A 72,089-nucleotide genomic window follows, 5' to 3' on the forward strand; every position below is an offset into this window, starting at 1 on the left:
CCCCAGCCAGGGGAAACATCCTCCCTGCATCTACCCTGTCAAGCCCTGTAAGAATTTTGTATGTTGCAATGAGACCACCTCTCATTCTTCTAAACTCCAGAGAATATAGGCCCAGTCTACTCAATCTCTCCTCATAGGACAATCCCCCCGCCCCAGGAATCAGTCTAGTAAACCTTCATTGCACTTCCTCTATGGCAAGTATATCCTTCCTTAGGTAAGGAGCCCAAAACTGTACACAATACTCCAGGTGTGGTCTCACCAAGGCCCTATATAATTGCAGTAAGACACCTTTACTCTTATATTCAAATCCTCTTGTAATAAAGGCCAACATACCATTTGCTTTCTTAATTGTTTGCTGTGCCTGCATGTTAACTTTCAGTGATTCGTGTACAAGGACACCCGGGTCCCTCTGAACACCAACATTTCCCAATCTCTCATCATTTAAAAAATACTCTGCTTTTCTATTTTTCCTACCAAAGTAGATAACTTCACATTTCTCCACATTTTATTCCACTTGCCATGTTCTTGCCCACTCACTTAGCCTGCCTATATCCCTTTGAAGCCTCTTTGCATCCTCCTCACAACTTACATTCCCACCTAGCTTTGTATCATTATACACATTTTTAAAAAATATTCATTCCTGGGCTGTAGGTGTCGCTGGCAAGGCCAGCATTTATTGCCCATCCCTAACTGCCCTTTAGAAGGCGGTGGTGTGCTGCCTTCTTGAACAGCTGCAGTCCCTGTGGTGAAGGTACTCCCATAGTGCTCTTAGGGAGGGAATTCCAGGATTTTGGCCCAGCGACGATGAAGGAACGGCGATATATTTCCAAGTCAGGATGGTGTGTGACTTGGAGAGGAACTTGGAGGTGGTTATGTTGTTAATTTTCCTTTTATTATAAGGACACATAAAATATATAGATTAGCAGCACTTCTATATCTTCCCCATTATTGTGTCCCGAGTGCCAACTCACCTTTTCACTTATTTCATGATGAATGTCAATACATGACAGGATCTATTGGGCGGATGTGCAATGAGCGGATGCGTGGTTGAAGGAGTGTTTAGCACAAAGGAAGGGGGCTGGTGGTGGTGATGGGAGCGGGACTGAAGATTTCATTTGTTACATTTTCCTGTGCGAGTCAACACTAGCTGAACTTTCGTTCTATTAGGGCATCCCGGGCAGCAATGTACATGGCTGGTCTGGCGATGGGTCCCCCACCTTCATCCTCCTCCTAATCTTCCTCTATGTTCTCCTCTTCTGAAGATGAGCCCGGTAATATATGTGGGTAGGACAAATGAAGCACAGAGACATGATGAGTTGCTAGTCCATGTTGCTTTATTAGGTCAGAGTGTACTGGTCATGCTCATACCAAACCATGTGACAAGCCATGTGATAATACATGACATTACACTGCTTTCCCCTTTAAAAATATATACATATTCCCCTCTCAAATACAACAAAACTATGGTCCTACCTTTCCCAGCATTACATATACCACATAACAAAAACTCCTGGCTTTTTTTTTAAATGAACTACAAATCCAGTTTAATGACAGGTTTGCAGAGCCTTCCTGATCTCCTTACAGAAGGTTTTGGTGCTGAACCAATTTTCTGGGTGTTTTATTTGGTTCCAAACTCAAAGATGATCCTGTTTCCATTTCAGACTTGTTTGAAACTGATACTTCAGTTACTGAAGTCTGAACTGAGTCAAACTCATATATGGGTTCATGACCAAGTGGTTCAAGATCATGTCTTGCTTCATCTCTAGCAGAGATCATTTGATCTACATGAACACTTCGGATTTTGTCACCAACTTCAATGAACTATCTCTTGGTTCCACCAACCTCTACTACTGTTCCTAAATCCCACTTGTGTGAACTCGATTTGCCAGGGGACTGAGAACACAAACACACTCATTTTGTTTGAAACTGCGTTTTTTCTGATTGCTGTCATAATAACATTTCTGGCTCAACTGTTTCTGTTCATCTCTTGAGGCCAGATTTAATTGAACAAGACTCAATCGTGTTCTCAATCTCCTCTTCATTAAGAGTTCTGCTGGGCTATATCCAGTTGTAGTGTGCGGAGTAATTCTGTACTTCAGTAAGAAGTTTGCCAAAAGTTGTTTCTTGCTGAGTCCCGAACAACCCTGCAACACTTGCTTTTTGAGAGCTTCTTTTGCTATTCTGACTGACCTTTCAGCTGCTCCATTTGAAGCTGGATGATATGGTGGAACAAGAGTGTGTTTGATTCCGTTCCGTTTCATGAATTCTTGGAATAGGACAGAATGGAACTGAGGGCCATTGGCAGAAACAAGCTCTTCAGGTAAGCCATGCATGCAAAGCTGGACCTCAACTCATCTATGGTATGTTCAGTGTTCAGTTGTAGTATTTGAACCCATGTGTTTCATTTAATATTGGCCCAGAAATTCGGGTCCCAACACGTGAGTACGGACGGAGTACTCACGCGTGGACCCGATGGAAGTGCCGGAATCTTGCATGCACTACGCATGCGCGGGAAACCGGCACTTCCGGTCTTCTGAACCAAGGGGTTCAGAGGTCGAACGCGTGCGCGCGGGAGTCTGCGCACGCGCGTTGAACTTCCTTTTTTTCAGGTTTTAACGTGCGGGTAAGTCTGTACATTTTAGAAATGTAAAAAGTAGCTGTAAGGACTTCATTTTGAAAGGTAAGTGGTCAATTATTTAAAATAAAACATTTTTTCCACAGGTTTTTTACTTTTAAATACTTTAAAGCAAGGTAAATTTATTTTTAGCCCCGTTTTTTTATAAAATTATTTTTTTCAAAAATTTAAATTTTTGTTTAAAATAGTTATTTAATGTCATTTATAGTTTATTTACAAAGTGTGATGTTTTTTTTAAATTTATTTGAAGGTAAAGTACAGTTTTACAGCCTCAGCATTTATAGGTTTTGACAGGTCTATCTGTCAAGACTTATGAATGGAGCATTCCCTGCTCCGATTGGCTGCCTGTTGCTCACGTGATCCCAGGGGATGCTTCGCACTAACTATGCCCCTGGGACACGCCAGCATAGCGCGCCGGCATCTGGGACAGGCCTCGGAGAGGAATTCCACGCAGGCCAAGAGGTCAACTGCTGGCGCGCTAGGTAAGTGTAGGTCGGAGGCTTGCACCCGCGGGAAGCCCCCGACCCGAATTTCTGGGCTGTTGTGAATTCCTCCCTTTTGTTGTCACTGCTTTGCATTGCCACTAGAATGGTTCTTACTTCCTGCTTTCGATCTAGCTCTGCAAGCTGTTGAAATATGGCCTTGCTTCTGGCAGTGTAAACACTTCACCTTTCTGTATTGGCAGGACTGTGGTGAGTGATTTCCATTGCAGCGATAACAATTCACTGAACTGCGCTCATGGACATGCTTTTGTCTTGATCTCACAGCTTTAGGTTTGCCGGTGGCTTTGTGACTGTAGATCTCAGCTGCACTAATCACTTGAGTTGGACGGAGCTCCCTAGCATTCTTAGATGCCATCTCCATAGATAGGGCAATTTTGCATGCTATGTCAAACGTTAGATTTGGAGTGTTCAGTAACTTGGACTGTGTGCGCCCATCCACCAGTCCACACACAAACTTATCTCACAGTGCACAATCCAAAAATGTGTCGAAGTTACAATGTAAAGACAATTTCATAAGAGCTACAATGTACTCACTGATGGTTTCACTTTGTTTTTGGTTTTTGGTACCAAACTTATAGCTCTCTGCTATTTCTATTGGCTTTTGGGTCGAAATGATCCTCAAATTTCTCGACAATAGCTTCAAATGATGCATCCTTCACTTTTCTTGGCGGGAGTAAGTTTGTCAACATTCCATAGACAACTGGCCCGATCTCCGATAGAAAAATTGCTTTTTTCCATTCACTAATTACTTTATTTTGAGCTTGAACATTCTCATCTGCACCTTCCATCTCAATGATGCTATTGGCCTTAAAAAACATCTCCATCCGCTCAATGTCTTCTTCTCATCTTAGGCAGTCCCTCGGAACCGCGGATGACTTGCTTCCACACTAAAAATGAGTTCTCAGGTGATCGATGAGTCCAATGCGGGACCTATAGGGGTCAATTTTAACTCAGGTGCGGGGAATTGTCGGGTTCCCTGAATTTGGTGTTTCCCACACGAATCTAAATGGGTGTATGAGATTGATGCAATTTTAACTCAATTGGCCAATTGATTTCCAACGTGTGGGAACCCTTGGCAAATGAGTATTTCCAGTCAGAAAGTCGCATAATCTGACGTCATTATTGCTGCTGCATTTAAGGTCTGCAACAAGCCTTGCTTCTTCTGCATGCTGCCAACCTTCTGGCATTTGCTGATAACCCCCCACACGCCTCAAATCCCGCCTGACGGCTGAGTTACAATTGAGCCCGTTGAGTTGCTAGTCAAGTTGCTTGCTTTATTAGGCCAGAGCAAACTGAGTATGCTCATACCTAGTCAGAATCAGGGGAAATTATAATGGGAAACAAAGAAATGGCAGACCAACTAAATACATACTTTGGTTCTGTCTTCACAAAGGAGGACACAAATAACCTCCTAGAGATGCTGGGGAACATAGGGTCTGATGAAAGGGTGGAACTGAAAGAAATCAGTACTTGTAGGGAAATGGTGTTAGGAAAATTGATGGGACTGAAGGCCAATAAATCCCCAGGGCCTGATAACCTACATCCCAGGGTACTTAAGGAAGTGGCCCTAGAAATAGTAGATGCATTGCTGGTCATCTTCCAGAACTCGATAGACTCTGGAACAGTACCCATGGATTGGAGGGTAGCTAATGTTACCCCACTATTCAAAAAAGGTGGTAGAGAAAAAGCGGGGAATTATAGAGCGGTAAGCCTGACATCGGTAGTGGGGAAAATGCTAGAGTCTATTATAAAAGATGTAATAGCAGAGCACTTGGAAAGCAGTGACAGGATCGGACAAAGTCAACATGGATTTACAAAAGGTAAATCATGCTTGACTAATCTACTGGAATTTTTTGAGGATGTAACTGGTAAAATAGATAAGGGAGAACCAGTGGATGTGGTGTATTTGGACTTTCAGAAGGCTTTCGATAAGGTCCCACATAAGAGGTTAGCGTGCAAAATTAAGGCACATGGGATTGGGGGCAAGATATTGACTTGGATAGAGAACTGGTTGGCGGACAGAAAGCAAAGAGTTGGAATAAACGGGTCGTTTTCCGAGTGGCAGGCAGTGACTAGTGGGGTACCGCAAGGATCGGTCCTAGGACCCCAGCTGTTCACAATATATATTAATGATCTGGACGAGGGAATTGGATGTAATATCTCCAAATTTGCAGACGACACAAAGCTTGGTGGGAGGGTAAACTGTGAGGAGGATGTCATGAAACTCCAGTACGATTTGGACGCAGTTCATGTACATATGCAGCAAGACCTGGACAACATTCAGACTTGGGCTGACAAGTGGCAAGTAACATTTGCACCACACAAGTGCCAGGCAATGACCATCTCCAACAAGCGAGACTCTAACCATCTCCCCTTGACATTCAATGGCATTACCATCACTGAATCCCCCACTATCAACATCCTGGGGGTTACCATTGATCAGAAACTGAACTGGACCAGCCATATAAATACTGTGGCTACAAGAGCAGGCCAGAGGCTGGGAATTCTGCGGCGAGTGTCTCACCTCCTGACTCCCCAAAGCTTTTCCACCATCTACAAGGCACAAGTCAGGAGTGTGATGGAATACTCTCCACTTGCCTGGATGAGTGCAGCTCCAACAACACTCAAGAAGCTCGACACCATTCAGGATAAAGCAGCCCGCTTGATTGGCACTCCATCCACCACCTTCAACATTCACTCCCTCCACCACCGGCGCACTGTGGCTGCAGTGTGTACCATCTACAAGATGCACTGCAGCAACTCGCCAAAGCTCCTTCAACAGCACCTTCCAAACCCGCAACCTCTACCACTTAGAAGGACAAGGGCAGCAGACGCATGGGAACATCACCACCTACAAGTTCCCCTCCAAGCCACACACCATCCTGACTTGGACCTGTATCGCTATTCCTTCACTGTCACTGGGCCAAAATCCTGGAACTCCCTTCCTAACAGCATTGTGGGTGTACCTACACCATATGGACTGCAGCGGTTCAAGAAGGTGGCTCATCACCATCTTCTCAAGGGCAATTAGGGATGGGCACTAAATGCAGGCCTAGCCAGCGATGCCCACATCCCATCAATGAATAAAAATTTTTTTTTTAAAAGGTTGGGTGATTGGGCAGAAACATGGCAAATGCACTATAATGTGGATAAATGTGAGGTTATCCACTTTGGTGGCAAAAACAGGAAGGCAGATTATTATTTAAATGGCAATAGATTGGGAGAAGGGGAAGTGCAAAGAGACCTGGGTGTTCTTGTGCACCAGTCGCTGAAGGTAAGTATGCAGGTGCAGCAGGCGGTTAAGAAGGCAAATGGTATGTTGGCCTTCGTAGCAAGAGGGTTCGAGTACAGGAACAAGGATTTCTTGCTACAGTTGTACAGGGCCTTGGTGAGACCACACCTTGAGTATTGTGTGCAGTTTTGGTCGCCTTACCTGAGGAAGGACGTTCTTGCCGTGGAAGGAGTGCAGCAAAGATTCATCAGGCTGATACCTAGGATGGCAGGAATGACGTATGAGGAGAGATTGTGTCGATTGGGCTTATACTAACTGGAGTTTAGAAGATTGAGAGGGGATCTCATTGAAACCTATAAAATTCTGTGAGGCCTGGACAGACTAGATGCAGGAAGGATGTTTCTGATGGCCGGGGAGTCCAGAACCAGGGGTCATAGTCTAAGGATAAGGGGTATGCCATTTAGGACTGAAATGAGGAGGAATTTCTTCACCCAGAGAGTGGTGAACCTGTGGAATTCTCTGCCACAGAGGGCGGTGGAGGCCAGTTCATTAAATATATTCAAGAAAGAGTTGGATATATTTCTTAAGGCTAAAGGGATCAAGGGATATGGGGAGAAGGCAGGGACAGGGTACTGAATTTGGATGATCAGCCATGATCTCATTGAATGGCGGAGCAGGCTCAAAGGGCCGAATGGCCTACTCCTGCTCCTATCTTCTATGTTTCTATGTTTCTAACCATGTGACAAACCATGTGATAATACATTACAAGCCCCTTCATCTTCCTTCATCTGCAATCCTCTCTGCTGTGCAATGTTGTGCAGGATGCAGCACACCAGTATCATTCTGGACACCCTCGCTGGCGAGTACTGAAAGGCACCTGCAGTCCTATCTAGCCACTTGAATCACATCTTCAACATTCCGATGGCTTGCTCTGCAACATATCTGGTAGTCATATGACGCTCGTTGTAGTGCTCCTGTGCCTCATTGGTGAGGTTCCTCATAGGTGTCATGAGTCAAGTTTGAAGTGGGTATCCCTTGTCTCCTACAAGCCAGCCCTTAAGTCTGCTTCCTGGAATGAATAAGTCTGGGATGTTGGACTGCCGCAGCACGAAGGCATCATGGCAGCTCCCAGGGAATCTGGTGCACAGCTGCATGAATCTATTTTTGTGGTTGCACATCAGCAGCGAACTGATGGAAAAGTATCCCTTATGGTTGATAAAAACTCCTGGTTGCTGTGGTGGTGCTCCGATTGCCACGTGTGTGAAATCGATGGAACCCTGTACCTGTGGGAATCCAGCCAGAGAGTGCTTGATCATTCTGGCTATTGCCACCACTGGAAGCTTACATAACTCCCAACCCTGGCAAACAATCCATCTGTCACCTGCTTTATTCATTTATGTGCAGCGGACTGTGAGACCCTCGACCTGTCTTTGGTAGTGCCCTGGAAGGAACCAGAGGCAAAGAAATTGATGGCGGTGGTGACTTTCACAGCCACTGCTAATGTGTGGCTGCCAGGTCCAGCAAGGACCACGTCTTCTTCTAGGAGGCTGCAGATGTTGACCACCATCTGATCCGGCAACCTCAGCCTGTGGAAGCACTGTTATTCCGAGAGGTCAAGGAAGCTGAGGCTCTGTCTGTAAACCCTGCTACGTGGGTAGTGCCTCATGTGACTTCAGCTCCTCTCCTGTGCATCTCTTTCCTGTGCACCACTCTCCTGTGCAGCTCTCTCCTGTGCACATGCTGATCACACACCACATCATTGCTGCCATGGATGGTGATGGTCTTCCTCTTCTGATCTGCTGTTAAACACATCCAACATCCCTCCCATCCTGATCTTGTCAGTTTGAAATCCACAAGATTAGAAAAAGCTGTATCAACACAAACATTCTCTGCTGAAGGGAATTGATTATCCTGGAGGGCCTCCCAGAACCCCCTGAGGAAATAGGACCTTTCTCCTCCTTTCCACCTCCTGCACCAAGTCCTCCAGAGCTGCATCAGAGAACCTTGGTGCACACTGTCTTCCCTGTTGTGACATTTGCACTTTCTCCCCCAGCCAGTTGCATGAGCTACTAGGCAGAATGCACCTCCCCTTTAAAAGGTGCCTTTAAGAAGTGGAGGCTAGCTTTAATTGGAGCTAGCCTCGCACGAACTTGGGCCCACTGCTGCGTGTTCAGCCACTCAGCAATACGTTCAGCATTGGACTGAACGCTACAATCATTATAATTTGCAAGCAGCACGAAAGTCGCCTGCTGCCTAGATTCCTTTCAACGGGCGCTGGGCGATCGTGCATCGTGATACCCGTGCCTGTTTTCGGGTGTAATAGAGTTTTAGCCCCCTAAGTTTAAGGGTAAGTCGAACGCAATTCAAAAAGACCTCACTGAGGACGTTAATTGTTGCTTTAAGCACCCGCCCATCTGCACTAATTAAGTTCTGCAATATCTGTACTTAGCTTTGTAAGCTTGCTTGACTCAGTAGTAGCACTCTCGCCTCTGAATAAGAAGGTTGTGGGTTCAAACCACACTCCAGAGACTTGATCACATAATCTGGACTGACACTTTAATGCTGTGCAGAGGAAATGCTGCACTGCCGAATGAGCTGTTAAACCTGAGCTGTCTGCCCCCTCAGGTGGATATAAAGGATCCCATGGCACTTTTCAAAGAAGAACAGGGGAATTCTCCCAGTGCCCGGGCCAGTCTTCAGCCAATTCAATTCACTTCATGTGATATCAAGAAATGGCTGAGCGCACTGGATACAGCAAAGGCTATGGGCCCCGATTACATCCCGACTATTGTGCTGAAGACTTGTGCTCCAGATCTAGCTGCATCCCTAGCCAAGCTGTTCCAGTACAGCTGCAACACTGGCATCTACCCAAGAAAGTGGAAAATTGCCCAGGTATGTCCTGTTCACAAAAAACAGGACAAATCCAATCCGGCCAATTACTGCCCCATCAGCCTACTCTCAATCATCAACAAACTGATGAAAGGTGTCGTCGACAGTGCTATCAAGCGGCACTTACTCACCAATAACCTGCGCACTGATGCCCAGTTTGAGTTCCGCCAGGGCCACTCGGCTCCGGACCTCATTGCAGCTTTGATCCAATCATGGACAAAAGAGCTGAATTCTCGATGTGAGCTGAGAGTGACTGCCCTTGACATCAAGGCAGCATTTGAGAGTGGAATCAAGGAGCCCAAGTAAAATTGAAGTCAATGGGAATCAGGGGGAAAACTCTCCACTGGCTGGAGTCATACCTAGCAAAAAGGAAGATGGTTGTAGTTGTTGTAAGCCAATGATCTCTAGCCCAGGTCAACACTACAGGAGTTCCTCAGGGCAGTGTCCTAGACCCGATCATCTTCAGTTTTTCATTAATGACCTTCTTTCCATCATAAGGTCAGCAGTGGTGATGTTCGCTGATGACGGCACAGTGTTCAGTTCCATTCGCAACTCCTCAGATAATGAAGCAGTTCGTGCCCATGTGCAGCAAGACCTGGACGACATTCAGACTTGGGCTGATAAGTGGCAGGTAACATTCATGCCACACAAGTGCCAGGCAATGACTATCTCCAACAAGCGAGAGTCTAATCACTGCCCCTTGACGTTCAACAGCATTACCATCGCCGAGTCCCCCACCGTCAACATCCTGGGGGGTCACCATTGACCAGAAACTTAACTGGACCAGCCACATAAATACTGTGGCTACAAGAGCAGGTCAGAGTCTGTGTATCCTGTGGTGAGTAACTTACCTCTTGACTCCGCAAAGCCTTTCCACCATCTACAAGGCACAAGTCAGGAGTTTGATGGAATACTCTCCACTTGCCTGGATGAGTGCAGCTTCAACAACACTCAAGAAGCTCGACAACATCCAGATCAAAGCAGCTCGCTTGATTGGCACCCCATCCACCAGCTTAAACATTCATTCCTTCCACCACCGGCGCAGCATAGCTGCAGTGTGTACAATCTACAAGATGCACTGCAGCAACTTGCCAAGGCTTCTTCGACAGCACCTCCCAAACCCGTGACCTCTACCACCTAGCAGGTCAAGGGCAACAGGCGCATGGGAACACCACCACCTGCAAGTTCCCCTCCAAGTCACACGTCATCCTGACTTGGAAGTATATCACCGTTCCTTCATCATCGTTGCATGAAAATCCTGGAACTCCCTCCCTAACAGCACTGTGGGAGTACCTTTACCACACGGACTGCAGCGGTTCAAGAAGGCAGCTCACTATTATGTCCGTGTGTAATTGAGACACGGACTGCAGGAGTTGGTTATAACAGGTCTTTACTGAGTGGAGACAAACTGGAACTAACTATGCAAAGTTACTACACAGGCTTATATACAGGGGTGGTCACTGCTGGTATTGCAGTATACAGGGGCTACAGAATATAGTTCCTTCTGCAAAGTACATACACTACAATTCCTCCCCTTTTAGCTAAACAGTACATAACATTCGATTAATAATTAAATAACATATCTACAATTACAGTTGTCATATACATTAGCTGAAGTTAAGCAATTATAAGTTCAGTCTTTGAGGAGGCTTCCTGATTCTGTCTGGATAACGCCTCTTTGGGGTATCAGGTTCTTCTGGCAGAGTTGATTCGGAATCAACGTCGTTGTTGGGTTCGTCTGCTTCCAATATTCCCGATTCTGAGGTAGATGCAATTAGCACTTCGGTTTCATCAGCAGGTGTATCGGATCGTGGTGTGGAATTGATGTTTTCCAGTGACTCTAGAATCTGGTCAGCATGGCGTCTTACAATGCTCTCTCCAACGTCCACGGTATACATTAGAGGTCCTTGCCGTGTACAGATCGTTCCTGGCTGCCATTTCTCTGTGCGTTAGTCCCGGGCCAAAACTGGTTGACCTATCTTAAAACTCCTGGTCGGCCTTTCATTCATATTCTGAAACTGCCTGTTCTCCACATCTCATCTGATGTTTGGCTTAACCAAATCCAAGCGGCATCGTAGTCTTCGATTGAAGAACATCATGGCTGGAGTTTGGTTGGTAACCGCATGTGTCGCATTCCAGTAAGCAAACAAGAAGTTATCCACCTTGTGTTGTAGGGGTATGTCTTCATTACACATTGCCTTGATAGCCTTCTTGAATGTTTGAACGAATCTCAGCCAATCCATTGGTGCCTGGATGATATGGGGCGGATGTGTAATGCTTAACACCATTGTTCCTTAAGAACCTCTGGAACTCTTCAGACACAAACTGTGGTCCATTGTCGGAGCAAATCTGTTCAGGCAGCCCATTTCTGGTGAATATGGTTCGTAAGACTGTGATAGTTTTTTCTGTGGTGGTTGAGGACATTTTTATTACCTCTGGCCACTTTGAATGTGCATCCACCGCAATTAAAAACATCGAGTCCATAAATGGACCAGCAAAATCAATGTGCACCCTTTGCCATGGAGATGAGGGCCACTCCCATGGATGTAGAGGGGCTTGTGGTGGGGCGTTTTGGACCTTCTGGCATCCTATACAGCTCTTGGTCATCTCTTCGATTTCTCTATCGATTCCCGGCCACCACACAAACGCTCTGGCTAAGTTCTTCATTTTTACCCCTCCCAGATGACCCTCATGAAGCTCATTGAGCACTCTATCCTTCAATTTGGGTGGAATTACTACTCTGGATCCACACATCAAGGTTCCTCTGCACACTGACAGCTGTTCTCTTCTCGGCGAGAATGCTGGCAACAGTGGTTCGCCATGTGCTGGCCATCCTTTCACCGTTAAATCATAGACCCTGGAGAGTGTCGGGTCATTTCGTGTTTCCTTTTCTATGTTTGCATTCGTCACAGGTAGACATTCGACTATGGTCGAGTGGAATATCTCCACTGGATCCACTGCAGGTGCTTCTTCCATCGTCGGCAACGGTAGGCGCGACAATCCATCAGCATTCCCATGCTGTTTAGTTCCTTTGTACTCGATGTCATATTGGTGTGCCCCTAGGAAAAGGGACCACCTCTGTAGCCGTTGTGCTGTCATTATCGGGACGCCCTTCTGAGGGTTGAAAATGGAGACAAGAGGTTGATGATCAGTTAGTAGAGTAAATTTCTGACCGTGCAGGTAGTGATTGAACTTCTTCACCCCCCACACCAGGCTGAGGGCCTCTCTGTCAATCTGGGCGTAGTTACGCTCGGCTGAAGTTAACGAGCATGACGCAAAAGCAATCGGCCTCTCTGAACCATCAAGGAATTTATGTGACAGTGCTGCTCCAATGCCGTAGGGAGACGCATCACACGCCAGTCTTATCGGTAGTGATGGGTTGTAGTGAGCCAATACTTCTCTTGAAGTGATTAGGTCTTTACTCTTCTGAAAGGCCCGCTTACATTCATCGCTCCATTTCCATGCTACTCCAGTTTGTAGTAGGGCATTCAGTGGGTGCAGAATTGTGGACAAATTCGGCAAAAACTTATGGTAGTAATTCACCAATCCGAGGGATGACCTCAGTTGCGACACATTTTCAGGCGCTGGAGCCTTAACTACCGCTTCAATTTTGTCAGGGGACTTATGTAACCCCTCTTCATCAATCACGTGGCCACAATACGATATCTGTTTCTTAAAAAACTCGCACTTGGGGCGGTTGGCTCGTGGCCCATGTTCTCTTAGTCTAGTGAGCACCTGCTCTAGGTTGGCAAGGTGTTCACTGTCATCTTCACCTGTCACTAGGATGTCGTCCAAGTAACACTGAGTCCCCGGAATCCCTTGCAGGACTTGTTCCATCGCTCTTTGCCATATCGCCGGAGCTGATGCTACTCCAAATACCAGTCGATTATACTGGTAAAGACTTTTGTAAGTGTTTATCGGGAGATACTTCCTAGAGGATTCTTCAACCTCCATCTGCAAATATGCTTGTGCTAGGTCAATTTTTGTAAAACCCTTCCCTCCAGATAGTGAGGCGAAAATATCTTCTATCCTCGGGAGAGGATATTGTACTGTGTGAAGGACTGGGGTCACCGTCACCTTGAAGTCCCCACAGATGCGAACCTTCCTTGGCTCCTCAGACTTATTGTTTAACATTTTCTTCATGACAGGAACGATGGCCACTCGCTCCAGTCTACCTTAGATAACATGCCTGCATTCTCCAGATTCTCCAGCTCTGCCTCAACGGCTGGGCGAATTGCATATGGTACCGGTCTTGCTTTGAAAAACTTGGGAAATGCATTCTCTTCTATTTTTAGCGAGGCGGTTATGCCTTTAAGAGTTCCCAGTTCTTGTTGAAATACCTCTTTGGTGTTAGCTAAGATTTTTGACAATCGTCCAGGTGTGACGTCGTCATCCTTTTTACCAGCCACCGTCAGTGCCTGAATGGAGTGCCAGTCTAAACTTATCTTTCTGATCCATTCACGTCCCAATAACGGTGGTCCACCATCCTGCAGTATGTACAGATACAATTTCTGTATTTCCTTGCCGTTGTATTCGACAGGCACCCTTATTTTCCCTCTGGGGTATACTTTTTGCCCCATATACGTCTTCAAGACAATGGATGTCTCTTTCAAGGGTATGTGTGTGAATAGCTGCTCGTAGTCTCGTCGATTCATGACGGTCAGGGCTGATCCTGTATCCAATTCCATTTTGACTTGGGACCCTGCTATCGTGAGGGTGACCCAAATGGTTCGGTGATCCTCTTTTGCGATTACGTTGTGAAGTTTGAGACAGCTTAGTCTCTTGTTCCCGGATTCACTATCGCTCATCTGGTCTTCGGAACTACTGTCCGTCATCTTTTGTACTTTCCTGTACTGTTCCTTAGTAGCCTTTTTGTTGTCGTTAGTCTTCTTCCCAGACCTGCAAACTCGTGCAATGTGTCCCATCTTTCCGCATTGCCTGCATATTTTGTCCTTGGACCAGCAGTCCTTCTGGTCATGGGTTGTTCTGCCGCAGCGATAACATTTTTCAAATCCCCATGTCATTTCGTGGGTGTCGTATTCCTGTGGCTTTTACTGTATTTCCGCAGCTCCCCTTGCTGCTGCTTCGTACGATACTGCCACGCTGAAAGCCTTATCTAGCGTCAGCTCTTTCTCTGAGAGTAACCTCTTCTGGGTTCCTTCACTCAGGAGTCCACAGACAAATTTGTCCCGTAGGGTATCTGCCAGTCCTGCTCTGAACTGGCAGTGCTTTGATAGCTTGCGTAGTTCCATAAGGTAATCAGCATTGCTCTCATCTTTATGCTGATTTCTCCTGTGGAATTTAAATCTTTCTGCTATCAGCAGCGGTTTAGGATTTAGGTGTTCCTGTAGGATATCAACAATTTCGTTAAAACTCTTCGCCATCGGTTTGGCTGGAGTGATCAGGTTCTGCAATAGGCCGTACGTTCTTGCGCCCATTAAGTTTAGTAGTACCGATGCCTTTTTCTCATCGGCTACTTCGTTTGCCTCGCAATATACTTCGACTCTTTCCACATACGTGGTCCAGTCTTCTATTGCATTATCGAAGGCAGTGATATTGCCAGTCTTCGGCATCTTGGAAATCTAAAATGGCGCCTCTCGCGCTTTGCCTTCTTCCCCGATTTAACAAAATGGCGCCTCCCGCGCTTTGCCTTCTTCCCCGATTTAACAAAATGGCGCCTCCCGCGCTTTCCGTCTTCTCCGCTGCTGCTAGCGGTGTTGTTGGCGTTTTATGCCTTGATGGCGACGCCCTATGGTCTTCGCGCACTTCCCCCCGCGCTGCTGCTAACGCAGCTCCTTGCGGCTTTCTGCGCTTCTCATTTCTTTTATTTCCCCGTCATTGGAGCAACCCTGCGGGACACTTTCCTCCCTCTTCTCGGGTCTGTACGCTGCCCGGCTTCGTAGCACCGGCCGCGCCCTGTGTGCTCAACCCTCTCTCTCTCTCTCTCCTCTTCCCGACAACGCTGCTCGGCCCCGTTGAAAAGCCACCCGATCGAGCTCTAGCCCGCCGCAGCCCAGGAAGGATCAATGTACTACCTGCCACCAGCCCGATTAGCTGGAACACCATTGACAGGATAACCAAGCCCCGCTCTCGACAGCCTCTCCTGCAAATCTTTCACTCCGATGAATCAGAGGCGGTTGCCCCACGGTCGACGCCCGTTTCTTCTCATCATTTTATTTATTTATTTATTTTTTCTTTCTTTCTTCTGGCCTCGGCCTCTGACAACTTCGCTTGAGGGATGGATCCCCATGAGGTGGTGCAGACTGTAGGTAAGTTCGGATCTGCTCGTCGCCAGTATTATGTCTGTGTGTAATTGAGACACGGACTGCAGGAGTTGGTTATAACAGATCTTTACTGAGTGGAGACAAACTGGAACTAACTATGCAAAGTTACTACACAGGCTTATATACAGGGGTGGTCACTACTGGTACTGCAGTATACAGGGGCTGCAGAATATAGTTCCTTCTGCAAAGTACATACACTACACTCACCACCACCTTCTCAAGGAAATTTGGGATGGGCAATAAATGCTGACCTTGCCAGCGACACCCACATCCCATGAATGAATAAAAAATAGTCTCCTGGCTTGCTGGGTGCTTACCGTGCCTAATGTCGCCTAATTCTGCCCCTGTAAATTGTGTTTGTTTAAACTAGTTTGAGAAGACCTTGTTAATTTAATGGTGTCTCCCTTTTAAAGGGAGGCACCTAATGTGTCCAAACGGAGTTTGTCTTTTCCCAATCCCATGGTTGTACCAGCCTATCTATGGTAGGCCCTTTCACGTAACATGAGCAGTGAGCAAAACATTCAATTTTAGTCACGACTTCGCCCAATTTTACTGTTTCGATTTATTGGGGCTAATTTTAACTGTGGGCGTGGGCGATGGTGTAAAATAGACGACATTGAATTGGCTGCCCATTATACACCACGGTCAATTTTCCTTTCCATTGGAGTCAATTTTACATCATTGCCCAAAGTTACAATTACACGCATTTTGTTATTTTAAGTCACTTTTTGTTGAGTTTGTTTTATTAAAACTAGTTTGGGTGAGCCAATCCACTCTGAAACTTTAATGGTGTCACTCCTTTCAGAGACATACGTTTACACTGGTGAGGTTCGATTTAGCCCAATGCAATGCTTCCCACCAGCCCTTCGTTCATTAGGATCCTTCCATGTTATATAAACGTTTACTGTTACCTGCCTTTATTTGTTCTTGGGATGTGAGCGATGCTGGCAAGGTTGAATTTTTTGCTCATTTCTAACTCCCCTGAGATGGAGGCAATGGAATCTTTTGAATGGCTGCAGTCCTTGTGATGCTGGTGCTCCAGTGATGGTGTTAGTTAGGGAATTCCAGGACCAGGACCCTGCAAGGCTGAGAGAAACAGCCAAATATGTCCAAGTCAGGATGGTGTGAGACTTGGAAGGGAACTTGGAGGTGGTGGTGCTCCTATGATGTTGTTGCCCTTCTTCTTAGTGATAGAGATCACAGGGGAACGAGGTGCTGCTGAAGTAATCTTGGCAAGTCGCTGCAGCGCCTTCTGTAGATCATACAAACTTCAGCTGGTTAGGGAGGTGGTGGGCATCGAGTCCAGTGCACTGATCAAGTGAACTGCTCTGTCCTGCATGGTATTGAGTTTGTGGCTACACCAAATCAGCTGAGTGCTGCGTATTCCACCACAATTCTGACTTGAGCCTTGTAGATGCTGGAGAAGCTCTTTGTAGGGGGGGTGGCGTGTGCCCAGTCAGCTCTGCCCCTGACTGCCTCTGAGCGGTTCGAATCGCTCCCACACCCCTGGGTTCTAGACACCGGACTTAGGTATAGGTGGCGATACAGAAAATTGAGTAGACAAGTGGTTTGGTGCAAGAAAACCACAATTTTTATTAAAGGCACAATAAAACACAATCTTACTGAGAATTACTGAAATAATTACAGGCATATACAATTACACTTATTTGGGAATGGGGAACACACGGCACATCGAGGGAACAAACACATTAAAAATGCCCTTATCCTTATCCCACCCCCAATACCTAACTAGATTAAGCTACGAGGGGCCAGGAATTCATGCCCACCAATTCGAAACCTGTTGATTTAACTGGTTGTGGGTTTTGGGATTCACTCTTGTTGTCCTTTGGGGTTTGTCATTGTCACGTGGTCACAGGGCGCGGCGATGGAGTTGTTTGTGCGAAACACCCTCCTTTTCCTCCGTTAATGTCTTTGTTGAGTACTTTGTCGCGATGGGTCTTCTTCTTCTTCAGGCGGTTCGGTCGCCGATGGTTTTGCTGCGGTTGGGGCTCGGTTGGCGGATTTTACCGTTAATATGATTTCTACCCAATCATGTTAGGTTTTGTTTCAGGGCCTGCCTTTTGCAGGGCCTTGCTTTTAAAATCCTGTAGGTTTTGGTCACGAGGTTTAAGAAGCCATTTTGGGTACCCTTTTTAATAACTTGTCCATTGGGGCTCGGTTGGCGGTTTTTACCATTAATATGATTTTTCTACCCAAGCTTCAAACGCCAGCTTATTCTTAATTGACTTTACTATCCATGCTTCAAACGCCAACTTATTCATCAAACGCCAGCTTATAACTAGGCTGTCTGTCCCCCAACGCGTCTTTCCGCTGCCCTTCTCTGCCTTTACTGGTTTTACCATTTTTCTTGTCTCATCTCGTCTCGTCTCATCTCGTTTGTTCGTGGCCCTGTATGTCCTGTGCGTTTTTGATTCGGGTCTCGTTCTCCTCCCGCGTTTGGCCCCCGGTGTAGTAATGGGTGTCCTTGGTGTCGAGCGGCGTGGGGAGGGAGAAGAGAGCCCGCAATGAGGCACGAAGCAAGAGGCAGGAGGCAAGAGACCTTGGCTACCGGTGAGCCTACAATTATACCCGGTTCTTCATCCCTTATCTGTGCGCCAAATCAGGTCAGTTCTTTGTCTAACTTTTGGCAGGCTCATCTAAAATGATTACGGTCATTTACTTTAACAACTTCTGGGGTAGTTGACTCCGTGTTTAATGGCTTCAATATCCTGGCTGTTTGTTATTCATGAAACTTAATCGGGTTTTCCTGGCTCGGTGGCCACGTTGCTCTATTGCCGATTATGTATGCAAAAACTTAATGGCCTCAAGATTAGGCCCATTCTGACTTGATCTGTCCCAAGATGAAGAATGCATATTCTGTGTATACCTAGCTGTCTGGCTTCACAAAGTCTTTCACAGATTCCTGCATGTTAGGTTTCGTTTCAGGGCCTGCCTTTTGCAGGGCCTTGCTTTTGAAATCCTGTAGGTTTTGGTCACGAGGTTTCAGAAGCCATTTTGGGTACCCTTTTTAATAACTTGTCCATACAGTGTCCCTTTATCCATAACTTTTGGGGAATGTGGGAAATTTGAGAACCCTACACTTGTAACCACCACCTTCTCAAGGACAATTAGGGATGGGCAATAAATGCTGGACTTGCCAGTGACACCCACATCCCAAAAACAAATTAAAAAAAACACAGTTTTGAATGGATGGTCCATTTAAGCTTCTGGCCAGTGGTGACCCTCAAGATGCTGATGGTGAGGGACTCGGCAATAATTCTGCCATTAAAGGTCATGTGGACTGGTTGGACCTTTTCATGTTGGAGCTAGTGATTGGTACTTATGCATCACGAATGTTACCTGCCACTTATCAGCCCAAGCCTGGATGTTATCTAGATCCTTAGGTAGGCTGGCATGGTCTGCCTCATTATCAAATGAGTTGTGAAAGGAGTTGACATAAAATACACTTTGGATTCAATTACTAGTTGTAACTTTACTAGCTGCATTTCCTACATTACAACAGTGACTGCACTTCAAAAGTACTTCGTTGGCTGTGAAGCATTTTGGGATGTACCGAGGTCATGAAAGGGGCTATATAATTGCAAGTTTATCTTCCGCTTCTTTTTCACTTAGGTTTTCTCACTAGAATGCTGCTGGAAGAATCCAATTAATATCAGTAGCTGCATTCAACACTGTGAACCAGATAATCAGATAAAAAATGTATGAAGGCATAGATATCAGGAAGACAGGCTGTGACTCCAACAAAAAATTGGTTCTGTTTTTCTTTTAAGTAAGCCTTGGAACATTTCTTTGCCGTTAAAGATGTTATTTAAATGCATGTTGATCTCCTGACCTATGTAAAGCTCCAGCGTATCTATCATATTTGTGAGTTTGTCACTGCACGGAGAAGAGAGAGCTGTTTTGTATAATGACCAATTATAGGGTATCCTGCTGGGAAGGAGAGAGTGATAGCGAGAAACACACACTTCCATCAGTAGGAGTCAAGCTATCAACATTAGGATTGTTAACATTAACAAATCAAAGTCATTTGTCAAATTACAGTTCTTTTTACAAGTTTGTGGAAGGTTCTGATTAGGTGCTCTGCTAGGTGATGATTTGCTGATGCACCAAGCTGACTCCACCTTACCTACAAGCCAACTTCACTCCATCACAGGACCTCAGACTTTAACTTTGAACTCTCATAAATCTCCTTCTTACACTCTGTTTACTAACCTCTACTATTCCTATATAACCCCCTCTGTGTCCATTCGCATGAATATTTTGGCTGTCACTCTTCCAAATCCATTACTTTTATTTCCCTTTTTTCTCCCAGCTCCTCTTGGGCCCTTCCTATTTGTCTCCTCCCTTTCATGTCAGCTAGTCGCACCACCCTTCATTTCTCCCCTCTTGGGTACTTTGCCACCACAACTCTTACCTCAACCAATCACTATTCCTACCTTCCTGCTGCCATCCCAAGCTTGAATCCCCCTTGGATATGCCCAGAGCAACTCTTTGTGCCTCTCTTGGCATTCTCTGAAGGGTCCGTCGAAGCACCCAAACTGCTCCATCCCCCTCTCTCGCCCACCTTCTCACTGGAAGCCAATCTCGTCAACCTCCTTCCCTTCCAGCTTCCACACACCTGCCACTGACCCCTTGGACTCTGCCAGCTGATCAACAATCACTGTCCCTCACTGCATTTCCTTTGAGCATGTCTGATCACTTGTGGACAGGATACATGCCATCCACAACCACAACCTTATTGCACTAACAACCTGGCTTTGACTGCAACTTGGTTCATGGGTGGCAAGACCTTGCCCCTCACCAAATTTCCCCATCCTCCACTTTCCACCACCAGGCCAGTCCAAACCAGAATAGTGGCAATGTGGCCCTTATCACTAAATCACACCTTGGTCTCTCCCTCTCGTCCTCTGGTAACTTCTCCTCCTTTGAGCACCTCACCTTGTTCTATCCCTCCCACCTCTCCTTTAATAAGCCTATTGGTAAATCCTAAAATTATCTGCCCTTGAACTAGGGGTCAGTGGCACCAGGATCAAGTGCCACCAGGCAATAATGCTTGAGAGTTGCTGGGTTAACAGCTCCAGGCACGGTGATATTGAACTAAGGCAGAGTCAAGATCATATGCATGGCAGGAATTTTACTCAAAAATAAAAATCCCGTTGGCAAAATTATCAGAAGAGCGGATTTCTATTAAAAATATGTTTAATATATCAGGAAAACACTGTTCACTGGGAAATGTATTTAGTCATGCGATAAAAGCAAATCATACAGAGATTTTTTTTAAAAAGATTGTAAAGCGGGTGTACAGAAAGGGTCAAATAGGGATCAAGTGGGTACCAATCAGAACAAAATAATTTACCGGGAGGAAAAGGAAATAAATTAAGAAAAACAAAGACAGAGTGAAGAAAAACCCTTCAAGAAATTAAAGTTCTAATCCAGGATGAGGGATGAGAGAGAGAAAGAAACAAAAATAGAGGTAAACATGCAGAGCAGGCAAAAAGGGAAACAAACTATGTGGAGCAATAAATTCAGGAAATAAAAATAAGATTAAATCTAAGACAGAAAGATAAATCACTTGAAAAGCACAGAGCGTTATTAGTCGATGAAAGGTCATTGCTCAACTCAGTTCACAAGCTCAATCTTTTATATGGCAAATATGCACAAATGAACTCCACTTCAAAATTGTAAAATATTCAGGTGATTCACTGTACATTTAAATCTGTGTCTCAGTTATACATAGAAGTTACAAGATGGAAACAAGCCATTCGGCCCCACTTGTCCATGTCGGGGTTTACCCTCTGGGCGAGTAAATAATCCTAATCACATTTACTTGCCCTTTTTCCATATTCCTTTATCCCCTTTTTCTACATTCGTCTATCCAATCTAAACTTGAATGTTGACATAGTTTCTGCCTCAAACACTAAGGGGGAGAAATTCATTATAGCCCAGGAATGGCCGGTAACTTTAGAAAAGTTTGAGATTTAGCGATGCTTCAGACTGCATGCAAAATTTAGTCTCATTGCACAAAGAAAGGATTGGAGTGCTAAATGAAGCACTAACGACCTAGCTCAGTGACGCGACACTCAAAGCGCTAACCAATATCAGGTGCAATCTGATCACAAATCATCATTACCACAGGCTCTTTCCAGTTCTTAAAGGGGAGGTTCATTGATGCTACAGAACCTCATTCTCAGCATTGCTGGCTGTGAACCTGTGTCAGCAAGCAGGAGCAGGCCAAGCCCAAGAAGCCAGACGACTCAAGCAGGTCTCATGATGGCAGATCCACGCTCCAGGGAGAGAGCCCACAGATTTTCAGACCAAGCATTGGAGGGGTTGGTGCCCGCTGTGGCGAGATGGAGGACGGTGCTCTACCCAGCAAGCCGCAAGTCTTCCATGCCATGTGGAGGGAGGTTGCCCAGCATGTCTCAGGCAGCACTGTGGTCCCCAGGACCCACACACAGTGCAGGAAGAAATTTAACAACCTCACTCAGGTGGTCAGGGTGAGTCAATGCCTCAATAAATGCTACATGCCACCGTCTGAACCACAGTCTGCACACACTGGCCAAAGCACCACACCCCCAGCACTCACCCACCAACAATCTCTACCTACCAACACACACACCCACATCTCACACCTTGCACACAATGACAGCTATTCAACTATGGCAGGCACATCACCCAAACACATTGCTCCACACTCACTCACACAATTTCCTTTCTCTTACAGGCCAAGGTGGCTCACAACAGGAGGGAGCAGGAGTGCACAGGCAGGGGACAAGCTGACGCCCAACCACTGCCTGTGCTGAAAAATAGAGCGCTGGAGGTTATTGGGCGCCAGGCGGTGGGTGCGGTGGCCACCGGCAAAGTTGACCCCCTTGGGGACAACAACAGTATGTTCATCCCTACTCCTTCTTCTCACATCCCACTTCCCCTCACTCCATAAGCCTTTTGCACTTTCCAGCTAATCATGCATTTCTCCCTTCCTGCCCACCTCCCTTCACCTTAACCCAACTCTTGTGTCTTTATGCTTTCAGATAATCAGCAAGCACCTGAGCAGCCTGTCCCTGAGGACATCGTAGAGAGCGAGGAGGGAGAAGAGGAGGAGGAAGAACACACCGCGTCACTGCATGTCTCACCCACAGGCACCAGCTCAGATACTGGCATTACTTTTTCTTTAGAGGCTAGTATAGTAGAGGGATCTGCACAGGGTGATGCACTGGGGATAAGCGGGCTGCAGCAAGGCCAGGGAGAAAGGGTAGCTCGGGGGCCAGCTCCTTGGAGGGCGAGTTTGCGCATGAGTTCTGCTGCACAGGACTCAGATGAGGACCTTGATGGAGAGGCCTTTAGAAGAAGGGTGATGGGCATGCACATGGAGATGATAGGTGCAATGGCAAGGGTGCCCGAGAGCCTGTCAGCAATGGTAAGGAGCGTGGAAGAGTCCGCCTCCAACATTGCACAAAGCTCTGCGCACACCATGGAGCCCATCATTTCCAGTCTGGAAAGGATGGTCGACTCCCAGAGAGACCATAGGGCCCAGACCTGATGCCGCATGTGTTGGGCGATCTGGCAGCTTCCATTGCAGCACAGGCAAAAGCAACGCAACATCTTAGTGCTGTAATGCAGTCTATGGTTGGTGCCATCCAATCTCAGACTGCTCTCTTGCAGTCTCAGCTTGATGCCACGCAAGCTCTGACTGCTGCCATCGTGGCTGGGTCTACCATCATTGACTGGGGCTTTCACAGTGTCGCAGCAGGCCAGTAATCCATGCTGCAACAGATTGCTTGGGATGCTGAGGTGTAAGGGGTTTTAGATCGCAGGGGTTTCTCTCCCTAGAGGCCTCTCTCTCTTGCACAGTAAAACCTTGAGTGGTTCGACCCACTCACCCCTTAGGCTCTAGACACTGGACTTTGAGGCAGGAACTACAATGCAGAGAAAACTCTATAGACCAGGTTTAATGAAAACAAAATGAAACTTTATTGCATAAAGGAACAAATCAAACTGCAAGCCAATAAGGTACATGGGAGGGAAAAACAAATCATAATACAGTACTGGCTACGATACATACAGGCATATTATACATTACAAAAGTCATCACAAAATGGGGAAACACACGGAACATCGAGGGACAACTCATTGTTAAAATTACCCTTTAAATGCCCACCCCCTAAGCCTATCTAGATCAGATTGTGAGGGGCCAGAAACATGCTCACCAATCCAGTTGGAAAGTATAGAGTTTTGAAACAGGTCTGCGTTTTGATCCTTTCAGGCGTCCTGTCTCCACGTGGTCAGCGCTGCGGGCTGCGACACTCTCTCTTCTTCCTTGAGGTGAAGGTCACGGACAGGCTGGATGTCAGCAGGCCTGGAAGTCGGTGTGGGGAGAGACCAACTGTTTTACCATTTTCGTATGGGTTTCGTTGCACAGCCCAGTTGGTTCACCGTTTTCATATAGATTTCACCTATACTTGTCAGCGTCCCGGGATTGGTCGATGATCTCCCAACAGTTACCCCGGGGCTATATGCTGACTTGACCTTCCATCTCGAACCTCGATCCTCCGTCGTCTCCGCTTGAACTCCGCACTGATGTAGAAGCCCAGCTGAAGCCCCGGATCCTGTGCACCTCCTCAGAACCTCGATCGCTACCCCGGGTCTCCCAGATATACTTCTCAAAAGAGGCCTTTATCTCCCGCCAAATCAAGGTTGGTCTTTGTTTAACTTTTGGTGGGCTGGTATCACAACGGGGTAGTTATTATGTTTTAAACTACTTTGGGATGGCCGGTAACGGCCATCTCTGGTCTGGAATGACCCTGTATTGTTTTGAATGTCTTCTTGATGTCTTTAATGGGTCTTTGATGCTCCCCCTATGAATATAAAACTGTTTCCCTTTGTCTGGGTAAACATATAGATGGCCTTTATCTGCAGGCCGATCTGACTGGATCTGCATCCAATCCATACGTATGTGGTTCTGTCTGGTTTTGTTTTCTCCGAAACGGCCTTCCAGAATTTACTGTGGGCTGAATCCACAAAGGCTGTCTGGGGACTGCAGGAACCATTTTAAAGTGTCAAAAAAGTTGGTCACGGGGTCTGGTGGCCATTTTGTATGCCCCTTTTTCTGGGCTTCCTTTAAAACAGTCTTTTAAAATTAAGGCCTCTTCTGCCAATAGACCCTTATAGGACAATGTTCAATTTTGCGAATCTTACAGAGGTGCTGCCCCGGGGGATTGGCAGTGGGTCAGTGGAACAGGAACCTGCTGTCCTCTCTCAGAATGACAGCATTCCTGCTCCCACCATTGGCACTCCGCCATTGTCCTTGTCGCTGCCTGTCATCCAGCCAGCCCAGACTGCTGCCGCCCATGCTGAGGTGGTGCAGTCTACAGCCAGGCCTTCCAGGCCCAAAGCTGGTTGAGGGCGTCCTGCAAGGCCATCTGATGCCTCCCTCACAAACACTCAGCAGCCTTCCACCAGCCATGCTGCAGCCACTGGGCCAACACTTTGTAGGAGCACTAGAGTAGGCAAAGGCACAGTAACGAGAGGCACTAAGGGATTGCACAGGGCGAATAGTTAATATTGTTGTTGTAAATATGTGTTAACTGATTATTGAAACATTTATTATTTCAGTTTAGATTATTTTGTGCTGTGTCTCATTTCAGCTTTGCGCTGTGAAATGGCCTGCTACAGGGATGGAATGATAAGGCTGTGGTGAGCAATGGGGATCTGGGATTTAATTTATTGGAACCGCAGTCTGATGAGGCGGTCATGGACCATCCTTCCAGAAGGCCAATTGAGTGACTGCCTCCTCCCTCGCTCCTGTTGCTCCTCCTTCTCCTCATCCTCCTCATCCTCCTCTTCCTCCTCATCCTCCTCCTCTCTCTCTTCCTCCTCCTGAGGTGGTCCCGCAATCCCTGGTGGCAAGGGCTGGGCCCTCATGATGGCCAAATTGTGGAGCATGCAGCAGACGACGACGAAATGGGACACCCGCTCAGCCGAGTAATGGAGGTCTCCCCCCGAGCAGCCAAGGCATCGGAACCGTTGCTTGAGCACCCTGCTTGAGATGTTCCTGGTGGCGGCATGGCTCTCATTATATAAGTGCTGGGCAGGAGTGTTGGGGTTGCGGAGGGGAGTCATGAGCCAGGTGGAGAGCAGATAACTGTTGTATCCGACCAGCCAGCCACGAGCTTGATGTGGTGGCTGGAAGAGTGCTGGCACACCAGTCTGGCACAGGATGAAGGCATCGTGGCTGCTGCCAGGATAGCGGGCATTCACATTGAGAATTCGCTGTCTGTGGTCGCACGCCAACTGCACATTAAGTGAGTGGTAGCCTTTGCGGTTGCGGAAGATATCAGAATTGTTATGTGGTGCCTGCAAAGCCACGTGGTTGCAGTCAATGGTACCCTGCACCATGGGGAATCCCGCTATCTTGGCAAAGCCACATGCATACTCGTCCTGCTTCTCTCTGGTGATGGGAAAGGAAACATAGTCCCTTCTCCTTCTGTAGAGAGCCTCTGTGACCTCCGGATGCAGCAATGGATGGCAAACTGCTATATCTCCTGTTGCAGACTGGAAGGATCTGCTGGCGAAGATATTGACGGCGACGGTGACCTTGACTGCCACTGAGAGAGCCGTGGTTGTCCTGATCTGAAGCTGGAGGTCTGGTTGCAGGAGGTGGCAGAGTTCTGTGGCCACCTCCTTGGTGAAGCAGAGCCTTCTAATACACAGCTCCTCGCTTAATTGAAGGTAGGAAAAGTGCTCTAGGAATACCCTCGGAGGGTAAGGCCTCCTGTTGAGAGCCCTCATAGCCCTCCACCTCCCTCTGGACACATGTTACAGTCTTTCTCGCTGCCTCCGCTAAGTCGTAGCGGCGGTGCTAGAGGGGGGCCAGATTTGGCGTGCTCCACTGGATTCGCTTCGCTGCAGTGCTACTGCCTCATCACCCCTGGCCAGGCGCTAACTGGAGGCGCTAAGATACCGAATTTTTCCCCTAAATCTTGAAATGAATTATACAGCCTCACAATACTATGTAAAGAAGTTTCTCTTGTTCTCTGTTCTAAATACCTTGCATTTAAACCTGTATCTATAGCCCCTCAACTAATGGATACAGTCTGCTTCTATCTACCCTGTCCCATCTTTTTATAATTGTAAACACTTCTGAAATATCACCTGGAATTTGCATTGTTCTAATAAAAAAGCCCCAATTTTTCCAAGTCTTTCTTTGTATTTGTATTTCCTCATACTAGCCAGCATCTTGGTGAATCAGCATTGTACCCTCTTTAAAGCCTCAATATCCTTCCTACAGTGTGGAGTCCAGTACTGCACATGGTGCTCTAAATGAGATCTTAATGTTTTATATAGGCACATCATTATCTCTTAGCTTTTATATTCTATACCACTTGTGACAAAACCTATTACCTTTTTTGTTTAAACTGCTCTATAACAATTTTTAATCATCTGGCCATCTCTCCCACCCCATCGTATTTGGAACAATTGATGTGCCTGCATACAAACAGAGATAAGGATAGGTTTTCCCACTGCATGCTCCCTCATCCACTCGGAGGACATATTGAGATATTGCACATGCATAGTCCATTGCACTAATTGACAGAACATAATGGACTGAGCGTAATTGCCTGACCTGCGGTCCTGTCCACTGTAGCTTCCTGCTGGGGAATCGCATCAGAGAAGTTACCATTTGTATCCAATAGCTCCTCTGCTAAATCAGTTGGTAACATCAGCTACGCCATTCAGACAATTAGGTCCTGAGTTAGAGTCTTAGGCCTAAAAATTCAATTGTTAGTGCCAGCCTCTAGCGCCTTAGGAGGAGGAGAAGTGGGGCGCTAAGCGGCAAGCGCCCGGGCGCAGCACGATCTGTGCCTCTCGCGAACCTCACTCAAGATTTAGCAGCGGCACTAAACCGCAGCGCCCGCTCAGCTGCGCGCGCAGATCGTGACGTCATTTCATGGTGCAACGCCCTTGGAGCGCCCCGAACAGGAACTTCAGTGGCGCCACCCTTCTTTGCGCCTGGCGCCCCCAGCGACTGGTAGAGGGGAACGGTTCCCAGTCGCTGTGGGGCGCGGGGGGCGCTATTTAAAGGGGACTCCTCTTGCATTATAAGTGGCAGCCATTTTGTGCCAATCCTTCTGTGTGAGAGACAGATATTTGGAGAGAGACAAAGGCAGAGAGCTTTCTGCTTTGACTCAGCGCTCGCACAGGTACTTCTGGCTTCAGGCCAGAGCTTTGCACTTGGATTTCACTTTGTGCCATAGCCTTGAGTCGCCACATATAATGGGGGCTGCAATGGGTGGAAACGTTGGCTTTCTGCATTGCATTCAAAGGGATCAGAGACGCCGTGAGAGAGTGCCAGTCATGGCCAGATGGAGAAGGGCCAACAGGCGTCGGCACAGGAGGCCTTACCCACCCAGGGTATACTGCCAGCAGTTCTCATATCTGAACATGTCTAAGGAGCAGTGTGTTCGGAGGCTGCGATTCAGAAGGGAGGTGGTCACTGAGATCTGCCACCTGCTTCGCAGAGATCTGCAGCCACAGCTAAGGAGCAGGACGTCTCTGTCGGTGGCAGTGAAGGTGATGGTGGCTCTCAACTTCTATGCCACTGGCTCCTTCCAATCCGCTACTGTGGACATTGCCAACATCTCCCAGTTCACGGTACATTGCTGCATCCACCAGGTGAACAATGCCCTTTTCAGAAGGAGACGTCAGTACATCTCCTTCCCCATGACCCTGGACAAGCAGCAAGAGCGTGCAATGGGATTTGGTAGAATAGCGGGCTTCCCCATGGTCCAGGGTGTAGAACTGATGAACCAGCAATGGTCAGGCCTTGCTTCAGGGCTGCAGTGTGCAGGGCGTGGCAGCCAAACAAGTCGACCCTCCCCCTTTAAGAGCTGACCGGCGCCAGCGTGTCTGCCTTCATTCAGAAACTCGCCGCACCTGCGCTGTGCCCGCCCTCGGTGTTAGCGCCTCAGCATGTTGGCTTAGCGCCTTATGATAGTCGTGCATCACCTGCTTTAGCGCAGCAGCAACCTCTTGGGGCGATGCAACTGAATATCGGCGAAGGTGGCGCTAAGTTGCGCCGGGCGCTAAATTTAGCGAACGCCCGGCTGTAGCGCCCCAAACGTAGCTATACTGAATTTCTAGGCCTTAGTTTGTTTTACTTCATTCATTCTTGGGATGTGTGAATCGCTGGCAATGCCGGAATTTATTACCCATCCTAGTTGTCCTTGGGAAGGTGGTGATGGGCCTTCTTCTTGAACCGCTGCAGTTCGTGTGGTGTAGGTACTCCCTCAATGCTGTTAGATAGGAAGTTTCATGGATTTGACCCAGCGATAATGAAGCAATGATGATTGATGTCCAAATCGGGATGGTGTGTGACTTGAGGGTGGTGGTGTTCCCACACACCTGCTATCCTTGCCCTTCTAGGTGGGGGAGGCTGCAGGTTTTGGAGGTGCTGCTGAAGAGGCCTAGAGAAACTGGGGTTGTTCTCCTTAGAACAGAGAAGGTTAAAGGGAGATTTGATAGAGGTGTTCAAAATCGTGAAGGGTTTTGATAGGCTAAATAATGAGGATCTGTTTCCAGTGGCAGAAGGGTCGGTAACCAGAGGACACAGATTTAAGATGATTTGGCAGAACAACCAGAGGCAGCAAGAGGAAACATTTTTTTACACAGTGAGTTGTTATGATCTGGAACTTACTGCCTGAAAGGGTGGTGGAAGCAGATTTAATAGTAACTTTGAAAAGGGAATTGGATAAATACGTGAAGGGGAAAAAAATATTGGGCTATGGGGAAAGAGCAAGAGAGTGGGATTAATTGGATAGCTCTACCAAAGATCCAGCACTGGCATGATGGGCTGAATGGCCTCCTTCTGTGCTGAATCTTACTCTTATACCACTATGATACTAGGAGATCTGTCCTGTTATACTTTTCATTTGCTTTGATATGAAAGCCAAGTTCTTTCAATAACACCAACGCTGCTCTGATCAGAACAGATCCGTTGTGTTACAAGTGTTAATCTACAGATAGCAACAACCTTCCCAGCAGAATACTTAATAATAAGTCAGGCATTATACAGAAACAGCTCTCTCTCCTCCTTGCAGTGATAAACTCACATGCATGATGGATAGGCTGGAGCTTTGCTAAGCTTTAGAGATCAACATGCATTTATCACAGAATAATAGAATCATAGAATAGTCCAGCACAGAAGGAGGCCATTCGGCCCCTCAAGTCAGCCGCCGTTTCTTTCGAAGAACAATCCAGTTAGTCCCACTCCCTCGCTCTTTCCCCACATCCCTGAAATTTTTTCTCCTAAAGTATTTATCCAATTCCATTTTGAAAGCTTTTCACCACCCTATCAGGCAGTGCATTCCAAATCCTAACCACTCATTGCGTAACAAGGTTTTTTCTTATGTCGCGTCAAGTCTTTTAACCACTCAACTTAAATCATTGCCCTCTGGCTATCAACCCTTCAGCCATTGGAAACATTTTCTCTTTATTTCTGACAAAGGGGCATCGACCTGAAACGTTAACTCTGTTTCACTCTCTACAGATGCTGCCTGACCTGCTGAGTATTTCCAGAATTTTCTGTTTTTACTTCTCTTTATTTACTCTATTTAAGCCCTTCATACTTTTAAACACCTCTATCAAATCTCCTCTTAGCCTTCTCTGCTCTAAGGAGAACAACTCCAGCTTCTTCAGTCTATCCACGTAACTATAATTCTGCATCCCTGGTACCATTCTAATAAATCTCTTCTGCACCCTCTCCAAAGCCTTCACATCCCTTCCTAAAGTGCAGTGCCCAGAATTGGACACAGTACTCCAGCTGGGGCTGAACTAGTGTTTTATACAGGTTTAGCCTAACTTTCTGGCTCTTGTACTCTATGCCTCTATTTATAAAGGCCAGGATCCTATAGGCTTTATTAACTGTTTTGTTAACCTGTCCTGTCACCTTCAAAAATTCCACACCATGGCTTCAAAAATGTGTGCACAAACACCCCCTGTTCCTGCACCCCCTTTAAAATTGTAGCATTTTTAGTGTGTATTGTCTCTCCTCATTCTTCCTACCAAAATGTATCAGCTCACACTTTTCTGCATTGTATTTCCTCTGTCATGTGAATGCCCATTCCACCAACCTGTCTATGTCTTCTTGAAGTCTATTACTACCTTCCTCAGTGTTGACTAAACTTCCAAGTTTTGTGTCAACTGCAAATTTTGAAATTGTGCCCTGTACCCCCAATCCAAGTCATTAATGTGTAAGGGGTGGTGGTGTGGATTATTTGTCAGTGTAGTGTATGTAACTGTTCTACCATTAAGAGAACTATTGTATGTAACCGTTCACCTTTAAGAGAACTATTTTAGGTGTGGCACTACTTTATCTTGGCTGCTGTATACTGTAATACCGACGGTGACCACACCAGTATATAAGGGCTGTGTCAGGATTTATTGGGCAGATTCGCCCTGGCCTTCGAATAGTAAAGTCCTGTTTAAGTTACTCTTGTAGTCTGTGTATTACTTTGCTATACAACCCACAGACTTTACAGTGGCGACGAGTTCGATCTTACCCTGCGGCAACAATACTTCTGAAGAAGTAAACGAGCATCGAAAAGAGGCACCCGCACTCGTCGTTTTGCTGAGAGAAAACTCAAGTCTGCAGACCAAGAAAGGAGGAAGATTTCAAACACGAAGCCTTCCATCAGCAACAGGCACGGATTGTCCCTTCTGCCACGGTGGTGAGTGAGCCGATTGTAAAGTCTGTGGGTTGTATAGCGAAGTAATACACAGACTACAAGAGTAACTTAAACAGGACTTTACTATTCGAAGGTCAGGGCGAATCTGCCCAATAAATTCTGCCACAGCACTTATATACCGGTGTGGTCACCGTCGGTATTACAGTATACAGCAGCCAGGATAAAGTAGTGCCACACCTAAAATAGTTCTCTTAAAGGTGGACGGTTACATACAATAGTTCTCTTAAAGGTAGAACAGTTACATACACTACAATCCTCCCTTTTTAGCTTACAACATACTTATTCCCCATTAACATAACATCATAACATATCCAACTTCATGTTACAACCGTTCACAGAGGTAGTCTCTGCGGAAACAGTTCACAGATTCAGTCTCTGTGGGAAACAGTTCACAGATTCAGTCTCTGATCTTCTTGACTCGGTCCGGACCACGCCTCCGTGGTGTAGTCGGGTCACCTTGCTAGAGGGACTCATCCCATAGTCCTTCCCTAGACTTAACAGCTTTACTTCCATCACTTCTGAACCAGCATTGCTGACTTTTTTAAAACAAACAAAAAACAGTTGGATTGCCTTGGGAAATTTTCCTACTTTCCAACTGATTTGGCTCCGTTCGGGGGACCACGTGTGTGATCGGGTAGAGGTAATAATGGTTCAGATGGTTATCATCTTCTGCTTCGTCTTTTCCTTTTTTGCTTCTTGGAGACTCTCGGGGCTCCATTGTCAGCTGCCAGCTGTAACGCCACCATCTCCCTATGTTCCTTAGACTTTAAGTGATTCATCCTGATTTCGGCACTTTGGGAGTTCTCGGCACAAGCTGGGCAGACCAGGTCCTCGTAATATTCAGTGTCACTCAACAGGTCATGGTAATATTCGGTGTCGTCCTGAGCTAGGCCAGCAAGAGGGTCTTCTATTTCCTCCTTACCCAGCTGGACGTTAGCCGACTTTTATTCCAAATCCCGACATCTGTCCTGAAGAGACTTCATCATGCGTTCAGATTCATCCTGCTTTTTCTGGGCTTCCTGCAAGTCTTTTACTAATGACCTCATTTGTGATTTCAATACTTCAACTTCATTCGGAGATTGATTGATCGGACTATTCAATCCCTCTACTGAAGTAGCTGTTTCAGTATTCTGTTGTTCTACATTGCCGTGCGTCAGCGTACTTTTGGCATCCAAGGGCTGTTCTGCTGCAGACTTCTCAGTCTGGGTTGCCACCTCAGCTCTTCCAATGACTTTTGAGAGCTCCCTTCCCTTTGAAGATTGAGGCTCGTATTTAAGTTTTTCCCATTTTAGAGTTTTATCCCTCAGCATATGAATGAGTTGGCTGACTGTTAACTCTTCTGCCATCATCCCTTTTCCATTAACTACAGGGCTGTTTATAACCTTGCCCTGGAGGAGTTGGCTGACTGTTAACTCTTCTGTCCTCATCCCTTTTCCATTAGCTGCAGGGCTGTTTAGAACCTTGTCCTGGGGCTCCTTTGCTGCTTCTACTTCGCCATCATCCGCAGCCCTCATCATTCGAATTTCCACAAATGAATCGTCCGGTGATGCTGCACCCAACTTCAGTAGGAGCTCGGAAGTCATGTCGACCAACTCAGCTTTTTCTGCCTGCAACCTGCTAACCAGCGCCTTCAGTTGCGGCACATCTTGTTCCACCGGATTGGAGCACGCCCCTTCAGAAGCCGAATCAGCTTTGATTCGTTTGGCCTCCTCGTGCAGACGGTTTGTGTGCTCCTGCTCCCTTTTCTTCCCCAGCTGCTTCTGTTGTCTTTCCAGATTCTCCCATTCGGTATCATAGAACTTTTTCATTGCTTTCATCTCTTGCTCGAGACGGCAATTCAATTGTTCTAATTGCTGTCGTAATCTGAAATAAGTTTGCGTTCGAGCTCGATGTTCCTCAGTAATATATATGTCTGTAACTTGAACAGACTCAGAATTCTCTGTCAAGCTATGTTGTTGTTGTTCAGAGGAATTCTGTTCTGAAACTTTGTTCTCCTCTGGAGCATAAGCCTTTATGCCCACATTCGTTCCACCAACCTTAGTCAGCAAGTTCATTTTAGACTTGTCTTTCATGCTTGGGCTGGTCTTATCGTCATCCGTTTCAGAGTCTGAGCGGATTGTCTGCCCCGAGTCCTCACTCGTTATTGCTTTGAGGTAGTGCCATTCCATGTCTATTTTCTTGATCCACTCCCGTCCTAGAAGTGGTGGTCCTCCCTCAGGTAGTACGTATAAGTCCATTCCGGGGTGTTCTTTGCCCCTGTCTCTCACCTTGACTCTTATCTTTCCCATGGGGTATACTTTATGCCCCGTGTATGTCTGCAATACGAACTTGGTATCTCTCAAGGGTATATGTGAGAATAGCCGGTTGTAATCCCTTCGATTTATGACTGATAGGGCTGATCCAGTGTCCAATTCCATTCTCACTTGGACTCCGGCTATTTTTAGCATGACCCAGATAGCTTGTAGGTCAGCTTCCTTACTCACATTATGAATTCTCAGACTACCCAGTTCCTGGCCGCTTGGGTCTGAATCCGAATTCTGTTCATCTGAACTCTTCTCAACCACCTTGTGTACTTTGTTGTACTTTTCCTGTGATGGCTTTTTTTTTTGGTTGTTGGTCTTCTTCCCTGACCGGCATACTTTGGCTATGTGACCCAGTTTGCCACATTTCCTACAGTCCTGGTTTTTAAACCAGCATTGGTTCTGGTCATGTGTTGTCTTCCCACAACGATAACATTTCGTTGCACCCGAAGTAATTTGATCCACACTGAGTACCGCTGCCTTCAGCTGCATTTCCGCAGTTCCTTTCGCTGCGGCTTCGTGCGATGCTGCAATAAGGACAGCCCTCTCAAGTGTAAGGTTGTTCTCTTCAAGTAGTCGCTTTTGCGTTCCTTCCTTCGACAACCCGCACAAGAACTTGTCTCGCAATGCCTCTGTCAGATTTCCTCCAAACTAGCAGTATTTCGCTAGTCTATGCAGTTCGACCAAGTATTCCGCATTGCTTTCCTCTTTCCGTTGCGTTCTCGCATAAAATTTTAATCATTCCGCCAACATCAGCGGTGTGGGGTTCAAGTGATCCTTCAGAACAGCAACAATATTATCGAAAGTCTGATCCGTCGGTTTAGCTGGTGATAGAAGATGCTTCAATAACCCGTATGTCTTCGCGCCCATCGAGTTTAGCAAGGTTATAGCTTTATCATCATCTTCTATTTTATTGGCCTCACAATATATCTCGATACGTTCTACGTACGTGGCCCAATCTTCCACCTCGGCATCGAAGTTGTTGATGTTACCATGCTTAGGCATCTTCACTATCTCTCACTATCTTTCTGCGAAACAACAGGATTTCTCTTTAACTTTTTAACTTTTTCTTTTTTTTTTCCAAAAATGGCGGTTTCCCGCGCTTGTCTTCTTCCCCCCTACTGGCAAAATGGTGGTTTCCCGCTCCTGACTTCTTCCTCTGGTGGGAGGGGTAAGCTTTGCCCTCGGGCGACGACCGCTGGTTTACGGGGTTTGTAGCCTGTGCGCCGGCTTCAGTTTATTCTGAAGCGTGCGCTAGAAAAGCCGATCGCGTTCCTTGTTCCCCCCCCCTTCTTCTTTTCGGCAGGGGCAACCGGCGCTGGGGACAACCAGTTGGCATCGGACAGATCCAGCTCCTGGTCCTTCACGGCAGCTGCTGCAAGCCATTGGCCGGAACCTCGCTCGGTCTCTCTCTCGGGCTCTGTCTCTCCCGCTCGCGCGGCTCTCACTCGCTCTCTCTTGGGCTCTGTCTCTCCCGCTCGCTCGGCTCTCGCTCGATCTCTCTCGGGCTCTGTCTCTCCCGCTCGCGCGGCTCTCCCTCAGCGGCTTTAAACGCCTCTCCCAGACCTCCCGCAGTCCGGTCCTTTCCTCCCCAGCTGCGGCTGATTCTTCGCGGGTTATTTAGTTATTTATTTATTTATTGCCTCCGCGCCTTATGATCCCGGTCGCAGCGCCTCGCGGCCTCGGTAGGTGCCCGGCCTTTTTCGCTCCAATCGCACCTCCCAGCCCTCTCGCAGTCCGGTGCTTTCCTCCCCGGCTGCGGCTGAGTTCTCCGTGGCTTATTTATTTTTATATCTTCCCGCGCCTTACGATCCCGGTCGCAGCGCCTTGTGGTCGCGGTAGTTGTCCGGCCTTTTTCGCCGTCGCGGTCTAGCCGTCTCACAACGCTCCCCAGCCCGCTTGCACCGCGGCTTCCGTGCTCCACGCTGCCCCGTCTCAGCGCCTCTGGGCCCGACTTCTGTCCGGTTCCTTTCCCCCTCGACCGTGGTCGAGTGCACCGCCCTTATCCTCCGTTTATTTGTTTCTATTTTCCCTTTACTCACAGTCACCGTGGCCGACTTGCTTCTCGTGTTGATCGGCTCACTCACCACCGTGGCAGAAGGGACAATCCGTGCCTGTTGCTGATGGAAGGCTTCGTGTTTGAAATCTTCCTCCTTTCTTGGTCTGCAGACTCGAGTTTTCTCTCAGCAAAACGACGAGGGCGGGTGCCTCTTCTCGATGCTCGTTTACTTCTTCAGAAGTATTGTTGCCGCAGGGTAAGATCGAACTCGTCGCCACTGTAAAGTCTGTGGGTTGTATAGCGAAGTAATACACAGACTACAAGAGTAACTTAAACAGGACTTTACTATTCGAAGGTCAGGGCGAATCTGCCCAATAAATTCTGCCACAGCACTTATATACCGGTGTGGTCACCGTCGGTATTACAGTATACAGCAGCCAGGATAAAGTAGTGCCACACCTAAAATAGTTCTCTTAAAGGTGGACGGTTACATACAATAGTTCTCTTAAAGGTAGAACAGTTACATACACTACACCGATCAACATGAGAAGCAAGCCGGCCACGGTGACTGTGAGTAAAGGGAAAATAGAAACAAATAAATGGAGGATAAGGGCGGTGCACTCGACCACGGTCAAGGGGGAAAGGAGCCGGACAGAAGTCGGGCCCAGAGGCGCTGAGACTGGGGCAGCGTGGAGCAGAAGCCGCGGTACAAGCGGGCTGGGGAGCGTCATGAGACGGCTAGACCGTGACGGCGAAAAAGGCCGGACAACTACCGCGACCACGAGGCGCTGCGACCGGGATCGTAAGGCGCGGGAAGATATAAAAATAAATAAGCCACGGAGAACTCAGCCGCAGCCGGGGAGGAAAGCACCGGACTGCGAGAAGCTGGGAGGCGCGATTGGGGTGAAAAAGGCCAGACAGTGATTGAGGCCACGAAGCGCTGCGACCGGATCGTAAGGCGCGGGACGATATAAAATAAATAAACCGCGGAGAACGTAGCTGCAGCCGGGGAGGGAAGCACCGGACTGCGAGAGGGCTGGAGGCGCGATTGGGAGCCCGAGCGAGCGGGAGAGACAGAGCCCGAGCGAGGAAGGCTGAGCGAGATCCAGCCCAGCGGCTGAAACTGTTCGCCGCCAACGGGTTGTACCCAACACCGGCTGCCCTGCCGAGAGAAGGGAACGCGCTGAAGCCGACGCGCAGGCTGCAAACCCGAAAGCCAGCGGCCGTCGCCTGAGGGAAGCTTACCCCTCCTGCCAGGGGAAGAAACGCGGGAAGCCGCCAGTAGGCGGGGAAGAAGACAGAAGCGGGAACCGCCATTTTTAAAGTGGGCGGGGAAAGAAGATAAGCGCGGGAAACCGCCATCTGGAAAAAAAAAGTTAAAGAATATTGTTGTTGTTTCTCAGGAAGAGTGTGAAGATGCCTAAGCATAGTAACAGCAACGGTTTCAATGCCGAGGTGGAAGACTGGCCCACGTATGTAGAATGCATCGAGATATATTGTACGGCTAATAAGATAGCAAATTATGAAAAAGCTCTAACCTTATTAAACTCAATGGGTGCGAGGACATACGGGTTATTGAAGCATCTTCTATCACCAGCTAAACCGGCGGATCAGTCTTTCGATAATATTGTTGCTGTCCTGAAGGATCACTTTAACCCCGCACCGCTGATGTTAGCGGAACGATCTAAATATTACGGGAGAACGCAACGAAAAGAGGAAAGCAACGCGGAGTACTTGGTCGAGCTGCGTAGACTAGCGAAATACTGCCAGTTTAGAGGAAATCTGACAGAGGCATTGCGAGACAAGTTCGTGTGTGGATTGTCGAAGGAAGGAACGCAAAAACGACTACTCGAAGAGAACGATCTTACACTTGATAAGGCTGTCCTTATTGCAGCATCGCACGAAGCCGCAGCGAGAGGCACGGCGGAAATGCAGCGGAAGACAGCGGTACTCAGTGTGGATCAAATGACTTCGGGCACAACGAAATGTTCTCGTTGTGGGAAGACAACACACGACCAGAACCAATGCTGGGTTAAAAACCAGGACTGTAGGAAATGTGGCAAGCTTGGCCACATAGCTAAGGTATGCCGGTCAGGAAAGAAGAACAACAATAATAAGTCACCGCAGAAGAAGTACAGAAAGGTACATGAGGTGACTGGGAAGAGTCCAGATGAACAGAATTCGGACTCAGACTCCAACAGCAAGGCACTGGGTAGTCTGAGGATTCATAATGTGAGTAAAGAAGCTGACCGACAAACTATCTGGATCACACTACAGATTGCAAAAGTCCAAGTGAAGATGGAAGTGGACACCGGATCGGCGTTGACAGTCGTGAATAAGCATGATTACAAAAAGTTATTCAAACATATTCCCCTACGGGATACGGAGATAGTATTGCAGACATACACGGGGCACAAAGTATACCCCATCGGAAAGATAGAAGTCAAGGTGAGATACAAAGACAAAGATCACCAAAGGATGGACTTGTATGTGCTGCCCGAGGGAGGTCCACCACTTCTGGGACGGGAGTGGATCAGGAAAATAAAGATAGACTGGCATTCACTAAACACAATGACGGTAGATTCCGGGAAGGAAGAGGTCAAACCTGAACGGTTGTCCAGAATATTGGACGAAGCTAAAGAGGTATTCCAGCAAGGACTGGGAACACTGAGAGGAATTAAAGCAAAAATCAAGATTGCAGAACATGCAAGCCCAAAATTTTTCAAAGCCAGATCGGTACCTTACGCGATACGACCTGCTGTGGAGGCAGAACTGGAAGAGCTTGAACGTTCAGGGGTACTGTCTAAGGTGGACTGGAGTGAGTGGGCCACGCCCATTGTTCCCGTCATGAAGTCTTCATCAAGTAACAAGCCAGGGGGACTGGGGAAGGTCCGCATCTGCGGAGATTTCAAGATCACAGTTAATCCGGTGCTTCATACGGTACAATACCCGCTTCCGCGGATTGAGGATACCTTTGCTTCATTGTCTGGCGGGCAACACTTCACCAAGATAGACCTGGCACAGGCATACTTACAAATGGAAGTCGAGGAAGAGTCGCGCCAGTATCTCACAATCAACACGCACAGAGGCTTGTATCGTTATAATAGACTGGTTTTTGGAGTAGCTTCGGCTCCAGCAATTTGGCAGAGGGCAATGGAGCAGGTCTTACAAGGTGTTCCAAGCACGCAGTGTTACTTGGACGATATCCTGATTACGGGAGAAGACGAGGAGGAACACCTCACAAATTTGAAACTGGTGCTCACCAGGTTGAAGGAATATGGCCTTCGAGTTAATCGCCAGAAATGTGAGTTCTTCCAGAAACGGATCTCGTACTGCGGTCATGTCATTGACCAAGAGGGGCTGCACAAGTCGCCTGACAAGATAGAAGCTGTCGTGAAGGCCCCCGCTCCGGAAAACGTTTCACAGTTGAGATCGTTTCTGGGGTTGATTAATTATTATCACAAGTTTCTGCCAAATTTATCCACGGTGTTACATCCGCTGAATGCTCTGTTACGGGAAGAAGTGCCATGGAAGTGGAGCGAGGACTGTAAAAAGGCCTTTCGCAGAAGCAAGGCGTTGATTACCTCTGAGGAAGTGTTGGCTCATTTCAACCCAATGTTACCTCTTCGTCTAGCTTGTGATGCTTCCCCTTATGGAATTGGAGCAGTACTTTCACACAAGTTACCAAATGGCTCGGAAAGGCCAGTCGCATTTGCGTCCCGATCATTGACCTCCGCGGAGCGAAATTACGCTCAGATAGACAGGGAGGCCCTCAGCCTTGTGTGGGGAGTAAAGAAATTCAATCATTACCTGCAGGGCAAGAAGTTCACATTACTGACAGACCACCAGCCGTTGGTGTCCATATTCAACCCTAACAAGGCTGTTTCCACTATGACAGCGCAAAGGTTACAGAGGTGGTCCGTGTTACTTGGGGCACACCAATATGACATTGAATACAAAAGCTCCAAACAGCATGGAAATGCTGATGGGTTATCGCGCCTACCGTTGCCGGTAGTAGAAGAGGCGGCTACAATGGACCCGGTAGAGATGTTCCACTCATCCATAGTAGAATGTCTACCAGTAACCAATTCGATGATCGAGAATGAAACAAGAAATGACCCGACTCTCTCACGGGTCTACGATCTAACAGTGGAGGGATGGCCAGCACATGGCGAACCAACACTGCCAGCATTTTTGCAACGGAAAGAACAGCTGTCAGTGTGCCGAGGAACCTTGATGTGTGGATCGAGAGTGGTGATTCCACCCAAACTTCAGCATAAGGTGCTAAAGGAACTTCACGAGGGGCATCTGGGTGGAGTGAAAATGAAGAACCTAGCAAGAGCATTTGTGTGGTGGCCAGGTATTGATGGAGACATCGAGGAAATAACCAAGAGTTGTCTAGGATGCCAGAAGGTCCAAAACGCGCCACCACAAGCTCCTCTGCATCCATGGGAGTGGCCCTCATCTCCTTGGCAAAGGGTACACATCGACTTTGCTGGTCCATTTATGGACTCAATGTTTCTAATAGCGGTGGATGCACACTCCAAGTGGCCGGAGGTAATAAAGATGTCCTCCACCACCACGGAAAAAACCATCACAGTATTAAGGACCATGTTTGCCAGGAATGGGCTGCCGGAACAGGTCTGTTCTGATAATGGACCACAGTTTGTGTCCGAAGAATTCAGGAAGTTCTTAAAAAGCAATGGGGTCAAGCACTACACGTCAGCCCCATACCATCCCGCCACCAATGGCTTAGCTGAAAGGTTTGTCCAGACCTTCAAGAAGGCCATAAAGGCCATGGGTAATGAGAACATCAACTTACAACATAAGGTAGATAACTTCTTGTTGGCGTACAGGAATGCAACACATGCGGTCACAAATCAAACTCCCGCCATGATATTTTTCAATAGAAGACTAAGATGCCGGCTGGATTTGATTAAGCCAAACGTCAGAAGGGACGTAGAGAACCGGCAATTCCAGGGCATGAATGAAAGGCCAACTAGATCTTTTCAGACAGGTCAACAAGTTTTGGCCCGGGACTACCGGACCGAGAAATGGCAGCCGGGAACTATTGTAAAAAGGCTAGGGCCGCTGCTGTATACAGTGGACATTGGTGACAGCATAATAAGGCGCCATGTTGACCAGATCATAGGGTCATCCACAAAGAGCCAACCTACTCCACAACCTTACACGGCTAATGTAGAAACAGAGATACCCAGAGCACCTACCTCCGATCTGGTAATACTGGAATCAGATGATCCTGACACTGTCCTTCAAGCTGAATCGGCCTTGCCGGAAGAACCTACTACCCCGCCGAAAACTACTACACCACCGAGGCGTTATCCGGACAGAGTCAGGAGACCTCCAGAGAGACTGACTCTGTGAACTGTTTTACATAATTTGTATATATGTTCTAAGGATATGGTTAATGGGGAATAAGTATGTTGTAAGCTAAAAAGGGAGGATTGTAGTGTATGTAACTGTTCTACCTTTAAGAGAACTATTGTATGTAACCGTTCACCTTTAAGAGAACTATTTTAGGTGTGGCACTACTTTATCTTGGCTGCTGTATACTGTAATACCGACGGTGACCACACCAGTATATAAGGGCTGTGTCAGGATTTATTGGGCAGATTCGCCCTGACCTTCGAATAGTAAAGTCCTGTTTAAGTTACTCTTGTAGTCTGTGTATTACTTCGCTATACAACCCACAGACTTTACAGTCAGCTTCACCTCTGACTCCTTTGAGCGGTTCGAATCACTCCCACTCCCTTTTGTTCTAGACTTTGGGCTTATTTGGGGGTTGTAATCAACTTGCAACAGACACCTGGGTTAGTCAAAAGAATTCAGATCTTTATTTTGAGACAGGAAAATATACAAAAAAGTAAAACTTATACTTTAAAAGGGTGGGGAGCACATGGAATAAGCGAGGGAGAATTACAATACGCAAGATCCCTTACCCTCCCAACCCCACTACACTAGCTAGGCTGGAATCCAGAGGACCAGGAAATGCTCACCAAAATGACTTTCTTGACAGATGTAGAGGTTCGCGATTTTGGGGTTCTTTTTAGTTGTGGTGGTTGGGGCCTGCCGTACCTCGGACGTGGTAGAAGACTGCACCTGCATTGGATCTTCAGTTTGGGTTTGTCCGCAGATGCGGTTAGTCGCGCTGTTGGATCTATCGGGTAAGTTCCCAATTTTCTTTGTTTAGGACTAGTTTTAGGGTCTTTTATGTCCAAATCTTACCCAGGGGTAAGTCAGACTAGCCTGTAGAGTGGAAACAAGTCTTTGGTTCGTGAGTTCTTCGGCGGTTGGTTTCTTGTTGGTCGCAGTGGCCCAATATTACCTGGTTGGTGGTAATATTGGCGGTTGTTGGTTTCTGTAGGCCTTTGGTTGCCACGATCTCTGTTTCTTCTTTCTTCCTTCGAGTCTCCGATGATGATCTCTCTCTTGAGCTGGTTGGCTGAAATTGAACTCAGACTGGCGGTCCATTTGAACTGTCTCACTGTCTCGCTGTTGCCTCTTGTCTTGACTTGACTGTTGAACTGAAATGGCAGGCCTCAATTATACTAATTTGTGGCCTGGCTTATCTGACCGCCAAATCTCGGGTTTCTTTGTTAAATTTGGCGGACTCCTTATTTTTAATGTCTTTTAAAACTTTAACGAGCTTCGGGGATGGCCCATCCAAACTTAACGAGTTTAGGGGATGGCTCATCTAAACTTAATCGGCCTTTAACTGGTTTCGGGATTGCCTTGAAACCAGTTTAAAATGCAAAACGTTTGTCAATCTCTTTAATTGGTTTTGGACTGTGGTTTGTTTGCTGTAACCTGTAGGGCTAATGTTCCTTCCTTTGTTTTCCTGGGGACATGTCCTGTTTATTCGATACCTGGCTCTGCGAATTCTTGGTGGGAAAACAGGCTTCATTGTCCTTATGTAAAACTGGGGCAGCCCTGGACATTCCTAGACAGTTCAATATCCAAACCTCGGGGGCCCACCCCGCCTCCCCTTTGTCCCAGCTTTTTGCAAGCCTGAACATGTCTTTTTAAACCAGCCAAATCTTCCTGGGATTTTTATTTTAAATCCCTTTGGCCCAATAACTCCTTAAAACAGTCCAAAATCTTTTCTTCCTACACTTAGGAAAACTGTGTAATTTAACTCTTTGACATTCTTCTGTTTGGCCCAACCATTTTACAGATTTCCTCTGTAATGTTCCAAAATCCTTTTTTTTTTAAATTACTTTCCTTCTGTTCTGGGGTTGTGCAGAAATTTTCGAACCTTACACACCCCCCTGTGATACTTTATAACACTATAGTATCATGCAGATGTGAGCAAAATTTCTGATTCTCGGGAGCCAACCTTCCCCTGTATTACCTAACCTAATAATACCCACAACAAAACACTCTCCCATTCCCTTTAGGTGTAGTGTTTATCAAAAATACACAAAGCACAAAACTTTTATTACATTCACATCCAAGCACGCAGGGGGTCCAACACCCCTGCACCACTTGGAAAACACACACAGGAAAAATAAATTGACACACACACTCGTCCAATTTTATTTTTAATCACGTTCACGGTTGTTTTTACACTTGGGCATAGCCTTTATTTTTGTTTTTGTCCCATGCTCCCTCATGCTGAGAGCAGAGCATTTGGTCCCTTCCTTTGCACTTCGCACACAACAAATGGAAAACTATTCCCAGCTGGCAAACCACTAAAATGTGCGAAGCCAGTCTAATCCAAGAGGGGACTTCTATATTTTCAAAACTGTCCCACCAGGGTGGAATCACAATATCCAATATCTTGGCCCCTATCTCAACTGTCTTCTGCTTTAATGTATAGAAATGTTTCTGTGAGATGACCACTGCTTTTAATAGGGCAGTAAGATGTTCTGGTAGAGGGGGAATCTCATAGCCAAAATGTGTTACATAATTTTGCAGGTTGGTGATGTTTTCCCTGACAGTGAGGTGAACAGTCGAGGGTTCAGGGATGGGTACAATCCGTTCCTGGGCCACTTGAACTTCTGCCTCGGGTTTAAAACAAAAACTGCTGTCACTCCCCGGACGCCAGATGTACTGTCCATGCTGGTAGTGGGGCGCACTTGTGGTGATACAATATGTCCAACGCCCTATGAATGCTACCTGAGGGGAATGGTACAGTTCACAGGTCATGCACCAGCAGCTTTAAACCTGCACTGTGGTCTCGAATAGGCATTCAAGTGCTGGGGACACAGGATTATGTGTGCTCCTCGGCTCCGACACCCAGAGAGGTCTGTACCTGTCATAGCGTGCTCCCACTTTGTGACACAGGGTGGGACCTCTGCAAAACGAACGTGTGCACCCCCTTGAATGATCCCAATGTTCTCCACCCTGTATACCGGTGCGGGTCAGGCTGTCCCACCCATGACCGGCATCCTCACTACTATCCCCATGATAGTGTGATTGGAACGTCCACAATCCACTGGGACAGGGTAGGCTTCAGAAGCTAGCCGGAGCTGACACGGGCTCAGCGAATTACTAAACGGGTGGAGGGCTGCGAGGTGCTTGTTGCTAATCCAGGCGGGGACTAAACCTTGTTTTAAATTTATTCAAATTTATTCATTGATGGGATGTGGGCGTCACTGGCTGGCTACGCCTGCATTTAGTGCCCATCCCTAATTGCCCTTGAGAAGATGGTGGTGAGCCGCCTTCTTGAACCGCTGCAGTCCATATGGTGTAGGTACACCCACAATGCTGTTAGGAAGGGAGTTCCAGGATTTTGGCCCAGCAACAGTGAAGGAACGGCGATACAGGTCCAAGTCAGGATGGTGTATGGCTTGGAGGGGAACTTGTAGGTGGTGATGTTCCCATGCGTCTGCTGCCCTTGTCCTTCTAAGTGGTAGAGGTCGCGGGTTTGGAAGGTGCTGTTGAAGGAGCTTTGGCGAGTTGCTGCAGTGCATCTTGTAGATGGTACACACTGCAGCCACAGTGCGCCGGTGGTGGAGGGAGTGAATGTTGAAGGTGGTGGATGGAGTACCAATCAAGCGGGCTGCTTTATCCTGAATGGTGTCGAGCTTCTTGAGTGTTGTTGGAGCTGCACTCATCCAGGCAAGTGGAGAGTATTCCATCACACTCCTGACTTGTGCCTTGTAGATGGTGGAAAGGCTTTGGGGAGTCAGGAGGTGAGACACTTGCCGCAGAATTCCCAGCCTCTGGCCTGCTCTTGTAGCCACAGTATTTATATGGCTGGTCCAGTTCAGTTTCTGATCAATGGTAACCCCCAGGATGTTGATAGTGGGGGATTCAGCGATGGTAATGCCATTGAATGTCAAGGGGAGGTGGTTAGAGTCTCGCTTGTTGGAGATGGTCATTGCCTGGCACTTGTGTGGTGCGAATGTTACTTGCCACTTGTCAGCCCAAGTCTGAATGTTGTCCAGGTCTTGCTGCATATGGACACGGACTGCGTCAGTATCTGACGAGTCTCGAATGGTGCTGAACAGTGTGCAATCATCAGCGAACATCCCCACTTCTGACCTTGTGATGGAGGGAAGGTCATTGATGAAATAGCTGAAGATGGTTGGGCCTAGGACACTGCCCTGAGGAACTCCTGCAGTGATGTCATGTGATTGAGAAGAATGACCTCCAACAACCACAGCCAACTTCCTTTGTGCTAGGTATGATTGCAACCAATGGAGAGTTTTCCCCTTGATTCCCATTGACTTTAGTTTTGCTAGGGCTCCTTGATGCCACACTCAATCAAATGCTGCCTTGATGTGAAGGGCAGTCACTCTCACCTCACCTCTTGAGTTCAGCTCTTTTGTCCATGTTTGGACCAAGGCTGTAATGAGGTCAGGAGCTGAGTGGCCCTGGCGGAACCCAAACTGGGCGTCAGTTAGCAGGTTATTGCTGAGTAAGTGCTGCTTGATAGCACTGTCGACGACACCTTCCATCACTTTGCTGATGATTGAGAGTAGACTGATGAGACGGTAATTGGCCGGGTCGGATTTGTCCTGCTTTTTGTAGACAGGGCATACTTGGGCAATTTTCCACATTGCCGGGTAGATGCCAGTGTTGTAGCTGTACTGGAACAGCTTGGCTAGGGGCGCAGCTAGTTCTGGAGCACAAGTCTTCAGTACTATTGCCAGAATGTTGTCAGGGCCCATAGCCTTTGCAGTATCCAATGTTTTCAGCCGTTTCTTGACTTCATGTGGAGTGAATTGAATTGGCTGAAGACTGGCATCTGTGATGCTGGGGACCTCAGGAGGAGGCCGAGATGGATCATCCACTCGGCACTTCTAGCTGAAGATAGTTGCAAATGCTTCAGCCTTGTCTTTTGCACTCACGTGCTGGGCTCCACCATCATTGAGGATGGGAATATTTTTGGAGCCTCCTCCTCCTGTTAACTGTTTAATTGTCCACCACCACTCACAACTGGATGTGGCAGGACTGCAGAGCTTTGATTTGATCCGATGGTTGTGAGATTGCTTAGCTCTGTCTATCGCATGTTGCTTCCGTTGTTTGGCATGCAAGTTGTCCTGCGTTGTAGCCTCACCAGGTTGACACCTCATTTTTCGGTATGCCTGGTGCTGTTCCCAGCATGCTCTCCTGCACTCTTCGTTAAACCAGGGTTGATCTCCCGGCTTGATGGTAATGGTAGAGTGAGGGATATGCCGAGCCATGAGGTTACAGATTGTGGTTGAATACAATTCTGCTGCTGCTGATGGCCCACAGCGCCTCATGGATGCCCAGTTTTGAGCTGCCAGATCTGTTCGAAATCTGTCCCATTTAGCACGGTGGTAGTGCCACACAACACGGTGGAGGGTATCCTCAACATGAAGATGGGACTTCGTCTCCACAAGGACTGTGCGGTGGTCACTTCCACCAATGCTGTCATGGACAGATGCATCTGCAACAGGTAGATTGGTGAGGATGAGATCAAGTAGGTTTTTCCCTCTTGTTGGTTCCCTCACCACCTGTTGCAGACCCAGTCTGGCAGCTATGTCCTTTAGGACTCGGCCAGCTCGGTCAGTTGTGGTGCTACCAAGCCACTCCTGGTGATGGACATTGAAGTCCCCAGAGGACATTTTGTGCCCTTGCTACTCTCAGAGCTTCTTCCAATTGGTGTTCAACATGAAGGAGTACTGATTCATCAGCCCTCGCCCAGCAACCATGCCCCGTATAGCACGCACACCTCATTCTGTGCAGCTCGATCCGAAGCATTCCTGTCTTCCCGTATAAGTGCATTTACTGTTTTGGCGTGTCTCTCCAGCTCAGCTATTATCTCCTTTAAATGGACCATCATAGCCTGGTCCTCATGCAGCTCTGAGCCCACCACTGTGTTCTCCTCTGTTAGGAGTTTCCTTAACTGGGTCTTTAAACCATTTATCTGAGTTTGCAACTCTATATCATCTAGGCTGTTTATAACTGAGGACCCTGTACTATAAGCTGTAAAAATATCATTCCAGGTCCCCCTTCTCCCCGCGCCCATATTATGTTCAGGATCTAAACTGCACAGCTTCGCTTTGTCCACATTTGCAAAGTCAAACTCATAAAACTTTCTAAACATTTCCTTCAACAGGGCTTGGTACAACCGTTCTGTCTCTTTAGGGCACCACTCAAGTAAGTGCACCTCGGTCAGGTTCAGGATCACTGAGGCCACTGCATAGTGTACCTCCTGGTACAGCAGCTTATCTGTTGGTACTAGGACTAAACCATTCCCTGGTCCCTTGGTGGTGGTAGGACACCACTGGACTATAGTCCGTGATGTTGTGGTCATGGGCAGGGGCTTTTGGGGGCGGGTCACAAGTTCAGTGGCATTCACTGGGATTGGGAAGTGTGGGACCGCGCACGCATGCAGGCTGGAATCCCACTCCACCCCCTCCGCGGCATCTTGCCATTGCCGGTGGAAAATGATGGATACACCTATGGGGCAGACCTTCTCTGACCCCCACATACAGACATAAATCCCCTGATCCGGTTCCCACCACTTGTCCCAGCACACACTCAGTCCCCCTCGGGTCCCTGTAATTGTCCAATGGGTATTGTTCCCCAATCGTTCCCAATCGACTGCGGGGTTTCCTATATCCTTGCTCAGCTTTCTGAGCCACCACCACCTATCCAAGGGAATCTGTCCCTTGCAAGTCAAACAAACACGTTTCCCCACGGTGACACTGACCCTTGTAGCAACGACCTGTACCCTGGGGCACGGGGGGAGGCCTCCCCATACGTGAACCCGGTCTGGCTGGAGTACTGTGTTGAATTGGACCCCAGCCACCCTGGCCACCTTCCCTCATGGAAGTAGATGGCGAGCTCCTCCACACCCCGTCCGCCACCCCCTGCGGTAATGATCGGTGCTCTCTCTCCTGAACACCCATAGATATGGGAGTTCTCCACGTCTCCTCGATCACTGATGCTCACCCCTACCAGGGCGAGCAGGAGCAGAACTTTCCTCATCCTGATTTCCTGTCTGTAGGGACACACAAACAAAATAGCCATGCACCTCGAAGGTTCTCTGGCCTGACACAGTTAGCAAAATTCAAAACTTAAACTTATACTACCAAAATTAAACTATTAACTTCCAAACTGTAAAAACACACGTAAAATACTTCAGAAAGCTATATACATCCACCGCCCGTCTCCGGATGGCCAGGCTAATTTCTGATTGACCTGTACCTTTTATGGAATCTGGGCAGCTTGTATGCCTGGGCGTAAGGTAACCTGTGCCACCGGACCCGAAGAGTCCTTCTGAAAACAACTGGGAGTTTCCCTGACTCCCAGTTAACCAGGGGAGTGTACCTTCCTGAGCTGCAACACACTACTCCCTTCCTGTTGAATCCGTGATTCTTAAAGTATGATGTTTTCCAATAACTAGACGGAGGCTGTAAATTAACAATCAACAGGTATTTACTGGAGGAGGGTAGTCTAAAGACTAACAGTACAGAGGCATGCTCAAGGCTTATATACAGGTGTGGTCACTGCCGGTACTACAGTATACAGGAACTGTAAAAGTAGTTCTCTCTTAAAGGCACATACACTACAATTCCTCCCCTTTTAGATTAACTGTACCATAACATTCATTTAACAATTAACACTTTTAACATGCAACATTAACTGAAAATAGTCCATTTATAATTTCAGTCTTTGGGGCGGCTTCCTGATCCTTTCTGGATAGCGCCTTTCCTGAGGTTCTTGTTCTTGGTGCGGAGGCGATTCTGGCCCCCTTTCGTCAGTTAGTTCATCAGGTTCCGCTGCTACTGTTTCTGAGGTAGATGCTACCGGTATGTCGGGTTCATCCCCAGGTACGCGAGACATGGGGTTGACTCATTCCTGTGACGCTAGGATCTGGTCGACGTGGCGTCTCACAATGTTCTCCCCGACATCCACTGTGTACATTAATGGCCCCTGCCGTGTGCATATCGTTCCAGGTTGCCATTTCTCTGTTCGGTAGTCGCGTGCCAAGACTGGTTGTCCTACATTGAAGCTCCTTGTCGGCTTTTCATTGATGTGCTGGAATTGCTTATCCTCAACATTTCTTCGCACATTTGGTCTGAGCAAATCCAGACGAGATCTCAACCTTCGGTTAAAGAACATCATGGCCGGGGTCTGGTTGGTAACTGCATGTGTCACATTTCTGTAGGCTAACAGGAAATTGTCCACCTTATGCTGTAGTGGAATTTCATCATCGCACATGGCCCTTATCGCCTTTTTAAAGGTTTGTACGAACCTCTCAGCCAATTGATTTGTGGCTGGATGATACGGGGCGGATGTGTAATGCCTTACCCCATTCCTTCTCATAAATTTCCGAAACTCTTTGGACACAAACTGTGGTCCATTATCAGAGCAAATCTGCTCTGGCAAGCCGTTCCTGGCAAATGTGGTCCGTAGGACTGCAATCGTTTTCTCTGTAGTGGTTGAGGACATTTTGATCACCTCAGGCCATTTCGAGTGCGTATCCACTGCTATTAAGAACATTGAGTCCATGAATGGACCAGCAAAATCAATATGCAGCCATTGCCATGGAGAGGAGGGCCACTCCCATGTGTGTAGAGGGGCATGTGGTGGTGCATTTTGGACCTTCTGGCATCCTGAGCAGCTCATTGTTAGGTCCTCGATTTGTTGAGCGATCCTCGGCCACCACACGTAAGCCCTAGCAAGGCTTTTCATTTTCACCCCTCCCAGATGGCCTTCGTGAAGCTCATTGAGCACTCTCTCCCTTAACTTGGGTGGAATTACCACTTGGGATCCACACATCACTGTCCCCTGGCATACTGACAGCTGTTCTCTTCTGGATGAGAATGCTGGCAACAGTGATTCGCCATGTTTTGGCCACCCTTCACAAACAAATCATATACCCGAGACAGTGTCGGATCATTGCGGGCCTCCTTCTCTATATCCGCGTTAGTTACTGGCAATCGTTCAATTATCGACGAATAAAATATTTCAATAGGGTCCACTGCTGGTGCTTCCTCCACAGTAGGCAGTGGCAGGCGTGATAGCCCATCAGCGTTTCCATGCTGTTTCGTGCCCTTATACTCTATTTCATATTGGTTCGCCCCTAGAAAAAGGGACCATCTTTGCAGCCGTTGTGCAGTCATCACCGGAACGCCCTTCTTTGGATTAAAGATGGAGACAAGTGGTTGGTGGTCAGTCAGCAAGGTGAACTTCTGCCCATGCAGATAGTGGTTGAATTTTTTTATTCCCCATACTAGGCTGAGGGCCTCCCTGTCGATCTGGGCGTAGTTGCGCTCGGCTGAGGTTAGTGACCGAGACGCAAAGGCTACTGGCCTCTCCAACCCGTCTGGGAATTTGTGCGATAGCACCGCTCCAATACCATAGGGTGATGCATCACATGCCAACCAAATTGGTAGTGCTGGGTTGAAATGGGCCAACACCTCTTTTGATGTGATCAATTCTTTGCACTTCTGGAAAGCTCGTTTACATTCGTCATTCCACTTCCATGGTACCCCCGTTTGCAGTAGGGTGTTCAGTGGGTGTAATACTGTAGACAAATTTGGTAAGAACTTATGGTAGTAGTTCACCAGCCCGAGGAACGACCTCAGTTGTGACACATTTTTCGGTGCTGGAGCCTTGACTACTGCCTCAATCTTTTCAGGGGACTTATGTAACCCCTCTTCGTCAATAACGTGGCCACAATACGAGATCTGCTTCTGGAAAAGCTCGCACTTGTGGCGATTAGCTCGTAGCCCATATTCCTTTTAATCTAGTGAGCACCTTCTCCAGGTTGGCGAGGTGATAACTGTCATTTTCGCCCGTGACCAGGATGTCGTCCAAATAACACTGGGTCCCTGGAATCCCTTGCAGGACTTGATCCATTGCCCTTTGCCAAATAGCCGGAGCCGATGCTACCCCGAACACCAGCCGGTTGTATTGGTAGAGACCTTTATGAGTGTTGATCGTGAGGTATTGTTTCGAGGCTTCTTCTACCTCCATTTGCAGGTACGCCTGGGCCAGATCAATTTTGGCGAAGCGTTTACCTCCAGATAGTGAGGCAAAAATATCCTCAATCTGTGGAAGTGGATATTGTACTGTGTGAAGGACTGGGTTCACTGTCACCTTAAAATCCCCACAGATGCAGACCTTCTTTGGTTCCCCAGGCGTATTACTCAACGACCTCATCATTACAGGAACGATGGGTGTAGCCCACTCGCTCCAGTCTACTTTGGACAGTACTCCTGAACGTTCCAACCCTTCCAGCTCTGCTTCGACGGCTGGTCAGATCGCATAAGGCGTCTGGCCTTAAAAACTTTGGGCTTGCATTTTCCTCTATTTTAATCGTCGCTGTTATGCCTTTTAGTGTTCCGAGTCCCTCCTGAAACACTTCTTGTGCATCAGTTAGCATTTTTGACAGTCGTCCAGGTGTGACGTCGTCATCCTTTTTGGCCTCAACCTTCAGTGCCTGTATGGAATGCCATTCTAATTGTATCTTCCGGATCCATTCACGTCCTAGTAGTGGTGGTCCTCCATCTGGCAATACATATAGGGCCATTTTGGGTATTTCCTGGCCTTTGTATATCACGTTCACCCTTATTTTTCCTTTGGGGTAGACTTTTTGCCCCGTGTACGTCTTCAAGACAACCTCTGTAGCTTTCAAGGGTATATGTGAAAATAGCCGCTTGTAGTCCCTTTGGTTTATGACTGTTAGGGCTGATCCTGTGTCCAATTCCATTTTCACTTGGACTCCGTCTATCTTGAGCGTGACCCAGATATTCTGGTGATCCTCCATTTTGATTACCTTATGTAGTTTCAGACAACCCAGCTCCTTGCTTCCGGAGTCTGTATCAGTTTTTTGTTCATCTGAACTATTGTCCATCACCTTATGTACCTTTTTGTACTTCTCCTGTGGAGATGTCTTGCTGCTGGTTTTCTTCCTTGACCTGCAGACTCTTGCTATGTGTTCTGCTTTTCCACACTGTCTGCATACTTGGCCCTTGAACCAACAATCCTTCTGGTCGTGTGTTGTTCTGCCGCAGCGATAACACTTCCCTGCTCCATATGACATTTCATTAGTGCCATATTTTTGCGGTCTCCGTTGTATCTCTGCAGCGCCCCGTGCGGCTGCTTTGTGTGATACTGCCATGCTGAAAGCCTTGTCCAGCCTAAGATCCTTTTCTGATAGAAGCCGTTACTGGGTTCCTTCACTTTGAAGCCCACACACAAACTTGTCCCTTAACGCATCTGCTAGTCCCAATCCAAACTGGCAGTGTTTCGATAGCTTGCGCAGTTCCGTTAAGTACTCAGCATTACTTTCATCTTTATGCTGGTTCCTTTTGTGGAACTTAAATCTTTCTGCTATCAGCAGCGGTGTGGGGTTTAAGTGGTCCTGTAGGATTTCCACTATGCTTTCAAAATTCTTATCCACTGGCTTCTCTGGGGTTATTAGGTTTTGCAGTAAGCCATAAGTTTTTGCACCCATGGAATTCAACAAAACCAGTGCTTTCCTAGCATGTGGCACTTCATTCGCCTTGCAGTACACTTCAATGCGTTCCACATATGTCACCCAATCTTCGACTTCATTGTCGAACGCAATGATACTGCCACTCTTCGGCATCCCTGGGTGTGATTAAACTGTCTAAAATGGCGTCTCCCGCGCTCTCCCTTCTTCTCCGCTGGCACAAAATGGCGTCTCCCGCGCTTTCCTTTCTTCCTGCGCTCGCCCTTCTTCTCTGCTGCGGCTTCTAAAATGGCGTCTCCCGCGCTCTCCTTTCTTCTCCGTGGCTCAATGGCGTCTCCCGCGCTTCCTTTCTTTCCCCCGCGGACGCTGTTCAGCCCTTGAGCCCTGGCTGTGCTCTCCGCGTTCTCCTGTGCGCCTCTCTCGTTGCCGCTGCTCGGTCCTGAACCCGGCTGCCGCTTTACCCTCTCTCTCTTTTTGTTTTCCGTCGACGCCGCTCGGTTTTCAACCCCCGGCTGCGCCCTGTGCGCTTCACCCTCTCTCTTACCCTGTCGACGCTGCTCGGTCTTTTCTGTGCCATCGGTCGGCTCCCGCCGCCGCTGTCCGGGAAGGGTCTGCGCTGTACCTGTTGCCAGTCTGTTGCTGGATCGTCATGGCTGGAGAACCAAGCCCAGCTCTCAACAGCCTCCCCTGCGATGTTCACTCTCTCTGCCGGATGACTGGGCGGTTGCTCATGGTCGACGCCCGTGCTTCTGGCCTCGACTTTCTTCCACCGTCCTCCCGGAGCGAATCCTTGAAAGGAAATGCAGAGTTGCAGGTAGATTCGAATTGACCTCGTCGCCACTGTTGAATCCGCGATTCTTAAAATATGATGTTTTCCAATAACTAGACGGAGGCTGTAAATTAAAAATCAGCAGGTATTTACTGGAGGAGGGTAGTCTAAAGACTAACAGTACAGAGGCATGCTCAAGGCTTATATACAGGTGTGGTCACTGCTGGTACTACAGTATACAGGAGCTGTAAAAGTAGTTCTCTCTTAAAGGTACATACACTACACTTCCTTGTGGCTGCCGAGTCCCTATCCTGCCCTGTGGGTTCCCCGCAGCCTGATGCCACAGGCTGGGGACCCTTCTCTCTCTCTTTACCCAACACTACCTCTCCTGTGAGTCCCTCACCTTTGGAGGCTGTAGGCTGGGGATCCATATCCCCAGACTTGTCCCTAACCTTTGGTTTTCCCTTCCTGCTAAGGGTTCTCCTGGGGCTGGACCGTACTCTAAAATGACACTCCGGTGACCAAGGTAGCTTAGGCTGTGGTGTGCGAGGAGACCTCCTTAAGGCTCTGACTACTGGGAGCCCCACTTAATTGGTGGGAGGGCCTCTCCAGTCACTCAATTCACAGCCCCCACCTTTGCGGTCTGTGTGTCATCCACAGCTGCAGGCGGCTGCTCTCTAGCCTTAACACGGTTCGCCCTTGCTGGCCGTTCCCCTTTCTCCACCTTGCCCTCTACCTTCCCCCCTTTTGTGAGCGCGTCCAAGACGGCTCTGAGGATGGGATCCCATACCTGGGCCTGCTTTAGGACCGGAACCAAGGCTATCCCTTGTGTGCCTCCCTTATCCCGGATTGCGTCTACCGACCCTGTCTGGTAGGGGTCCCAAAACTCTCCATCCCTAGCTCCCTGCTTGGCTAGTTCATCTGCCCTTTGATTTCCCTCTCTCAAGTGCTCTGTCTTTGAATGGGCCTTAACCTTGTGGATAAGGACCTTCCCTTCTTTCCCTACTGCTGTCATGATTTTCTCCAGCAGGGGCTTCATGGCCAGAAGTCTCCCGTCGGCGGAGGTGTATCCCCGACAGGAACAGATAGATGGCCAAGTATTCCGTACACAAATTGCACGTGAACATGCTGTCCGAGCAAATCGTGTATGGGGTAGGGAATTTCTCTGGGTGTGTAACCACGTAAACTACCGCGGACAGTTCAGCCTGCTGGGCGCTCATAGTGTTGGGGAGTTTAATTGCCAGGGCAATGTCTGCCCCTGGGTCATAAACTCCACACCCTGTGAGTCGTTTCCCAGCAGATACTGTGCTGGAACCATCCACGTTGATTTTGCGGCCTGTGGAGTGTATCCCGGCCTGAAAACCTATGTCGACTTCCCATACCCCTTCAATAGAACACCTGTGGGCCGTCCCTGGATAGGTCATGTTGGCTGCAAGCTTAGGCTCACAGAAACCCTTTACCCTTAGATCCATCTGGGAGAGAAGCAGGGTCCAGCGAGCAATGCGGGCACTGCTCACTGTCCCATCTTTAATTCTCCCATCTAGGAGCATCTGGGTGGGCGTGTGATGGGTGAGGAAGGTGATGGGCGAGGTGCCTGTGAAGATCAATGATCTTTTCACAGCCCAGTGAGTGGCGAGGAGGTGCCTCTCACAGTTGGAATAGCCCTTTTCTACCTCTGTGAATATCCTGGAGGAGTAAACCACTGGTCTCAGCTGACTGTGCCGCTCCTGGAGCAGCACTGCACTCAGACTGTCCCTGCTGGCTGCTACCTCCAAGAAAAACTCTTTCTCGCCATCTATCGCCCCTAGAGCTGGTGCGGTCTGCAGATTTTTCTTGAGGCTTACAAATGCTGCCTCGCAACCCTCATCCCAAACTCACTCCACTCCCTTGTGTAGGAGTCGGAGCAGAGGGGCTGCTGTGGCGGCGTAATCTTCAATAAAATCCCGGGAGTACCTGTAGTGTCCGCGTATCAATAACACACAGACTGCAGGAGAACAATAATAACAGGTATTTACTGAACAGAGGGTATGCTTAAAACTGAAAGTACAGAAGCCTGCTATGGCTTTATATACAGGTGTGGTCACTGCCGGTTCTACAGTATAAAATCAGTTCTCTCTTAAAGGTACATACACAACAATTCCTCCCCTTTTAGATAAACAGTACATAACATTCATTTAATAATTAAATAATAACTAATTACAATTACAAGTTTCTCTGTACTATATACATCAACTGAAATAATCATTTATAAGTTCAGTCTTGGAGGAGGCTTCCTGATCCTGACTGGATAGTGCCTTTCTCGAGTATCCTGTTCTTGCGGCGGAGTCGATTCTGGCTCATTGTCATTGGTTGGTTCGTCAGCTTCCAATACCACTTATTCTGAGGTAGACGCAATCTGTACATCGGGTTCATTACCAGGTGCACATGCTCGTGGTATGGGTTTGGCTTGTTCCTGTGACTCTAGAATCTGGTCAGCATGGCGTCTCACGATGCTCTCTCCAACGTCCACTGTGTACATTAGTGGTCCCTGCTGTGTGCATATCGTTCCTGGCTGCCATTTTTCTGTTCAGTAGTCGCGGGCCAAGACTGGTTGCCCTATCTTGAAGCTCCTGGTTGGCTTCTCATTGATGTGCTGGAATTGCTTATCCTCAACATCTCGTCTTATGTTTGGTTTGAGCAAATCCAGGCGACATCTTAGCCTTCGGTTGAAGAACATTATGGCTGGAGCTTGGTTGGTGACTGCATGTGTCGCATTCCGGTAAGCAAACAAGAAATTATTTGTGTTGTAGTGGTATGTCATCGTTATACATCGCCTTTATTGCCTTTTTAAAGGTCTGAACAAACCTCTCAGACAATCCATTTGTGGCTGGATGATATGGGGCAGATGTGTAATGTTTCACCCCATTATTCCTCAGAAACCTCCGGAAATCCTCGGACGCAAACTGTGGGCCATTGTCGGAGCAAATCTGTTCTGGCAAGCCATTCCTGGCGAAGATGGTCCGTAGGACTGCAATAGTTTTCTCCGTGGCGGTGGAGGACATTTTGATGACCTCTGGCCATTTCGAATGGGCATCCACGGCGATTAAAAACATTGAGTCCCTAAATGGACCAGCAAAATCAATGTGTACCCGTTGCCATGGAGATGAGGGCCACTCCCATGGGTGTAGCAGGGCCTGTGGTGGAGCGTTTTGGAACTTCTGGCATCCTGTGCATCTCTTGGTCATATCCTCGATTTCTTTATCGATTCCCGGCCACCACACAAATGCCCTGGCTAGGCTCTTCATTTTTACCCCTCCCAGATGAGCTTCATGAAGCTCATTGAGCACTCTATCTCTCAACTTGGGTGGAATTACCACTCGGGATCCACACATCAAGGTCCCCCGGCACACTGACAGCTGTTCTCTCCTTGGCGAGAATGCTGGCAACAGTGAGTCGCCATGTGCTGGCCATCCCTTCACCGTCAAATCATAGACCCGAGAGAGTGTCGGGTCATTTCGGGTTTCCTTCTCTATACTTGAGTTTGTAACAGGTAGACATTTGACTATGGTCGAGTGGAATATCTCAATAGGGTCCACTGCAGGTGCTTCCTCCACCGTAGGCAACGGTAGGCGCGACAGCCTATCAGCATTTCCATGCTGTTTCGTACCCTTCTACTCTATGTCGTACTGATGTGCCCCTAGAAAAAGTGACCATCTTTGCAGCCGTTGCGCTGTCATCACCGGAACGCCCTTCTTTGGGTTAAAAATGGAGACCAGAGGCTGATGATTAGTCAGTAGAGTGAATTTCTGCCCGTGCAGATAGTGATTGAACTTCTTCACCCCCCACACCAGGCTGAGGGCCTCCCTGTCAATCTGGGCGTAGTTACGCTCGGCTGAGGTTAACGAGCGCGACAGAAAGGCTATTGGCCTCTCTGAACCATCAAGGGATTTGTGTGACAGCACCGCTCCAATGCCATAGGGAGACGCATCACATGCCAACCGAATCGGTAGTGTTGGATTGTAGTGGGCCAATACTTCTTTTGAAGTGATTAGGCATTTACATTTCTGAAAGGCACGCTTACACTCATCACTCCATTTCCATGTTGCTCCAGTTTGCAGTAGGGCGTTCAGTGGGTGCAGAATTGTAGATAAATTCGGCAAGAACTTATGGTAGTAGTTCACCAACCTGAGGAACGACCTCAGTTGCGACACATTTTCCGGTGACTTATGCAACACTTCCTCATCAATCATGTGGCCACAATACGAGATTTGTCTCCTGAAGAACTCGCATTTGGGGCGGTTGGCTCGTAGCCTATATTCTTGTAATCTAGTGAGCACCTGCTCCAGGTTGGCAAGGTGTTCACTGTCATTTTCGCCCGTAACCAGGATGTCGTCCAAATAACACTGGGCCCCCGGGATCCCTTGCAGGACTTGTTCCATCGCCCTCTGCCAAATAGCCGGGGCTGATGCTACCCCGAATACCAGTCAGTTGTACTGGTAAAGACCTTTGTGAGTGTTTGTCGTGAGGTATTTCCTAGCTGCTTCTTCCACCTCCATTTGTAGATATGCTTGGGCCAGATCAATCTTCGTAAAGCATTTCCCTCCAGATAGTGAGGCGAAAATATCTTCTATCCGTGGAAGTGGATATTGTACTGTGTGCAGGACTGGGTTCACAGTTACCTTGAAGTCCCCACAGATGCGAACCTTCTTCGGCTCCCCAGGCGTGCTGCTCAATGATTTCTTCATTACAGGAACGATGGGTGTGGCCCACTTGCTCCAGTCCAACTTGGACAGCACACCCGAACGCTCCAGACTCTCCAGCTCTGCTTCAACAGCTGGGCGAATCGCGTACGGTACCGGTCTGGCCTTAAAAAATTTTGGGTTTGTGTTATCTTCGATTTTTATCATTGCCGTTACTCCTTTTAGAATCCCAAGTCCTTGTTGGAACACCTCTTTCGCACCAGTTAGAATTTTTGACAGTCGTCCAGGTGTGATGTCATCCTTTTTGTCAGTCACAGTTAGCGCCTGAATGGAATGCCAATCCAATTGTATTTTTCGGATCCATTCACGTCCCAATAATGGTGGTCCTCCATCCTGTAGTATATATAGATACAGTTTCTGTGTTTCCTTGCCGTTGTATTTAACTGGCACCTCTGGGGTAGACTTTTTGCCCCGTGTATGTCTTCAATACAATGGACGTGCCCTTCAAGCGTATGTGTGAGAATAGCCGCTCATAGTCTCGTCGATTCATGACAGTTAGGGCTGATCCTGTGTCCAATTCCATCTTTACTTGGGACCCTGCTATCATGAGGGTGACCCAAATGGTTTGGTGATCCTCCTTTGCGATCACGTTGTGTAACTTTAGATAACTTAGTCTCCTGCTCTCGGAGTCATTATCACTCTCCTGATCTTCTGAACTACTGTCTGTCATTTTTTTTACTTTCTTGTGCTTTTCCTTAGTAGTTCTTGTAGTGTTGGTTTTCTTTCCCGACCTGCAGACTCTTGCTATGTGTCCCGTTTTCCCACATTGCCTGCATACTTTGTCCTTAAACCAGCAGTCCTTCTGATCATGGGTTGTTCTGCCGCAGCGATAGCACTTTTCTGCTCCATATGCCATTTCGTTAGCGCTGTATTCTTGTGGTTTCTGTTGTATTTCCGCAGCTCCCCGTGCTGCTGCTTCGTAGGATACTGCCACGCTGAAAGCCTGTTCTAGCGTCAGGTCCTTTTCTGAAAGTAGTCGTTTCTGGGTTCCTTCACTCTGGAGCCCGCAGACAAACTTTTCCCTTAAGGTGTCTGCCAGTCCTGCTCCGAACTGGCAATGCTTCGATAACTTGCGTCGTTCCGTAAGATAGTCAGCATTTCTCTCATCTTTGTGCTGGTTTCTTTTATGGAACTTGAATCTTTCTGCTATCAGTAGCGGTGTAGGGTTTAGGTGTTCCTGTAAGATATTAACAATCTCTTCAAAACTTTTCTCCATTGGTTTAGCTGGGGTAATTAAATTCCGCAATGGGCCGTATGTTCTCACGCCCATCAAATTTAATAATACCGACGCCTTCTTTCCATCGGCCACCTCATTTGCCTTGCAGTACACTTCAATTCTTTCCACATACGTGGTCCAGTCTTCTACCTCGTTGTCGAAAGCAGTGATACTGCCACTCTTCGGCATCTTGGGTGGTTTAAAATGGCGCCTCCCGTGCTTTTTCTTATTCCCCAATGGAATAAAATGGTGCCTCCCGTGCTTTTCCTTCTTCCCCTTGCTGCCAACGCTGCTCCTAGCATTCTACAGGGTAATGGCGGCGACCCGCAGCTTCGGCGCGTCTCACTTTTCCTTCCCCTCGTTTTATTTTCTCTACGCTGCCCGATTCTTGAGCACCGACCACGCCCTGTGCACTCCACCTTCTCTCTCTCTCTTTTCCTCCCGAAGACGCTGCACGGCCCCTTTGCAGAGCCGCTCGATCGAGCTCGAGCCCGCCGCAGTCCGGAAGGGTCAGCGCACTACCTGCTACCAGCACGATTTGCTGGAACACCTTGACTGGGGAGCCAAGCCCAGCTCTCCACAGCCTCCCCTGCAATTCTCCGAACTCCGATGGATCACTAGGCGGTTGCCCTCGGTCGACGCCCGTTGCTCTGACTTCGACCTCCAAGAAGCTTCTTTTCAGGGAAAGATCCCTGTGAGGTGATGCAGTACAGCAGGTGAGTTCGAACCTGCTCGTCGCCAGTGTAGTGTCCGCGTATCAATAACACACGGACTGCAGGAGAACAATAATAACAGGTATTTACTGAACAGAGGGTATGCTTAAAACTGAAAGTACAGAAGCCTTCTATGGCTTTATATACAGGTGTGGTCACTGCCGGTACTACAGTATAAAATCAGTTCTCTCTTAAAGGTACATACACAACAGTACCCTGTTAGCCCGAGAAAGGATCTCACTCCTGTCACTGTACTGGGGGCTGGTAACTCCTGTATTGCTTCCCTTTTGGCTTTATCTATGGCCCTTTCCCCTGCTCATACAGCCAGCCCTAGGAACTTTACTTCCTTTTGGCCGATCTGCACCTTCTTGGGGTTTACCTTAAAACCGTCCTGCTTCAGCAACTCCAGCAGTTCAGCCAGTAGTGGACCGTGTTCCTCTCCTTCATCAGTGAATAGGAGCAGGTCATCCACATACTGGACTAACTGTTGGGGTCGGCTGAAGCCTTTTAAGCAATCTGCCATACACTGATGGAAGATGCTGGGGCTGTTCTGGAACCCCTGTGGTAGGCAGTTACAAGTGTACTGTTGGCCCTTGAACATAAAGGCGAACTTGTACTGGTCTTCTCTCCTTAGAGGGATGGACCAAAACCCGTTGGAAATATCCAGCACCGTGAAAGTGGTCGCGGAGGCTGGAATACTTCTTATCAGGTCGGCGACGGCTGCTACCGTAGGTGCACAGGTGGGGATGTTCCTATTGAATACCCGATAGTCCACCATGGCTCTCCAGGAGTTGTCCGGTTGCCTAACCGGCCACAACGGAGAGTTTACATGGGTGGCTATTGGTCTCAATAATCCCTGTTTGACCAGAGAGGTCATGGCCATTTCCATGTCCTTCTCTGCCTCTTTGGGGAAATTATACTGCTTTTGTGGTCGGGTCATGGGGTCCTCATCTACACTCACTTCGACCCCGTTTACCCTTCTATAGTCATGCTTGTGGGTGGCAAATGCGCCGAGGTGGGCTCGCAAAAATGCCTGGTACTCCACTGGAGTGTTACTGACCATTTGCTCAAGGTTGTAACCCTCCTTGGGTTTTAGGGTACACAGGGTCATCTTTCCCTGCTTCCCTGGGATAACTGCCACTTCACCTCTTTGCCGGTACATGCTCCCCACAGACAGTGGTTCCTGAGATCCACTAGGATCCGGTGGCCTATGATAATATCAGCCCCCAGGATCCCCTTCCCTTCCTGCTCCCACTTCATTAGAACACAAGTCCACTTGGTGTGGAGTGCTCCTAAACAAATGGACAGCGGGATAGAGAACGAGCCAACCTGCTCGTTACCTGTGAACCCCACGAAGCTGTATGGGACCCCGTTAGACAGAGGTGAGGCAGCTGGGTTATCTGAGTAGACTATGGTGCTTGAAGCTCCCGTGTCCAACTGATAGGTCCCTTTTACCTTTACCACCTCCATCCTAACAAGTGGTCTTTTCATACATCGTACTCAAGGGGACACAGATAGACAGGCTGCACTGGCTCTAGGCTCTAGGCATAACTTGGGGGGCAGATGGAGCTAAAGCACCTGTGGCTGTGGCTACCTGCCCTGGGCCAGCCAACAGAACTCGAAGTGCAGCTACTATCGAATCTACTGTGGGGGATGAGGCCTGTGTTTCTGCCTTTGGGGCGGGAGCTGGGGCACTCTTTCCTGCACTATCCTTCCAAGGATTTTTACAGTCCCTCCTCCAATGCCCACTGTAGGGATTTTGCAATAATTTCGAGATTTCCTACAGTTCTGAAGATTAATTTTGATTAAAAGATACCTGGGGTAATATACCTTTAAAATCCAGGGATCAAAATGGCCGTCAGACCGCATGGCAGAAGATAAAGGACTTGAAAAGGCAGCCTGCTGTCTGTGAAAAGAAAAGGTTCAATGGAGCAGTCAATCTGCCAAAGGGGAGTTCCCCTCCCTGCAACAGATAATCGATGTGTTTACAGAAACTGACACAAAGGAGTAACCACTTGAAACTGCGGTTTCAGTTGACCACAGGACAATGACTTTCTGTTTACAATACCTTCAAGGCTATTTACTCAAGCAATCAAGGAGACATGCTTTTTTTTCAAACCAAGGCAGTTTCATTCAAAGCCCATTCACAGACAATGAGGGCACATTTAAACTGAAAAGAAAAACAGTTTAAATGAATGGATAATTCATCAAACCCATTACAGACAATGGGGGCAGTTGGATCCCTTTTGTTTAGCTAAGATGCATCCGGATTTGGGCGGGCCCCAATTGGGGTATAAAAGGTAGCTTCTCAGAAGCCATCTCTCTCTCTCTGGCCTCGCCTTTGTGCCCTCTACAACGTGGGAGTCTGCCTGAAGAAGTGGAACACCAGCAGTTTACTTTTAAAATACTGGGGTGTTTTTACTTCGGGGCAGTGAAGAACAAAGATCGCAGGGCACGGAGAAGACGTTTTCATTGGTGAGCATATATTTTTCTGGCCCCTTTACAAGGCAACTTAGGATAGGTATAGGGGTGGGAACTAAGTGGGAATTTTGTTAGAACTGTGATTTTAGTCGATTTTCCCTCGTTGTGTCCGTTTCTCCTCCCCTATTTAAGTAAGATGGTGTTGCACTAACAGAAAAGTGCTATAGTGAACACTGAGTTCACTATTGAAACTGTATTAAAAGGGGTGTTGCACCAAGCAGAGAAGTGCTGTTGTGAACACTGTGCAGCTGCTTTTAAAGTACTGTATTTAAAACTGTATTAAAAGGGGTGTTGCACCAAGCAGAGAAGTGCTGTGGTGAACACTGCGTAGCTGTTTTTAAAGTTCTGTATTTAAAACTGTATTAAAAGGGGTGTTGCACCAAGCAGAGAAGTGCTGTGGTGAACACTGTGTAGCTGTTTTTAAAGCACTGTATTTAAAACTGTATTAAAAGGGGTGTTGCACCAAGCAGAGAAGTGCTGTGGTGAACACTGTGTAGCTGTTTTTAAAGTACTGTATTTAAAGGAGTGTTGCACTGAGCAAGGAGCGCTCTAGTGGACACTGAGTGTACTGCATTAAGCAAAAGTGATGTACCAGGCACAGGTGTGCTGTGCTGATTATTTTAAGTTGTTTCTTTCTTTATGTTTCAAAAATACTGGTCTGTTTTGCACCCAAACCACGAGTCACGTTTTTCTGTCCACATCGCTACCGAATAAGTCCAGCGGTCAGAAACAGGAATAGAGGAGCTCTTCGAAACCGCACGGAGGTCCCTGGAGCAGCTCAGTGGCTTCTGACTGGCCAGAGACAATAACCCCAACCCCACTTGTGTTTAATTCCTACAAAATGGCGACCAAGGCAGGGATGTCGGCAACAGTGTGCGATGTGGCAGACAGTGGTTTGGGTCTGGAAAGAGCAGCAGTTATTGGTTTTCTTTTTATCCCACTGGTTTGCTTGTGGTTAGGTTCCCGCAGGCTTGGGGAAGTCACCCGCAGGCTTAGGGAAGCCAGAGCAGAGAGTTGGGATAGGGAAAGGGAGGTTGAGGAATACCAGGCCAAGGTAGAGCGCCTGGTAGTTCAGTTTAGTGAGGGCAAAAGCCACACAAGGCATGAGTCAGAGTACCTGAAGTGCCTAATTGCAGAGGCCAAGAATAATGAGATGAGGGTGCGGGAGGAGAACGCTCACCTCATACAAGAAATAAAAGAGCAGGAGGAAAAGGTTAGGGAGGTAAAGGCAGCATATAAGCTGGCCTGCGGGCAAGGGTTTGAGGAAGCAGATCATGGCCCCAGTAGAGCAGAGATAGAAAGCCTGAGTATGGCTTTAAAAAGGGCAAAGGGGATGATTTGCCTGATCAGCCCGAAGGCAGGTCCGAGCTTTCAGGAGCCCTGGCAGCAAAGGGGGGTGGAGGATGAGGTGGTAGAGACAGAAATTTCCCCCCCCCCCTAGGTTGAGTCACTATTGGAGGCAGTGCAGTCTCTTCTGACTGGCCAGGGGAGTGTAGCAGCCACCACCAGTGCTTGGACCCCGTCTGCCCCATCCCACTCCCAGCAATGGCTAGAGCCAGCGCAGCCTGTCGACCTGTGTCCCCGCAAAAATGCTGTGGGGAGCAGGCCCTATGTTGAGATGGGGGTGCAGATGGTGCAGGGGAGATATTCGGTGGACACTGGAGCCTCCAGCACGGTGGTCCACTTGGAAGACCTGACCAATTCACCCCGGTCTAACGGGGTCCCATCTAGCTTAATGGGACCCACAGGGAAACAGGCAGCTGGGAGTGAACCTGAGAATAGAAATCCCCAGCCCACAGCAGGTACAAGTTCACAGGCTGCATAGGCAGGCGCAGTGGCTTGTGTTAGGGGAGGAGCTATTCATGATTTTGAACAGGATTACTGGCAGGCAGCCAGTTATATCAAACAATGCGGGTTGTTTAAGCAGGGGTCAGGGGAACAGGCAGCTGGGATTGTAGAAGCTCCCCAGCACTTGGCCCGAGCGATTCCCCCTCTCTTGTGGGACTCCGGGGAGGAGCCTGAACCAGGTTTTAGATCTGAAGGGAAGGCTCTCAGCCACCGGCAGCCAGTGGCAAGGGATTGCCTGTCCCCAGCCCAGGTCTGGGATGGGAGGGACCCGAAGGAGGAGTTCCCCAGCCAGCAGGGAGTGCGACCCGAGCTAAGGGTCTGCTCACCAGGGTAGCCCCCACCAGCAACACACCCTAGGACACCTCTTCGGGTACCCCAGCCCAAGAAAGTATAGTCACCCACTTTCCAGTGGAGTAGGGCGGTCTCCCGAGTCAGGGAGTGGCCAAAGGGCAGAGGTCCCCAACTAGCAGCCATAAGCTGCAAGGGACTGAAAGCTGGAATCAGCCCAGCAATGCCGCAGGGAGCAGCCTGTGGCAGCCCAAAAGGGATTAAGCTGGCCGCCCAGAGATGGGTGGGGCTTGTATATAGCTTTGTTCAAGTAGTGTATATAAGGTTAAGGTAGAATGTGGATTAAGGTAGAATGTGTTAATTTTAATTTTTATATTGCAATTAATATTAGTGTACAAGTTTTAAGTGTGGTACCATTCCAGAATTGTATTGTGGATCAAGGTCGCGGCACCTGATTACACTCCGCCCCCCCCCCCTCCGAGCCAAGGGACCTGGCGAGATGTTTTTTCTTTGTCTTTTTCAGAGTTCCGGAAAGCACAGGGGACCAGCGTGTCGTGGGATTCGAGAAAGAAAGCATTCCCAGCTCGCGAAGGAAGGGGTCCGCGGGAGGCGGATGCCCACAACTTTTAAACTGCAGCTGGAAATACAATTTAAGACTAAGAATTTACAGAACTTGTTAATTATTTTACTGCTTGTTTGGAGTTAAAGGAAGCTCGTTTGTCTTCCATCTGTTTTTTTAGCAGATATGTTGGCTGGGTGACAAACCCTTTAAAGATGTTGGCCTAGAAATTGAGTTGACGCCGCGCCAGGGCTTTAGCGCCGGAAATTTAGCGCCGGCGCTAATTCCCTTGCGCGCGCCAAAAATTCAGTAGCGCCGCGCCCAGACGGCTGCCGGCGCTACTGGCGGGCGTGAGCGCCTCCCAATGGGCGCTGAGTGCCGAATTGCGGCGCTAATCCGGCGCTGCGGCACCCGATGCGGTGCGGCAGGCTGGGGAAGTGCAGGCCTCCTCCTTCAGTTAAGGAGGAGCTGCCTGCACCCGCCCGCTGTCCGTTCAAATATTGAAAAAATGAGCCCGGCACCTCGGACAAGTGCCGGGCTTGCAGGCCAGACGCATCTGTTCCGCGGGGGGGGGGGGTGGAGGAGTCCGGGGAGGGAGGTGCGGCCAGGCAGCCGACGGGAAAGCGGCCGGCCGCCGCGCGACCTTAATGCGCCGGCGCAAACTCGGGGAAGACTCGGTTGCCAGAGTCTTAGTTGCGGCTGCCACGGGCGAGGCGGCCGCAACTGAATTTCGGCGCTGGGGCCCGTCGTCATGGCAACCGGGACGCTGCGCACACCGATGACGTCATCGGTGCCGGCGCAGCGCTACCGGTCTACCGCGGCGTAAGGGCCCCAGGCAATTTCGGCGCCGGCGCCAAATGCAGCGCTAGGTCCTCTAGCGCCGCAAAATCGGCGCTAAGGGCACTCAATTTCTAGGCCGTTGTATCATGTTAAAATTATGTTACAAGCGGTGCAGGGGCGTAGGACCCCCTCCATTCTTGACTTATTGTGAATATAAGTGGTGCAGGGTCATTGGACCCCTCCGTGTATTGATTATTTAATTAATTTGGGGTTTTCTGTTGATAGATGTCTGCTGTACTACAATTCTCTCTGAGGAGGGGAGATGGAGATGTCGGGGGATCAAAGATAGATTTAGTTAAGTATAAGGGAAGGTTGTTTGTGGGGGTCAGAAATTATTGCTCACTTTTGGCAAGGATACCACAAGCAAGTTTTAGTATCTGATGGGGGACTGTAGGGATTTTGCAATAATTTTGAGATTTCCTACAGTTCTGAAGATTAATTTTGATTAAAAGATACCTGGGGTAATATACCTTTAAAATCCAGGGATCAAAATGGCCGTCAGACTGCATGGCAGAAGATAAAGGACTTGAAAAGTCAGCCTGCTGTCTGTGAAAAAAAAAAGTTCAATGGAGCAGTCAATATGCCAATCAAAGGGGAGTTCCCCTCCCTGCAACAGACAATCAATGTGTTTACAGGAACTGACACAAAGGAGTAACCACTTGAGGCTGCGGTTTCAGTTGACCACAGGACAATGACTTTCTGTTTACAATACCTTCAAGGCTATTTACTCAAGCAATCAAGGAGACATGCTTTTTTTTCAAACCAAGGCAGTTTCATTCAAAGCCCATTCACAGACAACGAGGGCACATTTAAACTGAAAAGAAAAACAGTTTAAACGAATGGATAATTCATCAAACCCATTACAGACAATGGGGGCAGTTGGATCCCTTTTGTTTAGCTCAGATGCATCCGGATTTGGGTGGGCCCCAATTGGGGTATAAAAGATAGCTTCTCAGAAGCCATCTCTCTCTCTCTGGCCTCGCCTCTGTGCCCTCTACAACGTGGGAGTCTGCCTGAAGAAGTGGAACACCAGCAGTTTACTTTTAAAATACTGGGGTGTTTTTACTTCGAGGCAGTGAAGAACAAAGATTGCAGGGCACGGAGAAGACATTTTCATTGGTGAGCATATATTTTTCTGGCCCCTTTACAAGGCAACTTAGGATAGGTACAGGGGTGGGAATTAAGTGGGAATTTTGTTAGAACTGTGATTTTAGTCGATTTTCCCTTGTTGTGTCCGTTTCTCCTCCCCTATTTTAGTAAGATGGTGTTGCACTAGCAGAAAAGTGCTATAGTGAACACTGAGTTCTGTATTGAAACTGTATTAAAAGGGGTGTTGCACCAAGCAGAGAAGTGCTGTGGTGAACACTGTGCAGCTGCTTTTAAAGTACTGTATTTAAAACTGCATTAAAAGGGGTGTTGCACCAAGCAGAGAAGTGCTGTGGTGAACACTGTGTAGCTGTTTTTAAAGTTCTGTATTTAAAACTGCATTAAAAGGGGTGTTGCACCAAGCAGAGAAGTGCTGTGGTGAACACTGTGTAGCTGTTTTTAAAGTACTGTATTTAAAGCAGTGTTGCACTGAGCTAGGAGCGCTCTAGTGGACACTGAGTGTACTGCGTTAAGCAAATGTGCTGTACCAGGCACAGGTGTGCTGTGCCGATTGATACTGTGCTTGTAATTCCTGCATTAGTTCCTCCCCTACTAATGCTCTTGCCTGAGACAGTTTGGCTGCCTCCTGCAGCTCTGCTGTCAAAGCTTTCACCTGCTGGTCTAAAAGCTGGATCTGTCATAGGGCACAGACCAACCAGATGGCCTTCTCTACCGACATTTTATGATCCTTGCTCTCAGTCCATTTGGCTCCAGCGTCCATGGGACGCCCAGCACACAATAGACTGGTTACCCACTTCTTGGTGATATTCATCTTCTCAAAAATTGCACTACTTCCCTTTTGCCAAAGTCCTGCCGCGGTCGCCATGCTGTAAGGGGTGGTGGTGTGGGTTCTTTGTCAGCTTCACCTCTGACTCCTTTGAGCAGTTTGAATCACTCCCACTCCCTTTTGTTCTGGACTTTGGACTTATTTGGGGGTTGTAATAAACTTGCAACAGACACCTGGGTTAGTCAAAAGAATTCAGATCTTTATTTTGAGACAGGAAAATATACAATACAATAAAACTTATACTTTAAAAGGGTGGGGAACACACGGAATAAGCGAGGGAGAATTACAATACAAAATTCCTTACCCTCCCAACCCCACTACACTAGCTAGGCTAGAATCCAGAGGACCAGGAAATGCTCACCAAAATGACTTTCTTGACAGATGTAGAGGTTCGTGATTTCGGGGTTCTCTTTAGTTGCAGCGGTTGGGGCCTGCCATACCTCGGACGTGGTAGAAGACCTGCGTTGGGTCTTCAGATTGGGTTTGTCCGGAGATGTGGTTAGTCACACTGTTGGATCTATCGGGTAAGTACCCAATTTTCTTTGGTTAGGGCTAGTTTTAGGGTCTTTTATGTCCAAATCTTACCCAGGCTAGCCTGTAGAGTGGAAGCAAGTCTTTGGTTCATGAGCTTTTCGGCGGTTGGTTTCTTGTTAGTCGCGGTGGCCCAATATTACCAGCGGCGGCAGGCAGCGAGAGGCGGGACCTGTGGGAGACTCGGCGGCGGCGGCAATAAAAGCGGCAGCGAGGCCAGGAGAGGCCTCAGAGCAGCGGCGGCAGGCAGCGAGAGGCGGGACCTGTGGGAGACTCGGCGGCGGCGGCAATAAAAGCGGCAGCGAGGCCAGGAGAGGCCTCAGAGCAGCGGCGGCAGGCAGCGAGAGGCGGGACCTGTGGGAGACTCGGCGGCGGCGGCAATAAAAGCGGCAGCGAGGCCAGGAGAGGCCTCAGAGCAGCGGCGGCAGGCAGCGAGAGGCGGGACCTGTGGGAGACTCGGCGGCGGCAGCAATAAAAGCGGCAGCGAGGCCAGGAGAGGCCTCAGAGCAGCGGCGGCAGGCAGCGAGAGGCGGGACCTGTGGGAGACTCGGCGGCGGCGGCAATAAAAGCGGCAGCGAGGCCAGGAGAGGCCTCAGAGCAGCGGCGGCAGGCAGCGAGAGGCGGGACCTGTGGGAGACTCGGCGGCGGCGGCAATAAAAGCGGCAACGAGGCCAGGAGAGGCCTCAGAGCAGCGGCGGCAGGCAGCGAGAGGCGGGACCTGTGGGAGACGCGGCGGCGGCGGCAATAAAAGCGGCAGCGAGGCCAGGAGAGGCCTCAGAGCAGCGGCGGCAGGCAGCGAGAGGCGGGACCTGTGGGAGACTCGGCGGCGGCGGCAATGAAAGCGGCAGCGAGGCCAGGAGAGGCCTCAGAGCAGCGGCGGCAGGCAGCGAGAGGCGGGACCTGTGGGAGACTCGGCGGCGGCGGCAATAAAAGCGGCAGCGAGGCCAGGAGAGACCTACCAAACTCCAGTCTGTGAGCTCGGTAGTTGCAGGGAGGTAAAAAGTAATCGGGGTGTGACGTCACCAGGGAGCAGGTAAGTGATTGGTTGGTGAGTATTTCTCTCTTTTCATTACAAGCTTGAATTCTGTGGTGTTAAATTTCTAGGGGCTCTGTTGTGGTGAGGACAGTTGGTAAATAAAGCGCCCTAGAGTATACCTGTAACTGGGGTATTGAATAAATTTTTAGATTAATTAAAGGAGTAAGTCATGGCAGGAGAGCTCAGACCCGTGTTCTGCTCCTCCTGCTCTATGTGGGAAATCAGGGACGCTGCCAGTGTCCCTGGCGACCATGTGTGTGGGAAATGCATCCAGCTGCAGCTACTTGTAGACCGCATTGTGGCGCTCGAGCTGCGGGTGGATGAATTTTGGAGCATACGCGATGCTGAGAGGCTCGTGGATAGCACGTTTAGCGAGTTGTTCACGCCTCAGGGTAGGGCAGCACAGGGGGTGACCATCAGGCGGAGCAACAAAGGCAGGCAGGTAGTGCAGGGAACCCCTGCGGACATCCCCCTTTCAAACAAGTATACCGCTTTGGATACTGTTGAGGGGGATGACTCACCAGGGGAAGGCAGCAGCAGCCAACTTCCTGGCACTGGCGGTGCTCCTGCTGCCCAGGAAGGGGGGAAAAAGAGTGGGAGAGCAATAGTGGTAGGGGATTCTATAGTAAGGGGAACAGATAGGCATTTCTGTGGCCATAGATGTGAATCCAGGATGGTTTGTTGCCTCCCTGGTGCCAGGGTCAAGGATGTCACTGAGCGGCTGCAGGGCATTCTGGAGGGGGAGGGTGAACAGCCAGTGGTCGTGGTCCACATTGGTACCAACGACATAGGTAAAAAGAGGGATGAGGTCCTGCAGCAAGAATTTAGGGAGCTAGGTGAAGGATTAAAGAGCAGGACCTCAAGGGTTGTAATCTCTGGATTACTCCCGGTGCCACGTGCTAGTAAGTATAGGAATAGGAAGATAGAACAGATGAATGCGTGGCTAAAGGGATGGTGCAGGGGGGAGGGCTTTAGTTTCCTGGATCACTGGGTCTGCTTCTGGGAAAGGTGGGACTTGTACAAGTCGGACGGTTTACACCTGAACCAGAGGGGAACCAATATCCTTGCGGGGAGGTTTGCTCTAAGTTTAAACTAACTTGGCAGGGGGATGGGGTACAGAGTGGAGCTATAGTAGGGGGTGATTTACAGCCAAATACAGAGGGAAAAACAAGTCAGCTGGGAAGGCAAAGCAAATATGTGAAAGCAAAAGAGAATATGGCAGGGCTGGAAGGCATTTATTTTAATGCAAGGAGTCTTGCAAATAAGGTGGATGAACTGAAGTTGTTGTTGAACACATGGGAGTACGATATTGTTGCTATCACGGAGACATGGTTGAGGGAGGGTCAGGACCGGCAGCTCAATATTCCGGGGTATAGAATCTTCAGGCGAGACAGAGGGGGGTGTAAAAGGGGAGGGGGTGTTGCAATATTAATTAAGGAGTCAATTACTGCTGTAAGGAGGGATGATATATTAGCGGGTTCCTCTAATGAGGCCATATGGGTAGAACTTAAAAACAAAAAGGGGCCAAGCACTTTGCTGGGAGTGTACTATAGGCCCCCAAACAGTCAGGGGGAGATAGAGGAACAGATATGTAGGCAAATCTCAGAAAAGTGCGAAAATAATAGGGTAATAATAGTGGGGGATTTCAACTTCCACAATATAAGTTGGGATAGTCAGAGTGTGAAAGGCTTAGAGGGTGCAGAATTCTTAAAGTGCATCCAGGAGAGCTTTTTGAGCCAACATGTAGAAAGTCCTACAAGAGAGGGGGCGGTACTGGACCTAATTCTGGGGAATGTAGCCGGGCAAGTGGTGGAAGTGTCAGTAGGAGAGCATTTTGGCGACAGTGACCACAATTCGGTGAGATTTAAGGTGGTCATGGAAAAAGACAAAGACGGCCCGGAAATAAGGGTTCTAAATTGGGGGAAGGCCGATTTTAATATGATAAGGCAGGATCTGGCCAAATTGGACTGGGAGCAGCTACTTATAGGAAAATCCGCATCAAAACAGTGGGAGACTTTCAGAAGGGAAATAGAGAGAGTACAACGCCAACATGTTCCTGTAAAGGTCAAGGGTGGGACCAACAAGCAAAGGGAACCTTGGATGACAAGGGATATACAAAAATGCATTAGAAATAAAAGGGGGGCTTTTGGCAGTTACAAAAGACTAAAGACGGAAGAAGCCCTAGAGGAGTATAAAAAATGCAGGGGCATACTTAAAAAAGAAATTAGGAGGGCGAGGAGGGGCCATGAAATAACACTGGCGAGCAAAATAAAGGAAAATCCTAAGATGTTTTATAAGTATATTAAGGGCAAGAGGATAACCAGGGAAAGGGTAGGGCCCATTAGGGACCAAAGTGGCAATCTGTGTGTAGAGCCAGATGATGTAGGCGGGGTTTTAAATGAATTTTTTGCATCTGTGTTCACTATGGAGAAAGACGATGCAGACATAGAAATCGGGCAAGGGGGCTGTGACATACTTGAACATATTAGCATCGAGAGGGAGGAGGTGCTAGCGGTTTTAGCAGGCCAAAAAGTGGATAAATCCCCAGGCCCAGACGAGATGTATCCCAGGCTGCTGTGGGAGGCAAAGGAGGAGATTGCAGGGGGTCTGACACAAATTTTCAGAACCTCTCTGGCCACAGG

This window comes from Somniosus microcephalus, chromosome 1, assembly GCF_052327205.1.
Source record: "Somniosus microcephalus isolate GS21.2 chromosome 1, FLI_Smic_1.0, whole genome shotgun sequence".
NCBI lineage: Eukaryota > Metazoa > Chordata > Chondrichthyes > Squaliformes > Somniosidae > Somniosus > Somniosus microcephalus.